Source organism: Musa acuminata, chromosome BXJ3-7 (assembly GCF_036884655.1).
Source record: "Musa acuminata AAA Group cultivar baxijiao chromosome BXJ3-7, Cavendish_Baxijiao_AAA, whole genome shotgun sequence".
Taxonomy (NCBI): Eukaryota; Viridiplantae; Streptophyta; class Magnoliopsida; order Zingiberales; family Musaceae; genus Musa; species Musa acuminata.
Window position 1 is genome coordinate 8,510,000 of NC_088355.1, and position 69,000 is coordinate 8,578,999.

At 41.4% G+C, this 69,000-nt stretch overlaps 8 protein-coding genes and 1 pseudogene across 14 annotated transcripts in view; 6 read left to right on the forward strand and 3 right to left on the reverse strand.

Moving 5' to 3' along the window:
• Positions 1–6,216: 6,216 nt before the first annotated feature.
• Positions 6,217–8,006, reverse strand: LOC103991827 (protein PHYTOCHROME KINASE SUBSTRATE 2-like). Of its 2 annotated transcripts, none has more exons than XM_065160946.1 (2): positions 7,909–8,006; positions 6,217–7,676 (listed from the first exon to the last, which is right to left on the reverse strand). In XM_065160946.1, the coding sequence occupies exons 1-2, from the start codon at positions 7,989–7,991 to the stop codon at positions 6,425–6,427; spliced, it is 1,335 nt and encodes a 444-aa protein (XP_065017018.1). In that variant the 5' UTR covers positions 7,992–8,006; the 3' UTR covers positions 6,217–6,424. The 2 variants fall into 2 exon arrangements, with proteins under 2 accessions (XP_065017018.1, XP_009409642.2); XM_009411367.3 differs by having other exon boundaries at positions 6,217–7,685.
• Positions 8,007–12,073: 4,067 nt separating this feature from the next.
• LOC103991414 (transcription factor ILI5-like) lies at positions 12,074–12,864 on the reverse strand. The gene is made up of 2 exons (XM_009410870.3): positions 12,495–12,864; positions 12,074–12,368 (listed from the first exon to the last, which is right to left on the reverse strand). Exons 1-2 carry the CDS (start codon positions 12,762–12,764, stop codon positions 12,213–12,215), a joined length of 426 nt encoding a protein of 141 aa, XP_009409145.2. The 5' UTR covers positions 12,765–12,864; the 3' UTR covers positions 12,074–12,212.
• A 4,595-nt stretch (positions 12,865–17,459) lies between these two features.
• On the forward strand, positions 17,460–19,164 carry LOC103991415 (homeobox-leucine zipper protein HOX21). The gene is made up of 3 exons (XM_009410871.3): positions 17,460–17,755; positions 17,840–18,216; positions 18,556–19,164. Exons 1-3 carry the CDS (start codon positions 17,644–17,646, stop codon positions 18,895–18,897), a joined length of 831 nt encoding a protein of 276 aa, XP_009409146.2. The 5' UTR covers positions 17,460–17,643; the 3' UTR covers positions 18,898–19,164.
• Positions 19,165–21,988: 2,824 nt separating this feature from the next.
• On the reverse strand, positions 21,989–24,348 carry LOC135643848 (co-chaperone protein p23-1-like). The gene is made up of 6 exons (XM_065161215.1): positions 24,201–24,348; positions 23,257–23,443; positions 23,005–23,167; positions 22,861–22,895; positions 22,704–22,779; positions 21,989–22,368 (listed from the first exon to the last, which is right to left on the reverse strand). Exons 1-6 carry the CDS (start codon positions 24,203–24,205, stop codon positions 22,277–22,279), a joined length of 558 nt encoding a protein of 185 aa, XP_065017287.1. The 5' UTR covers positions 24,206–24,348; the 3' UTR covers positions 21,989–22,276.
• A 4,086-nt stretch (positions 24,349–28,434) lies between these two features.
• LOC135643634 (LRR receptor kinase BAK1-like) lies at positions 28,435–35,366 on the forward strand. The gene is made up of 11 exons (XM_065160840.1): positions 28,435–28,798; positions 30,666–30,798; positions 30,877–30,948; positions 31,756–31,899; positions 32,185–32,256; positions 32,354–32,425; positions 32,501–32,613; positions 33,042–33,176; positions 33,251–33,592; positions 33,732–34,126; positions 34,695–35,366. Exons 1-11 carry the CDS (start codon positions 28,657–28,659, stop codon positions 35,004–35,006), a joined length of 1,932 nt encoding a protein of 643 aa, XP_065016912.1. The 5' UTR covers positions 28,435–28,656; the 3' UTR covers positions 35,007–35,366.
• A 795-nt stretch (positions 35,367–36,161) lies between these two features.
• On the forward strand, positions 36,162–47,040 carry LOC103991420 (uncharacterized). Of its 2 annotated transcripts, XM_009410874.3 has the most exons (9): positions 36,162–36,298; positions 36,388–36,560; positions 36,789–36,874; positions 44,610–44,756; positions 44,844–44,952; positions 45,996–46,119; positions 46,271–46,544; positions 46,660–46,778; positions 46,902–47,040. In XM_009410874.3, exons 2-8 carry the CDS (start codon positions 36,437–36,439, stop codon positions 46,759–46,761), a joined length of 966 nt encoding a protein of 321 aa, XP_009409149.1. In that variant the 5' UTR covers positions 36,162–36,298; positions 36,388–36,436; the 3' UTR covers positions 46,762–46,778; positions 46,902–47,040. The 2 variants fall into 2 exon arrangements, with proteins under 2 accessions (XP_009409149.1, XP_018684044.1); XM_018828499.2 differs by lacking the exon at positions 46,902–47,040 and having other exon boundaries at positions 46,660–46,897.
• Positions 47,017–47,603, forward strand: LOC135642552 (small ribosomal subunit protein uS9-like; annotated as a pseudogene).
• Positions 47,604–52,296: 4,693 nt separating this feature from the next.
• Positions 52,297–54,738, forward strand: LOC103991828 (aminotransferase ALD1 homolog). The gene is made up of 9 exons (XM_009411368.3): positions 52,297–52,325; positions 52,407–52,462; positions 52,556–52,623; positions 52,696–52,812; positions 53,253–53,315; positions 53,389–53,544; positions 53,631–53,951; positions 54,016–54,222; positions 54,298–54,738. The coding sequence occupies exons 1-9, from the start codon at positions 52,309–52,311 to the stop codon at positions 54,613–54,615; spliced, it is 1,323 nt and encodes a 440-aa protein (XP_009409643.2). The 5' UTR covers positions 52,297–52,308; the 3' UTR covers positions 54,616–54,738.
• A 2,950-nt stretch (positions 54,739–57,688) lies between these two features.
• LOC135643422 (sporulation-specific protein 15-like) overlaps positions 57,689–69,000 on the forward strand; it is a 13,851-nt gene continuing 2,539 nt past the window's right edge. Inside the window, exons 1-8 of one of the 5 annotated variants that reach the window (XM_065160335.1) lie at positions 57,690–57,905; positions 57,991–58,231; positions 58,578–58,714; positions 59,748–59,945; positions 60,136–60,258; positions 61,722–61,759; positions 61,849–61,969; positions 63,084–67,976. In XM_065160335.1, coding sequence (XP_065016407.1) covers positions 58,637–58,714; positions 59,748–59,945; positions 60,136–60,258; positions 61,722–61,759; positions 61,849–61,969; positions 63,084–67,976 — 5,451 coding nt within the window. In that variant the 5' untranslated portion in view covers positions 57,690–57,905; positions 57,991–58,231; positions 58,578–58,636. The other 4 variants (XM_065160337.1, XM_065160334.1, XM_065160332.1 and 1 more) reach the window with 4 other exon arrangements.

Here is a 69,000-nt window from a genome sequence, read left to right on the forward strand (position 1 = left end):
AGAATCCGATGGTCAATGGTTGGAAAAGAGTTGTGGAATGCTTGAAAAGTGTGCTTCAGTATCAGGTTGACCGTGATGTCTTGAGATAAGTGGATGCAAATGGTCAGACGTCTAGACAAGCTGTGGTATGGCGGACCAAAGTGTTGGACTTGCAGGGTCAGATTAGTTCCACACGGAGTTGTGGAACTGTTCTCCTACGATCGATGTTAGGGGTCAATTCAATGCATAACATGATCTCCAAGATCACAGGTTTGGATACCAAGATCTTATGATCTTGCATGAACATATATGTATATATACATGGGTATAATGCACAATTCATACAATTGCCCGAAAGTTTGGTCGAACGATTGATGTGATATCAGCCTGTCAAGATGATCTAACAGTGAATAGTATGGAGAAACATGAGGAGAGGGGGGAGGGGTGGGGAAGATACTCTCGTGCTTTGCTGGTCGGGCTTCTAGAGAGAGAGGGAAAGATTCTCTAGTCCTTCGCTGGTCGGGCTTCAAGGCCACCGCCTGCTCTTTTCAGCGGTATGTACGGGATGTGGGTTCCCAAGATCCTGTCCCGAGTAACGAAGAATGGCAGCGAGGAGTTGTACTTGTTCCCGTGGAACTGATGGTGGACGTCGTGGTAGGCGGTGTTGTTCCAGAAGAACAGGATGTGGAAGATGTTTCCCCAAGAAACCCTCTCACGGGGTGGTTGTACTGGCCGCCTAAGGAGTAGGTGACGACGAGGCGGTGGTGCCACGAAGAGTGAGTTCTGGATGTCCTCGTCTTCTCTCGATTGCAGGCGATAGTGGTCGAGGGGAGGCGAGCATGGTGTACATCCCAGAGTAGGCCCGGTAAATCACAATGGGAGCTACAATGATCGATGTCCCATCGCTCAAACATGAATATGTTCCGACAAAGGAAGATGATAGATTGCTTCGTCCACCATATATTAGGCAGCACGACATGATAGTTTACGTTAGTGTAAACAACTTTATGCTGTGGCCTCGGGGTCGACACGACTTGGTTGGGATCCGAATGACGGGGATCTGGCACGGCCCCCCTCGAGATCGTTCAGGTAGCCGATTACGGTGGTCCGGTCGGGCCGTTGCGTCGAGAGGAAGGCTTTTCCGCAGCGTCGGGAAGAAGCAACCCCATCCTTGCACTTGCACACAGGTCGGGTTGGAAGCTCGGCCCGACCCCTCCGACGATCAAGTTAGCAGATGTGGAGGGGGTTCTAGATGAAGAAGTCTTTTTTCCCTCTCCCTCCCGCTTAGAACTCGGGGGTATTTATAGGTAAGTTTAGTGTTATCTGATGTGCCTGCTTGCAGGAGCAGGATCGTACCTCTGATGGCGTCTGACATTGCCGTTGGCGTTGCGTGGAGAACCGAACTGCCGCAGGGTATGGGCGAGCCTCGATCGTCGTTCTCCTCTGCCTCGGCCAAGCATGTTGGGTCAGACAACGATGAAGTCGTTGTCTGAGAGCGGGTGACGTCAGCGCACATCGCGTCAGCATTATCACCCTCTTTGGGGCAGAGTGTCATCCAGGCGTGGCTGACGTCGTGGCGCGTCATATCGCCATTATTACCCTCATCATATCCCCCCCCCCCCCCCCCCCGAAAGAAGCTATGCGTCGGTTGTTGCAAAAAGGGGGAGTCCGAGGCATGGCTTCAGCCTCTAGTACCACGGTAGTTTCAGGCGATATGAGGTTGATCGCGTCCCGGGCGACATGGGGTCGAGGAGCACGCCTCGGGGAGCATGGAGCCGAGGAGCACGACGCAGGCGGGCTGGCCGCGCAGGTGTGGTCTCGGGGAGCATGGAGCCGAGGAGCACGACTCAGGCGAGCTGGCCGCGCAGGTGTGGTCTCGGGGAGCATGGAGCCGAGGAGCACGACGCAGGTGAGCTGGTCGCGCAGGCGTGGTCTTAGGGAGCATGGAGCCGAGGAGCACGACACAAGCAGGCTGGCCATGCAGGTGTGGCCTCGGGCAACATGCGACCGAGGAGCACGACACAGGCGGGCAGGCCGCGCAGGTGTGGTCTCGGGCAACATGCAGCCGAGGAGCACAACGCAGGCGGGCAAGCCGCGCAGAGGTGGTCTCGGACAGACTGCGACCGAGGGACACGGCTCAGGCGGGCAGGCCGTGCTGAGGTGGACTCGGGCAGTCTACGGCTGAGCCGTGTAGATACATAAGGCGATTATGCCGGAGCTAACCGCGAGCCGGGAGGCAGTCAGGTAGATACTGAGCCTTCGCTCGGAAGAGACTGAGGCAGGGCCTAGATTCCTTTTACGAGGACTACATCGGATAGCCACCGCGGGTGCTTGACTTCTTCTATGGAGCCCGCTGCCAAAAGTCGCTCCTCTCGGCCACCCAGGCCTCTGCCGCGATGTACTGGTTAGCCCGCTGGAGCATATCTGGTACTGTGGTGGGGGGTCGCTCCACGAGGGACCAGAAGAATCTGGAAGGTCGCAGGCCTGTCATAAACGGCTACACTAACAGAGAGGGATGAGCGTCCGGCGACCCCCGGATTTGTGTTGTAAAGCGATTCACAAAATGAGGGAGGGGCTCGTCCTTCCTTTGGTTGAGTCCGAGTAGTGCAACGGAAGGCTTCGACCATGCATAGGCCACGAAGTGGAGCTCAAAGTCCTTGACGAGCTGGTCGAAGGAAGCCATCGTTCCGGTCTTCAAGACGCCATTCCATGCGTGTGTTGGCCCTCTCAGAGTGGTAGGAAACGTTCTGCACATCAGAGCATTAGAGGTTTCGTATAGCATCATCTGGGCGCGAAAAGCAGCTACATGGTCCGCTGGGTCGGTGGAGCCATCGTAAGCGTCTAGGGAGAGGAGCCGAAAGTTCGGGGGGACTGTCTAATCCTGTATCTCGGGTGTGAACGGAGATCCTTGGTGTGCGTCCTTCCCGAGCTCTCCCCTCGACCTGCGAACCTCCTTCTGCACCTCGTCTAGTCGCTAGCTGATGAAGTGCAATTGGACTCTAAGAGAGTCGGTAGGCTCTAACTATAGTGCATCAGGTTTTGGGTGGCCCCTCGGGTTCGCCGTCACTCGATCCCCGAGTGGGGCCAATGGGACCCGAGGCGAAGCGGGAAGCTCCCGAGGTGGTGTGCGGGCTTGAACGGGTGGCTCCTGTTGCCGCAGTGGTCGGACGGCCGGCGGATGCAACGGACGAGCGACGAGTGGAATAATAGATTGCACTATATCGGTCAGAGTTCTAACTTGGTGGGTGAGGTTGTGAAAGGCCTCGGATGACACGGGCGATGGATCGACGGGGGCGCCGTCGGGTGGCGACAAGCCCGGGTCGTTGAATATCCGCTAATAGCGCTCTGAGGTCGTGACGGGGCGTTCGTCTCGGGGTTCATCTCGCGGGGGATGTTGTTCCGGGGTGCCGACCGGACGCAACCCCACAGCTGCGGGTTCGCCAGAGTGGATCTGCTGATCGCTCGATATTCAGAGGGCCCTCCTTCTAGCGCGAATCTGTTAGTATAAACAACTTTATGCCGTGGCCTCGGGGCCACGACGCGGCTTGGTTGGGGTCCGAATGACGGGGATCTGGCACGACCCCTCTCGAGATCGTCCATGTGGCCGATTACGGTGGTCCGGTCGGGCTGTTGCATCGAGAGGAAGGCTTTTCCGTAGCGCCGGGAAGAAGCAACCCTGTCCTTGCACCTGCACACAGGTCGGGTCGGAAGCTCGGCCCGACCCCTCCAACGATCAAGTTAGCATATGTGGAGGGGGTTCCAGATGAAGAAGTCTTTTTTCCCTCTCCCTCCCGCTTAGAACTCGGGGGTATTTATAGGTAAGTTTAGTGTTACCTGATGTGCCTGCCTGCAGGAGCAGGATCGTACCTCTGATGGCGTCTGACATTGCCGTTGGCGTTGCTTGGAGAACCGAACTGCCGCAGGGTATGGGCGAGCCTCAGTCGCCGTTCTCCTCTGCCTCGGCCAAGCATGTTGGGTCAGACAACGATGAAGTCGTTGTCTGAGAGTGGTTGACGTCAGCGCACATCGCGTCGGCATTCTCCTCTGCCTCGGTCACGTCGTGGCGCGTCATGTCGCCATTATTACCCTCATCAGTTTACATAGAACATGATATGTGTTCTGTGCATTAGGATGTTCAGTGACATCATCTGGATCTAAATCCCTCCATAACAATAGCTCAACAACAAAGTATATGACTAAAAAGAGATACTATATCTGGAGGCATTCTCAGATTTCTATATGGATCTTGGCGTGGACCGAAAACCCAACCAAAGTATTGGGATCCAATTTGAGTCCAATTGACAGGTCGAAATTGGAAGCCTACTGCAGATCTTAATGCGGAAGGTGGTTGTCTTGTGAAGTGAAGGAAGATCCGAAGAACACAACAGGAGAACATGACAAGGATCATGGTGGAAAAGAGGTGAGAGAATGCAGGAGTAGAGGGAGGGAAGGATTCGGATAAAGATAGAAAAGAAAGGAGAGTGGGCAGTAATTAATTCATTGTCATAACAACAATTGTATGTTCTTATTCATCTCATTACCATCGATGCACTGCATCAGATTTCTTGACGAGAATCCAATGGCCGTGGGAGACGACCAATAGAGGAGGTCATGCTCTGAGGACACAGATGGGGCCTCAACATGATCTTTGCTATAAGGAAACAAGCACACTCCAAAACACTCACTCAGCTACCGGCCAATATTCTAATTTATGGGTGGTGCAAAGACATCGGTGTCGCCGGAAGAAGCCATCGTCGTACGGCATCGCCCGTAGATATCTCAAAATCCGGCATGGGTCGACGTCCACAGCGCGGCCCGATCGACCGTGAGCACTGTATCGGCCCCCTTGACGTTAACTCGGCCGGGTCGGGGTTGATCGATGACATGACCGGGGACTGTAGCAATGGCCGGGATGAGGACGAAGGAGGTCGCTTTGCTCCGCGGATGATGGATCCGTGAGTGGTGAAGAGATGCCAAATGGTCTCCATCTGCCTTGGAGGCGATCGACGCAAGTGGAAAGAGAGGGAAGTTTGGCACTGTGGAGCTTGGAAGCTACCATGAACGCCGGTCCATTCTCACCTCGGCAGTTCCAAAGGCTAGAGTATGGAAGCCATGGACTCTAGCAGAGGGCAGGAAGGAGCATGTCGTTGCTTGTCTCGCCGGTGCCACCACCAGCCGAAGTTGATGTGGCGGGTTTGAATTAGACGAAGGTTTCCTTACATGTATGTTACTCTAATCGCTACAAATAGATTGATGGATTTAGATCCAACTAGGAATGGTGTGGCATGCCAATGATCGTATGTTGAGGATAAGGAACGAGTGGATTAGCACAATGAGTCTTCTATCGAGCTACATATCAAGGTTCTTTTGCTTCTCATTAAAATCATGTTGGAATTAAGCAAAGGAAATATGGACCTCAAACGCGGGCTAATGTGATTTGGTTTTCCTTTGGGCGGTCCCACATCATAATTCCAAAGCCAAAAATCTAGGCTATATATGGTGTCCGAATACTGACAATATGAATTTAAGAGGCAAGATTATGACACCTCCAAATCCCATATTAGGATTTTCTAAACTAACAATTTTATTTATTTAAATAATAATTTTATATTTTTATCTTAAGATTTTGATTATTATTAATTTTATAGTTAATTTTAACCATTGATTATCATTTTTTATTTTAATCAATTTAATTTAATAATTCATAGTGATGTAACCCTAAGCATATGCAGTGATGTACATAAGAAGAAAAGGTATACCTGCAGTCACATATGTGTATATATATATATATATATATATATATAGAGTGCTTGTGATTGATTGGTTTGACGTGCATGGGACACAAAAATTAAATGCTGGGTTGATTCCGTAGCTTTCAGCTGAAGCTGATGAGAGAGAAGGGTGAGGAGTTGTAGTGCTCACCGCTGGATGAGGCCAAAGGCGTTTAAGTAGCCATATATCGATGAGTGAGGACGACATGAACATATCGATACATCTAATAATTATTGCCTGCAATAATTGCTTCTTATTCATGCTTATTATCTGATCAATAAGAACAACGCATGCACTGAGGGTTTTACTCGCCAAGAATTGAAGTTGTGTTTGGGGTTGCATCGACAGTATGAAAGGCTGTCAGTTGTTTTCAGGTAGAAAGCTGATGTCCCAACTAATCGTTCATCGTGTACTCGAACTTCGTGTGAAGTCCTTAATTTGGACACTTGGAGAACACAGCACCGGTCTCAGTAAGTAGCAGTACTCGTGTTATCCTTTTGGATGCATGTTTGCTTTCTTCCAAGCAAGGAAGATGATGCACAACCAGTATTCATCATATAGATTTGACAGCGTGGAACATAAGTTACCATCGCCTTTACATTAACGTGCAGCTTTGCTCCATCTTTCTATGAACACACACAACATGGCACGATGAATGAAGAAGAAGAAGTCGCTAATCTTGGGAGGGACGGCTGGAGCCAAAGGAAGTCGGGGGAAGGACACGTCCGGCGCGGCCGAAGCCTAAGTCCACGCCGCAGCTCTCCGCGCGGTACCTCGCCGCGGCTGTCACCGAACCGTCGACACCGGCGCTGTCCCGCCGGTCGAAGCTGATCCTTTCTGGCATCTTTGCGGTGCCGGCTGTCACGTTCACTGCCTTGTCGCTGACGCAGCCCAGTAGAAGTCCTGACCCTGACGCTCGCCTCGGCCTGCGGAGGCTCGCCATCTGGTCCTCGGACTCCGATGCGATGGAGAAGTTGGCGACGCTGGCGGTGACCACGCTCCACTCGATGCTCGCTTCGCTTGGTGCCGACTCGGTTCCCCCGTGGGAGATGAAAGGGTGTGAAGTCATCGACAAGCTCTCGATCTCGAACAAGTCCGAACTCGCCTCGCTTCGGACATCGTCGTCTCGTCCGCCATCGTCACCAACGACAATCTTGGCCGACGTTAACATGGTGAAGCTTCTCCTTTGACCCACCACCGCCTTGGGACCTCGCCCGACCTTCTCCTCTTCTTTGACCTCTTTCCCTACCGTTCCCTCTCCTGCCGCGGAGCTCAAACATGGAGGGAAGGCAAACACCTCCTGCTTGATCAAACCGGGACTGATTCTTTTCAGTGTCAGCTCGCTCACGAGGTGGTCATCTCCACCACACCTCTCTCCATGTTGCACGAGCTGCTTCTTGAGGTTGTCCGATCTAGCATCGGATAAGGCTTCTTTGTCGACGTCGGTGGCGTTCTTCCGGGAGCACGGGCACGGGAAAACGCTGAGGAACCTCTTGCTGTTCGCGTCTCTCTGCCCGCAGGGGATCGGGTGCTTGCGGGAGTCACGAAGCAGCTGACTCCGGCTGTTGCAGCTCGTCTCCGAGCTGGTGCTGCCGGCCCTCGACCTAGACCTCACCCTCACCTTCACTTCCTTCTTACTCGGCGTCCCGAGACCGTTCTCCGGCGCGGGTGGCGCATCGCCGTCCATGACTCCGCTGAAGTACTTCTCCGCATCAAAGATTTCGATCTCCCCGTCGGCAGTTCTCCTCCTATTTAGGATGACTTGACACGACAAGCTTTCTGGCGTGGGACTACCGATCTCCGGTGGGAAGCTCTCTCTAACAAGCGCCAGATACGTGGAGAAGGAATCATCTCGGGCACTGCTTGTGCTGTTCTCGAAAGCAAAGGGAGTCTTTGGAGCTACCTTTACAGAGGCCATGTGGTCTCTATTCAACCTTACAAAGAGCAGCGTCAAGAAACCTCAACAGAAAGGACACAAACGAAGAAGTATGTTCGATGCTAATTTACAGAATCTAAGATTAATGATCGAAAGAAATTATTGAGATGTATCCAAAAGGAAGACAACTCTAAATCAAAGATTAATTATGCATCATTCTCTAAAGGCAAAAGCATCATTAAATAGTTGAGCAGGGAAGGAATAGCTCCAGAAGGAGAAACCTGCATCCGTTTGGACCTCCACTCAAAGAGAAGCTAGCAGGGAGAGAGGAAGAATCTTTATCTGAAACCAGGATATGATGCATTTGGCATGCCCGGGTGGTGCTTTATATAGGCTTCGAGGTGGATGAGACTTAGTGTTCAATGTGACATATTGCCAAATAGTTACTGTAGAAGGGTTTACGGGTCAAATAATTTCAGGAACTTGATGAATGTTCCATCACAAAACATGAAGTAGAGAGTTCTCATTTACCTATCTTTCCTGATCATAATGCTGATATATATATCTCCTGTTTGATATCACCTTTAGCCTCTACAAGAATCAAGTAGATATATACTGGTGGATGGATAACACAATGAAGAGCATTTGTGCTGGTTCAATCATTTGCCTCTGTTCTTCCACAACCACAGAACACAGCAGCTCAGTTCATTGTGTTCAGAGCGACATTATAGCTCATGCAATGGACCTCGGATTACTTTGAACTGATGTATTGGTTGCAAGGTCATGAAATTTCTTCTGTCCTCTCATCTCCAACTTCTGCTTCCTCAATAGATGAAGAACATGGACCATAAATGACGTTGAGTTCTAAATAATTAGTGATACCGAGGTCTAATCATGGAGCACGGAGGCCCATCAAGAAGAGAACCTGAAAACAATCGATACATTAACTCATCAATAGGCGATGAAGCTTGGAGCTTCACTACCTACAGCCAGGTGACAGGAAATAGTGCCATTTCAACTAAAGAGATGATGCATTTGTAGCTGGAAAAATCAACAGCATGTGGCAGATCAATTGAACCACAAGAAAACATGTGGTTGACATGGATATGTTCCCAATCTAGTTGTAAGATTGAAGAGCTGATGCCCCAAGTGATGATCACCCAACTCCAAATCTGAGCTGACATGGAGCTTAGGCCGACTGCATTTTCACATCATTCTGAGACACATCTGTTCCATTACTTTTGTGTGATCCATGAATGATGGGATGACTGGAGATTGGTAGTGTGTGGAGACTCAGATGATCTCTTTCTCAAACAACAGATGCCAATCCACCACTGAAGGAGGCAGCTGGGGTGGGAAAACAGGATGGCTTTGTGATTGCATGCATACTCTGGGCATTTATCAGCAGAATGTTGGGCGAGTTGTCAATGCCAATGTCCAAATCATGACATTCCCATCCAATTCATTAGGCCATGAATGGGTAAGTTGGCTTTGAATACTTTCACATCAGACTGCCAAACCTGCAGAGTCATGCAAAAGAGACATCTGTGTGAGCTGAGCTCGGCGCCATGTGAAGGACCACTTCATCTCCATGGCGGAGACTCCCTCAAGAATATTTCTACCTCTGGTTATGCTCCCCATCATGATGGACAACATATGGCAACTTTGGATGAGGGAAAACAACACAGCGTAAGACCAGTTTCAGAATGGTGAGCAAATAAGAAAGAGATTTCAGAGCCAAACACTTGGCAAGCATTCTAAAAGCTCATCAGACTTGACACTGAACTGAAACTTGGCAAGTGTATGACTGATGACACATGGAACAGTGTTGCAAGTCTAATCGAAGCCATTGTACAGTTCTATCAATGCTGTCATGAAGATAGCCAAGCACAAGAAATTAGGTTCTCTGAACACCTTCTTCTTGATTGCTTGATGTATTCAAGAGTGGAGGTGTCCTGACTTCATTACAGCACTCCACACAAATCCAGAAATGATTAATAATAATGAAGAAAAGGCAGATGAATTGGTTGAAAATCTCTACAGCAAGCAATGATTCAAAGAGAAAAAGAAACATTTCTTCTTGCAGGAGAAAAGCTTGATGAAAATACTGACCTTAACAAGATGCTGATATGCATGATTTTTTGTGAACTGGATTCACTGGACATCTAAAGCTCATTACAATATTTGGAATTCCTAGAATATATTGATCCAAAACCAGAACAAAGTTAAATGCATCTTATGATTAGAAAGAATCAGTGAAGCCCCATATGGGGCTCAGTGAATCAAAAAGCCCAATCCACTAATCTTGTTTTGGTTTTTGTGTTTTTGGATAGGCTATGATCAATTGGGTTTTGTTCTCTTGTCCTATCAGCATTATCTATTATGTGAAAGCGATAAGCCGCTTAACATCTGTCTTGCTCATTGACTGCTTCTTACTGTTCTCAGGAATCCTCTTCTCTCTATTATTGAGTCTTGTTGTGATGAAAACTCCATACTTATCCCCTGAACTTTTATGTTGAATCAATCTTTTCTCAACTTTGACATCCTTTTCCTTTATATATTTGTTTGGGCTGTGATTCAAACCAAAGTAAAATTACCAATTACCACAGTAAAATTCTTTGTGCACAAGGATTAAAATCAAAGCAAATGAATCTCCTGTTGGCACACAGTTGTTGGGCTGGCAACTCATAAATTCAGTCCATAATGGGCTTAGTTAGCCCACAGCTCATCCTCTCTTAATCTAACCCTAATTAATATTAGGGGGTGTGGTGGCTGTTTTTGGAAGCAGAAAAGTCATAAATAAGACTGGAGAAGAAAATAGTCACAGGATTCCAAAGAAAAAGAGGAAAACAAGACAGGAAGAGAAAGAAAGGGAAGAACAAGAACAACGCAGAGAGGTTGTTATCAATCATCTAGTAGTGTTCTCATCTCAGGTTAGATCAAATCTACAGTAGACTCTTGTTGTGATTACTTGGGGAGGTTTTAGATATTGTTGGCAGTGACGTGATCCTTGTATCACATTTATTCTCTTGTGATTATTGCTAGAGTTTAGGACAAGAGATTGAGATTTGTATATTCATTATTTTCATAATGGATTATCTCGTTTACCTCATGGTTTTTAACTTTCACGTTGAAGAGGTTTTCCACGTATATCTTGATATTCTATTTGATTATGATTCCATTTAATTCCGCTGCATGGGCTGCTAATATTTGTTCATATACAAAGGTTATTTCTATTTATATTCCCATCAACAGTCAGGTATCTGCTGCTTTCTATGTTACATCCAAAGCTATCAACAACGACATCTAATCATCCACTCTCCAATGCTTCATAGCGTTCGATCTCTCGAGCTTTGCTGTTACTGCTTCTTGCCTTCCCCCTCCCCCTTACCGAAGGCCAAAAGGATCTCAAAGGAACACATCTTAGTCACTTTTACAAGGTGCAGTACTCAGAGGACACTGTGGCAGAAGGCGATTGAGACACGTTGGTGGCGGGATTTACGGGCGGCAGAGTTCTTGGAGAAGCAGGCGATGGAACACAGTACAGATCAGGAATGATAGGGAACGGTAAACCGGCGAGGGATGAGGATGGGGTGTGCGAAAAATCCATGTGCAGTGATCCGACAACGAGTCGGCTGCCGCCTTTAATGCCGGTGTCCCCCGCTGGACGCTGACTCGTCGAGCCGTTCGCCGTCCTCTGCGGGCGACAGCCGTTAAATTTGGGCGCCATGATTGTGAAGCTCGGCGGGGCCGCCCCTGTCGACCTGTCCTCACCAAATTGCTTCCTTGTCTCTGCTCCGAGCTGGGAGCCAACCTTATCATCCATCCTCATCACCATCGTCACCATCGGTAATCTCAGCAAAATTCCTCGGTGCGGAACGCATTGCAGGTAGCATCTGATGAATATTTTTCTTCGGAATATCGAACAGTCCACATGAATGAGATCAAACATTCTTGAGTTATATCTTTAGCATGGCTCGCTTTGAACATCCTATAACATAAACCTCAGAATTCATATGTTTCTCTCATTCTATCAAGAAATATTCTAAAAGCATTTTTAATGTCTTGTTCTCCTCTATCGAATCCTACGGATACATACCGACTTTTTTCTTTTGCTAGAATTTCTTGTCTCGGTGCACACTAACTATGTAAAACATCTATCTACAGTTTGATACTGTGAGCAGTACTGTGAAGTGTGAATCGTCCAAGATTTGGTCTCTATCACTAAGTCTCTATATATCATTAAGATCGGCATGGCTAATTGATTATGATGGGCTGCATCTCCTTCCTCCTTCAGATCGAGACAATGGAATGATTAGTTGAAGTGTCAGAATACTTGAGCTTTGAGTCTGCGCACAGAAATAAGATTCGTGTCCTGGTGTCTGTCATGTCAGGTTTGGGCAGGTTACGATGGAGAAGAGAAGAGAAAGGAGATGGCTTGCAGGGTTTTTGGCATCATCAAGCAGTAGTAGGATTTCTCTTGCTAATAATACATGTAACATATGCTGATGCAAATAACCGAGCCTTCTGCGAGAGGGTCTCGTCCGTGGAATGGTACGAGAATACTAGTGGACTACAGATCAACCTAGGACCTGAGGATGCTCCTGATGATCTCGGCCTGAGGGCTGCCGGAGTCCATAGTCGACATCAGGTCGGAGAGCCGGTCGCTGAGGTCGTCCACCTCGCGGTGCAAGCTCTTGATGTAGCTGCACGTCTCCTTCAGCAACTTAGCCGCCGACGCCTGCATGCATATATATGTATATGCGTCCACGGATCAAACACAGAGGGCGACGTGAGGCAGGCAGTCGCAAATGGTGGCGGATAAAAGAGACTGACGCGGTAGCGTTATGGCTGCTGGATTGCTTACCCTGCTCATGCTCCTGCGGCGAGACTCCGGGAGCAGAGACTGCAACTTGGAGATGAGCTCACTGATCTCCTCGTCGCTGATCCTCGACGACGACCTCCGGCTCGACATCTCCACGGGCATAAACCTTCTTCTTTCTCTCTCCTCCGTCGGGGGGGAGTCAAGTACAGGACTTATAGAGCGCGGAGAGGAGAAAGGGAAGGGGAGAAATGTAGAAGCGTCTTCGGAAGGCAACGTTTCAGCAAACGTAATGGTATGGAGAGGAGACTCCATGGCCTACATGTCTCACCGTGCCACCGACGGTGGGTCCTTCTTGTTGCCCATGGCCAATGGACCAACGGCGGCAGCAAGTGTGGCTACCTTCCTTGCATGTCAGTGTAACCAAGAGGGACTGAAGCATTGATGACGCCTCGGCTGGGTGATGCATGGTTTAACCATTTCACCATGTACCCGAAAGATGCCTCGTGTCTCTCTTGCTGCTTTAACCTTGCGGCTTGCGGCTTCGGATGGAGTAGGGCACGAAGCGCCCACGCATCACGCGAGCCCGATCGGCCGAGATGGCGACGTGCGGCGGCCCTTGCAGAGCGGGACATGAGATTGGGTGACAGGACGGCGGCAGCTCGGTCGTTCTCCGGAGGCGCTGCCGACGGCGACCGGGGCATCTGGAGACCATCGGTGCGTCCACATCGCGGTGGTGCATGGCGGTAGGGTGAATCACGGGGCTTGGTCGGGAGGCCCACAGCCTAATTATTAGGTCCGGTTGCGCCCTTCCATCGAAGTTAAAGCTCAGAGGTAGATAGACATCAGGCGGGAGTTAACCTGCAGCTCGAGCCCCAGGGTTGGAGAAGGAGACCACGCTTGTTGTTTAGCTGATACAGATGGACGGCATTCCAACTCTAGAAGACAAGAGGAAGGGAGACATGGGAGTGGCCCTCGATGGCAACAAGGGAGAGAGCGAGCGGACTCGATCGGCCTGCGGCATCAATCATGCATGCAGGCAGGCGGCCTTACATCAAGCCACGGGGGGCCTTCAGCGAAGCTTCGTCAACATGCGGCTGTTAGGTCTGACCATCCACCCTCTTTCATCTTCTCCATGTACACACATCGCATTGCATGGCATGGCTTGGGTTGCTGGTGAACATGAGATGGAAGTACAAGGTTTAATAAATGGGAGAGACAATGGATTCATGGCGAGATAGACTACGCATTAAAAGATGGAAAATTGGTACACACATTATATGAGAATGGAAAAGAAACTGACATGATTGCACAGGCAAATGCAGATGAGAATTGAAGTGCAGGGTGAGGGTTAGATGAACCATTTAATGGCCTGCATCTACTACTTCGATCTGAATCAGTGCATGCATGCAATGATATACGCCTCCACCATTATAAATATGATTTAATAGCATGTTGAATGGAACTTATCTCCTGCTTGGATTTACTTCTTCCTCCTTGCATGAACATCTTGATAGTGAAACCCTAAATGGTTCAAGGATGTACACTAGAGACTATTTTAGGCAAGTCTGTCATGTCTATCTATTTATTTTGTGCTTCGAGGGGCATAAATTATACCATAAGAAATTACTATAGTCATAAATTTTCTTTTGGATAAAAAAAAACTCTTTAAAAAATGAGTGAGTGACAGACATGTCGTATGGTTATAATTAAACTTTAATTTCTAGTTGGATCAGTGAAAACTTATAGCTAATAAAACTTTTAATGTACCTATTAATCAACAATCACTTCATTTTTCTGCATTTTTGACCCATTTTTATTGAATGAACCAAAGTTCTCTCTCTCTCTCTCTCTCTCTCTCTCTCTCTATATATATATATATATATATATATATATATATATAATATATATATATATATATATATATATATATATATATATATATATATATATATATATATATATATATATATATATATATATATATATATATATATATATATATATATATATAATGATCGAGCATTAGTACATATTAAGACCTTACCTAAAATGCTTTGATATAAGTTAATGGACTCATCAAACTCTTATTGATTAATTTATGTCGGAAAGCAGAAGACAAAATAGAATATAATTAGTCCAAGAAGATGGCAACTACTCTCTCTTAGTTGCTCGCCAACACAGACTTTAGTAGCTGAGATCATTATGAGCTTTCTTATGCTGGCCATTTAGGAACAACGGTGAAAGCATCACTCTTGTGTCTATAAAGTAATTATAAGCATAAAAACTGTTATATACTATATATAATACGAAAAAATTTGTATGTTCTGATTGAAATCAAATAATATTAGATTAGTTATTTTATAATACGTATTTTTTGATGTCATTTGAAAGGGATCACTGTGTAATCTATAAAGGCACCGTCTTTATATCTAACACCACTGTCAATCTGCAAAAAGAATTAGACATTCTGCAAAGGCACCTGTCTATGAGATGCATAAGTAGAGGGTCTATGATAAGTTATTATGAAAGTTTTTCCCATCAAGCGCATCCCTTAAGGAATCCTATTATAATATAGACTTCTTTTCTACTAGTCAATATCTATCATCAGAATTCATTTAGTTCGATTATATATCTTATTTAAGTATAAAGAGCTACAAAATCTAACGATAATACTTTGCATTAAAGGCCAAGAGAGTTTGTGATAAGTCCTACAAATAGATGTTGTGTTTTTATCAAGAGAAAGAGAGTCGATTCTCTGTTTGTTCAACCTATCAATCTGTTCCTGAGAAAGGATTTTGAACAGTGAAGAGAAAGTTTGGGCCATGAACACAATTGGAAAGACAAAATCAAGAATTAATGAAACATAAAGATTTTTCTAAAGATAACTTTTCTTCTTACTTACTGTATCAGTATGTATTGTGGCAAAACCTCTTCCCAACAAATGAATCGAGCGAGAGCAATGGTATTGCCTCTCGCTCGACATGCTTCCTTGGGATGGCAGATCAAGCCATGGCGGATAATGGGCCACACACATGGCCCATTTAAAAGCATACATGGGCCAATTAGACCATGCATTAGAGGCCCAAAAGCCCATTAACATTGTGATTCAAGAAAAGTGATATTGGTCAATTTATGCTTCATATGTGCCCAGAATTTTCATCATCTTTTGCAAAGGGTATGTGGGAGGATGAGATTTTATCTCAAGATTAAAACTTTAGAAACTCCTAAAAAAATTGTTGGATGAGATTTCAAAACCCTAATTCTTCGATAAGAAAGTATAATATATATAACCCGATTTAATATATCATTGGCCAATTGATATTTTATATTAAAAAATTATTAAATAATATTTTAAATCCTTCACCTTTGATCAGTACATTTTAATACATCATCAACAGATTGATCAGTGCTTTAGAAATTTGATCCGTAATAATAAGTTTCACAAAATATATCTTAATACGACGTTATTAGAGAACTAATTAGTCGTGTAATTTCCACCCAACCACTATAAGGTTCGATAGTATTTACGAGTATTTTATCAAAATTATTAATCTTAACGATGATGTATTCGACTTACTAAATGTTAAGGTTTTGATTTTTAAAATGATAAATTTTTATTAAAGATGTTAGTTATATTAGAAAATAAAGATTTACGACTTTTGATAGCAAAATTCATCTTTTTTTACTTACCGTTTACATTTATTTTCTTCGAGACGTATGGAAGAATTTGGATTCAGTAACACCCTCTAATCATTGATATGACATGACTTCCTGGGTAAGGAACAGTGAGGTAGAGTTAGCTAGGATGTCAAGTCATGCTATTACCATTACCCTGAGAGGATGGTTGTGAATGGAGTGGCCCTGGGAATGTTGGGAGATGGACTTCCATGGGTGACAGAGTGACAGAGAGAGAGAGAGAGAGAGAGAGAGAGAGAGAGGGATATGTGGTGAGGGCAGAAGAAGGAGAAGGCAAGGACAGGAACATGATGATTGGGTTTTGGCAGGGTGGGAGTTGGCAATGGCATATAGCTGGCCGCAGAGGGCCCAAGGAAAAATAAACTAAAAGAAATAAAAAGAGAACAAAAATAAATACTCATCCCTACTTTTGGAGCTAGGTTTGCTGCTAGAGAGAGAGAGAGAGAGAGAGAGATTGGTGACACTGAGAAACAAACAAGATTGCATGATAGATGTTTGTGGGTTAGGTAGCAAGCCTTGCAACCCATAGGACCCATCCCTTAAGATTCCTGATATGTCTCTCTCTCTCTCTCTCTCTCTCTCTCCAAGCCACCACCCAAAATCCTCAAAGTAAACTTGTGCATCTGATAAATTCATCCCTCCAATTACTGTTCAGTCATTCTGTTGTTTTATGTCAACCCACATTTCAATTAAAAGAACCCCCACTCTAAGCAAAGAGGAAAAAGAACAAAGATGATAGAAACATCTGTCTTCTATAAAGATAATTCCACTGAAGAAAAGAAGAACAATTAGGAAAAAAAGAACCTTTTTGAAATATATATATTTTTATTTACTTTAAATATCTACCATATCATAAGCAATAAAAGTTTGCTAACTGAAATTGACTCCCTCATTTTCTTCCTATAAATATGAGATCTTTTAAATTTAAACATAATAAATTTACCATATTTCGGACTGAGTTATTTCTTATTCAAGACTTTGACATTCATATCCAATAATTCATAACATAAGCTATCTTTTTCACAAAATAAATTAAATATTATTTTACTAAGAAATTCATCTCATTAAGGACTTCTCAAATCAACCAAAGTTACTTACAATTAATTGCACTCATGTTAACTTTACTATCCATGGATTTACTAGAATCATTCTCTAGTCTTGTTAAACACTCCATTGATTCCATATATATATATATATATATATATATATATATATATATATATATATATATATATATATATATATATATATATATATATATATATATATATATATATATATATATATATATATATATATATATATATATATATATATCGCTTCTCCTGCCGATAACCTTCGAAGTACTGTGCATCCCTACAGCTCTCGGTACTCTGATCTCTCCACATCCATCTGAATCTCCACCTTCTTCTTCTCACAATCTCTTGCTTTCCCTATCACCATGTCCTCGTGCTGGTGATCCCCTCAACCTGCGACGAAAAAGGCCTGCAAAGGCATGGCGTCCTCCTTCTTCCATCATGGCTTCATGTTGCAGATGCAAACACCCCATGAAGAAGAACACCAACTCCTCACACCTTCCCCATGCACCAATCTCCAAGACCTCAGAGGTGAGTCGCGCGTTCGCGATGACACCCATTCCCAAGTCCTCCGAATGGAACTGACGCTCTCGGTGGTGGTGGTGTTGGATGCAGGTACGGCTTCGATGGTGGGGAAGAGATCTGTGTCCTTCTCCGGGATGGACACCTGCAGAGAGATGAGCGCCGAGGAGGACCTGTCGGATGATGGATCGCAAGCAGGGGAGAAGAAGAGGAGGCTCACCGTGGAGCAGGTGAGGACACTGGAGAAGAACTTCGAGCTGGGGAACAAGCTGGAGCCCGAGAGGAAGATGCAGCTGGCCAGAACGCTGGGGATGCAGCCGAGGCAGGTGGCCATTTGGTTCCAGAACAGAAGGGCGAGGTGGAAGACGAAGCAACTGGAGAAGGATTATGATGTGCTCAAGAGGCATTTTGAGGTCATCAAATCTGAGAACGAAGCTCTCAAAGCCCACAACAATCAACTCCAAGCTGAGGTACTGCTGAATTCTCATCATGTCTCCGATTTATCTGAAGCTTATGAACATATAATTGCATCTTGGGGAAAAAGGAGCCATGTTTACTTGTCATCATTGCTGCATGCATGGCTCTTGGTCTATTGAGAAAGATATCTTTGCAGATTGGACATGTACTTGCGTGGCTTTTGGGTTGATGATAGCTAATTGGAACTCAGGGGAACAATTTTAAGATATCCATCTTTCTAAAGCACAATCTTTCTGCAAGTGACATATTCATTGCATTAATCATAAAAGAAGCCATCACTCCTTCAGCACTGTGTGTTCTATGACCTGAACCAGCTTGAATGTGAGTTGCAGATCATGACTCTTAGAGGCAGAGAACCATCAGATCTCATCAACCTTAACAAAGATACTGAAGGATCTTGCAGCAACAGAAGTGAGAACAGTTCTGAGATCAACTTAGATATCTCGAGGCAATCAGTCGATAAGAGCCCACTGCATCCTCACCAAAGCTCTACTTTCTTCCAGCCAGTTAGGCCGGGAGACATGGACCATATCTTCCAAAGCTCCTCGAGGCCAGAAACACAGTGCCCCAAGCTTGAGAATGGTGGACATGAGGGCACCTTAAGCAACCTGTTGTGCAGCATGGAAGATCAATCTGCTTTCTGGTCATGGTCAGACCACCACAGCTTTCATTGAGGAAGAATGCCATCAGCACAATCTGTTTGATCAATGTCATTGGTGAAGCATGAAGAACTCTTTTTGAATTGTGAAAGATCGTTCTGCATCAGCAGCAGCAGCTGGATGAAGCTGGTTAGTATACCCTTCTTGGGAATTATTGTGCTAAGAACAATCCTGCTGAGAGTTAAAATTGAGTGAGGTTGATGAAGGAATTGGTAAAAGGAATAAAAGTGTCAATTACTGGATATTCCAAATTGCATCATATATATTATTTTCTAGCTTGCAGTGATTATTACAGGGTTCTATATGTACATATGTATATAACCAACAAATGCACATGCTTACATGGATGATGCAGCAGAATTCAAATATCAAAGGGATTACACAACAAAAAACATGATGTAATGAGCTGTTCTGACATTGATTGGAGAAAAAAGGAACAATCTCTTTGAACTATGTGAAGCAAATGTAACTCTTTTTAATTAGTGACTTCCACATGTTATCCCATTATCATTGTATGCCTCACTCTCTTGAAATGTGTGCTGCACAGTACTTTGTTCTTTAAATAAGACCAAGAAAATGAGGAAGAAGAGTCAAGGTGATGGCATAAAAGAGGTACATAAATGTGATGGCAGGGGAAGAACATGAGAAAGGAAACAAGATATTTTGGAGAAGCCTGTCTTTGGTTTTGGTAGTAACAACCTGCTGCTAACAAAGGCTAGTCAAAATAGCATGCATGATTCATACAATTGCCTGGTCAAGCAAGTTTAGAATCTATACAGTTATATACTGTGATAGAAGTCAAATCATGTCCACAAAATTATTGCATTTTCCTGAATTACTATGCTGGCAAAGTGTTACATCCTTTATACTAACAGAGTATTAATTCTCACCTATCAACAACACAATCAATAATTAATTGTCCTTAATATTAAATGTTTTAATAAACTGCACAAAAAGAAAGAGTCCTTAGGGTTAACACAAGTAATAAAATTTTAATATTAACCCTTAGGGTTGCAATACCATTCGATATGGACGGTATATATCGATCCGATAAAAGATCAATGATATATCAGTACATCTTAATGTACCGTGTGTTAATATATTCGATATAACGCTATCATATCGACGACTGATCAATACGTTAATATGACACTATTCAGAATCTTACCCTTGGTAGGCCTCACAGTACACACACAGCTTCTCACTGGTCTTCCATTTGCGGTCGTTCTTTGTTCATACCAGAGATGATGATTGAGAACAGATCCCAAGTAGTTGATAAGAGGCTGTCATTATGTTCTCAGCAAGATAAGGTCCAGGATGAGGCCCCAGAATGAGAGTTCCCATGCTGTCAGAAGATGCATATTGAATGGAGTCTAGTCTTCTGAGTTCCAGAACAAGCATCAATAAGATAGCACTGCTATGTCAAGAACAAAAGGGACCATGTTGGGTATCCAAAGACCTGTAGACCTAGTGACAGTATGATCATTTATGACTCACCATCTTGCCTTTGAGAACAATTAAAATAATGTAATTTACCATAACCAGAACATCCTCGATTGATATAAAACAAATGCCCATCTGAGGATCTAGAGCACAAATAATAGGCTGGATTCTGTTGAGGCTTTAACTTATCTCATTTAGTTGACTAATGGGGCACTTACATGCATGTAATGCCTATAAAAGTTGGCTGCTAATTATTTTAACAAACTCACTAGATTCAAAATGTCAACATTACACAACAGTAGCAGCCATCACCTATTAAAAATGTCAACTTTTCAACTTTGTAGAGTTGAAAAGTCTTCAAGCACTTGGTGGCCTGGTGGTAGACAAAAGATCAATGAATCCTCACTTCTGTTTGAGTAGCATGTGTTGCCAACCATGCTATGGTACCTTCTTTCTAAAAAATCTCCCTCCAATTTGTTTTTCTTGATTGTGCATTAGCCTGGGATTTTGAATATGTCATTCTAGCTTTAGGACATGTGCAACACATAAAAGAGGTGGGACATGTAGTCCCGCAACTCAGGCATAAAGACGCTGGCAAAATAATGGCTATATGACAAATTTTATACAGTAATCTACTCTGAAAAATCTTATGATTCCACTGAAGATAAAGAATATTTTGGAACATGTTGTGAATAAGCCTTTTATAATCCATACAAGAATGCTATAGCTTGCATAAAAAGATTGCTGAATGAATACCTGATGAACTTGGAACATCTTTTCAGGAAAGCATCAGAAAAATTGTCTTAGTATTATGTTTAACATTTACTCCACATTACTACGGAAGCAGGACAACACAAAAGCGAACTTGACTTGCCCAGGAGGAAGCAGACTGGAAGTCGCATATAAGTTTTCCGAAGTTTTCAAACGAGTTGAAGTCTAAAAACTGCTGTCACCATCTAAAACTGCATAAATTAGTAGGCATCAAATGCTTTTTTAGAAGAAATCAAGCTAATGGTTCAACTATTAAGCTTGACAGAATAGGTTCCCTGGGAAGCATTTTTCTTTATTTGATGGCCTGCGAGATACCAAACTAAATAGAAGTAAACATATTTGAGCTTCTTGTTTAACTAAAGAACTTTTCTTTAAAGCGGTTACCTGAAACCAAATCCTTCATCATAAGTTTGAAGAGCTTGTTCCTAGTAGTTTCAGCTTTCGGTAACAAATTGAAGTGGATGTGCAAGCACATAACAACGAAGTCTTGACCCCAAATTGAAGTGGATGTGCGGCCACCACCATCGCATGAACGAGATCATCCTAACACAATCTGCAGCAACCTCAGGAGGTCAATACTATAAAATTAACACTATAAATTATCAACATATGGTGGCGATTTGCATCACAAAATATCTTTACTTGATCTTACGATATTGTAGGATCCAATATCCTTTGATCTGCACAAAGTTTTCTCAAGCACATTTAATCACTAGAAACTTTCGTTGGTCATGATTGGGAATGTTGGATAGACAAACCAAATCTTGCTGCATCCAAGCCTGCTTTTGGACGGTTAATAGCTTCAAAACTCAACAGATAAGTAGATATTTTAGGCAGCGAAGTTCTTCCCATCATAAAGGAAGATACTGGACATAAGAAATGCTCATAAAGATGAACTCAGGAATACACAGGATTCTGCTGCATTTGATAAATATCAAATCCATAAATATATCCAACACAGACCAAGAAATATCATTGTGATCATAGCTAAAGACTCACACGGAGTAAAAAACTAGCTTGTCATCTATATTAACATAAGTAATCGTCCTCCACAGGATGAGATTTTAAGAGACATCCACTAAAAGACATGACCCAAACAATAAGTTTGTCATCTATGTTAACAGAAGCAATGGACCTCCACAAGACGAGGCTTCCACAGCATGAAGCTGCCAGATATTGGTCATGCTTTGTCTACAGCTTCATTAGTAGATGCCGCCTGTGCAGGCTCCACCTTTCCTCCCTCTGCCTTGGCCTCTTCCATATCAGCATCCTCTGGAATAACCACAGTAAATTGATATCAGCTGAAGAAGCCAGATTATGCAGCATACAATGCATGGGTGTTCTTCGCAATATGATTTTAGATATGCAGGTTGAACAAACAATTGCAATAATTCCTTTCGACTAACCTACTGCATTTTCCTTTAATGCCTAAGCACAAATAGGTAGATTTCAATAAGAACATTAGACAAACTTGCTCTGCCTAGACTGTTGTCTATCTATCATAAAGGTATCTCACACTATATTATCATTCAAATGAATAACCAAAGAACTGATGATCACAATATATATTGCTGTTCTCATGCCCAAGCAGACAGAACAAGACTAACCTCCATCTCTATCGGCAGTATCAGCCAAATCATCATCATCATCAGGCTCATCATCAGCACCACCCACGTCCAACTTCTGCACATTGCAAGAAAGATGAGAATCTACAAAGAGTATCACTCAAAAGTTTTTCCTTAACATTTTGACCAGATGACATACCGAAAAATCCATGTCATCAAAATCCATGCCCCCAACTGCACAGGATAATATTTCAAAAATCATAAAAAGTTGCAACAAAGATAGCAATTTGCACAAACATAATAAGCTAGAACAGAAATGTATTATGAGATGCAGAGTATTTACACTTATTTTCCTTCTCATCATCTTCATCGATCCATTTGTCCCAATCAACTTTCAGATAAACAGGAGGCTTCCCTGCCTGCTTTAACAGCCTGCTCCACCATTTCTTCTCAGCTTTCTTCACCAGGTAGCATATAGTCCTCAAGCCAACAGCAGCTTTGCTCTCCTGCAGTGCTTCTTGTCAAACCAGTGCCTCAAATGAAAGTTTTTTGAGGGGACCTTCGAGAAGTTAAAATAGTTTCTTTGGATACTTACATCAACAATAACTCTATCGAACAGCTCAAGGTCGAGCTCGTACCGGATGTTTGCTGTTCCACTAGTTGCAGAGAAATAGAAACGACCTTCTGGCTCCAACGTGAGCTTCACATCCTTCGCATCTGGCAGTTCAATAGTAATATACACCTTGTCAGATCTTTGAGCCCATTTTGTAGTCGGATGACGGCTGCAGACCAAGGAACGTCCATCAGTTCACTAAAGTATTGATGGTCCGAGATGAACATTTACTTAACAAAAATCAAGTATGCTGAATCACCAAAGAATCTACTCTTAGACATCAAGAGCTACATCCACCCATTCCACCATGAACACCTCTCCCCGGCAAGTACGGATCTTTTCTCTTCTTAAACAAAGATAAGCAAGCTAGATTCAAATTATGGTCGGCACAAGTCGGATGGTTCTTCAAACACATATAATCGAAGTTTATACTAAAACTAGTGAACATATTTCGATGTCATAACAAGCACGATCAGCTCCGAGTTCATCGATTCTATCACAGAGAAGACATGGGCACAACAAAAACAAAATTGCCGTTACGTATGCTTTGTATCACCAATCATTGTAAATGCCAAAACAAAAACGAAGAAAAGAGGCATAGTGCGGTTTAGATCCAGAAGCTACACAGGCTAAAACGTAACACAGACTCGCAGAGAGGTCCACCAACTCAAGGTGGCTTCGGTTCTTATACACCCACTACGAATCGTTCTCGACTGCAGTAAGAAGCAGATAAATCAGCATGATCAAAACATAAATTGCAATCGAATGTTGTTTTCCGACGTCAATCTTTCACCTGGCCAAGAAAGGGCACATCCTTCCATTCAAACCTAACCCACAACAGCACAAACTAAAACCCTAACCTCACGGGATTAGTACTAAAGATAACCGAACAAAAAATTGGCTAAACAAAGTTTTCGTCGTCTTACCTCATCTTGGAAGGGAAGAGAGGAGGAGAAGGCGAGAAAAGGGAGGATCTCTGATACGTAAAGCTCAGTTCGATGTAGCGTTTGGGCAATCAATCTGCCGTTGACACTTATATACGAAGCGTGAGAGAGGGGAGAAGGGAGGGAAAAGGATCCTTCCACAAGAGTCTAGAGAGTTCCAACACCGCTTCCCCATCCCTGCATCTCCTCCCCTTCAGACGATCTCAGCCGTCCATATGCTGATATCCACCATCGGGGTCTGATGGGCCGATCTCTGACCCGACCTCAGCCCAAAACAAACATTTTTCTTTTCTTTTAACATTAATCCTAACTCGGAAGCATAAATGAATTAAAATTTTGAATCGAGATCCAAAAAGTCAAAACAATCATAAATGTCGATGTCTACTTAGTTTGGACGCTTAATATATTTCGAGATCCTAATATTTTTTTTATGCGGTGAATTCGAATTTGAGATCCATCATTTATATAATAATACACTAATCAATTCGAATGTCTCAATAAAAATCTTGATTAATCGAACTCGGATAATAATATTTGTATTTATTGCATGAAATCATAGAGTTTTTAATTCATTCATTCATTCGACAAAATCCTTTTTTTTCTGAATGATTTTGAATTTGAGATAAAAAATTATCTCCTATGTAGCTTATTCTTGGTTAACTTTAGAAATTGTTCCAATTTTAGTGTCAATTTGGAATGAGATTGCATAGGAAAAAGAAATTGTTTACCATTTTAAAAAAGAGATATCAATTTGAGCTTCTATCTTCTGTTTAAAAAATGAGACTCATCTTTCTTGTATAGTCTTAATATTTATTATGCTCCAATTTAATCATCTCATGTCAAAAATAAATAAATATTTAAATTATATTTTCTATTAAGAGGAATAAGCATAAGTTGTTTGGCTCAATAATTTAATTTTAAAAAAATTATTGAGCCAATTATCTTCATCAACCATATTACTTGAGACTCTTACATGAATATTTTTCTACATAATATTATTAGCATAAAATCTATAATATGTTGTTTTAAATATGAAAACAATCTTTTATGTCAGGATTGAAATAAAAAAAGAACTACTATAATATTAAATTGATGGTTAGGGAAAAGAGTGAGAGAGATAATGTAATTTCTCAACTAAGATAACCTCTGTCATCTATTTACCAAATATATGTTATGAATCCAATTAGTTATATTATATATATCTTATCCAATTATAAAGATCACAAAATATAACAAATATATCTTAATTAAACCATATATATATATATATATATATATATATATATATATATATATATATATATATATATATATATATATATATATATATATATAGCTCCTAATTTTGAATTATGATATTATCATAATGTTAATCCATCCATTATGCTAGTAAACAAATTGTGTTCTACCTTATAAAGTCAGTAAGATTGATTTATCCCTACTTAAGGAAGTCACAAATCACACTATTTGATACTTGATTCTGATTGATTAAAAAAATATTTTTATGCTAAAAAATATTCATACTTAAAAAAGTAAAAATTCAAAAATAACTAAGAGAATAGTTTTACATTCTTAAAATTATGAGAATCAAATTATGTATTTTGGGTCTGTCCTATAATTCGACAAGCTTAAATTCTTGGGTTTAGCTCCAATTTATCGATTTCTAACATGATAAAAATGAGTTGAATTGCTATTACCGGTTTGATCCAAACTTATCGATTTTTAATACGATATTTCGAAGAGAAAAATAAGCTAAATCATAGTTTGACCTACGATTAAACTAGATATGAATAAAATGTATTTATGGACATATTTGAAGGTGGATAATGTAATTGTAGACAAGAAGAAATCATGTTTCTTTTCTCACTCGAGACAAGAAATCCAAGTCTGCCTCTTTTAAGTCTAATGTGACCTAATCAATCGATCATATAAATTATCATTGTTTTTGTCTACTGCTCGACACGGTGGACACCATCATGACATCATCATCCATCCAGCCCAAAGATCATAATCATATTTAATATTAACTTCTGTGTCATTATGTCATTGCTTAGAAGAAATAAGCAATTCCTGAACAAATGTCAATGTATAGCATTCATTCGTAAGATCTAAATCATAGTCATACTGTAATTTTTATTGAATAATTATATCATATATTTTTATTTTTTTTAGTTCCTTTTTTTTATTTCATTCATATTATTGTCTTAATCAATATCACCATAATCATCTTTCAAAAATAAAAATATCCAAGTTTAAAAGTATATTTTCAAAGGCAATTTCTTTCAAATAAAACTCCTATGGGTTTGTCTCATAGGATGCCTGTTTTTAGTTTTTTATTTAAGAAATGTACTATTTAGAGTCCCACCTTACTATTTATAATTTCTTAAAAAAAATTAAAAAATATATTTACTATTCATAACCCTTTTAATTATATATATATATATATATATATATATATATATATATATATATTCCATCGTTAATCGTTGACTTAGCCTATCCTCAATCACTCTTTGCCACTTATGCATGTTGCTATCGACAACTCTCTTCATTGCTTATCACCATCGGCTCTATTATTGCAGACATCATCACCATCGACCTCATCCGATATGGTGGAGGAGAAAAAAAAAAAAGAGAAAAAAGGAAGAAAAAGAGGTTATAAGCAAAGAGTGAAAATATTTTATTAAAATTAAAATATAAATTAAAGATATATGTCTATTTTATATATAATTTTTTTATTAAAATTAAAGTATAATATATATATATATATATATATATATATATATATATATATATATATATATATATATATATATATATATATATAATATAAACGAACAACTTAGAAATATTTAAAGTTGACTCACTAAAGGAGACTACTATTTATAGCCTTCATCTTATTTTTTTTAATTTAAAAATATAATAGTGACTTTCTTCTCTTTCACAACTAATAGAGTTAATACTGACTCTATCGATGGATGATCAACAAAAAGTAGGCAAGTTAAGGTTGATGATTGATTGATGACAACAAGCAGTAGAGATAGTCGACAATAGCAATAATGGAGACAAAATGGTATGCGAGTGATAAGGAGAGTCTTTTACAATAAGAAGAAAAAAAGGGTAAAAGTAAAATTAGATAAGTTATGAATAGTAAATTAATTTTAATTAATTTTTTAAGGGACTATAAATAATACAAATGATCTTGAAATAGTAAGCTCTAGTTATAAATAATAAAAATAGAAATTTAAATAGTAATATCTTCTACTTAATACTCTTTTTATTTTTTCCTAAATGCCCTTTACTGATTAGTCGTCACCTTCATTGCGAAGAGAAAAAATTGGGATGAAGATGTCCGTGCAAAAGTGACAAAGCCTCTTAGTGAGAGGTGGCCATATAGAGGAAGAGACTGAGGTGACGGAGCTTCGTGGAGGGGCGGAGGCGAGGTACATTTAAAAAATTAGAGAGAAAAGAGACACCAAATTAGAAAATTAAAAATTGATAGCACCTTCCTATATAAGCCCAAAAAAAATTCTCAAAAGAAATAACCTTATTTCAAATATAAATAGAAACAAATTATATATATATATATATATATATATATATATATATATATATATATATATATATATATATATATATATATATATATGATAAATTCTTGAAAAAATTTAAAATAGTACTCCACGCATAAACCTTAGTCATGCCTCTGCCTATTGGTTACCCCCTGCTCTCTTGGGTCTTGAACAATCACTCATAAGGTCTTCTCATTGTCAATTGTAAGTAAGGAAAGGAGAAGGGGATGCGACCTATGCACTTTTTTCTTCGCTATAAGGGGGAAGGGGCGATACCTTCGTCATCACTTATAAATTTCTGTTGTCATCAACTACAAGCAAGAAAGAATTGAGTATGAGTCACACGATCCATGGAGGAAAGAGCGATACAAAGGACAAGGGCGATAACGAATCCGACGGTAGGAGTAAAATCATCTTCTCATGTGATTAAAGAAAATTTTTTGAGGTACTATGTGAGAATTTTTTAAAATATTTTTTTAAAAGAATATATATATATATATATATATATATATATATATTCTATATATATATATATATATATATATATATATATATATATATATATATATATATATAAGTTAATTGGAATGTTTAAGGACCAGGTTGCCAAACGATCAAAGGACAGGGTTCTCGGTGCATCTTATTTCCTTAAAGAAACTAAGAACAGCGGCGGTGGACGCAACGCACTGCAGCAGATCCCCTTCCAACCAACGGAGTCGGTTTTGTCGATGCCTTTTCGCTTCCATCCCACCTCGTCGCCTTTGGATCCCCAATCCGACCACCTCTGCCTATAACGGTTCTCCCGGCGAGGAATGGTGAAGCATCCCGGCTTCGCGAGTGGTAGTCTTCTTTAGCCGGTTGCGGAGATGGGTTTCGTGTGGTCGTTGCTGGAGAATTGCGGATTGCGGATCTTTTGCTTGGCGTGGCTGCCGGTGGAGTTGTCGCGTGGGTATCTTCGGTTCGTTTTGGTGTTCTATGCCTTGGCTAGGGTTCTCGCCAACATGGAAGGTATGGAGTGCCCTTCCTCGGACCGTAGTGCTGGTCCTTGGGTGATTGATTTGAATCTGAGAGCTAGAAATCTTCCCTGTTCTCATGGAAGGGACGTGGTAGATGCTTCACTGATGTGACGTGGTCCGCTGGATTTGGAAAGGGGCACGACGTATTTGGTTTGATATCCAAATTTGGAGGTCTTTTCTGTCCTGGGTATGAATTGGCGTAGTAGTCAAATGGTTGCTGTAATCGCAACTCAAGGACGATTTCCTTGTTTTAGGTTATGCAATTATGCAATCATGTACCACCAAACAAAGGAATAAGTCTGATATATACGTTGGGTGGTGGCTTCGAGAGAAAGTTTCTTTCCTGTCAGTATTTTTTTTGTCGATATCCCCCTTTGTAAGGTCTTTGTGGAAAGTGAGGGTGATTTTTTGTGAAAGATTCAGCGTGTTTGTTTGGGGATGGTGTAGAGCATGGTCTGCTTGATTTAGATAGGGATACTTGTAGAGTTGCTTAGATATCAAAACTTGTCAGGTATTTTGTCCAATTGGAATTTGGGTTCTTACTTTTACTAGTTTTTAGTTGGTGGAGTTAGGAGAGTGTTTTTTTCCCCGGAAAATATAAAATTTTACTGATCAGTAGATAAGTAGGTAGAGGTTATTAGCAATAAACAGACCAGGAGTTGATGATAACCAGTTAGGAGAGTCTCTCAGTGACTGTGTTTGTGACTCGAAATATTTGCTTTTATTTGATTGTGTGTTTAATTAGTAATTACCAGTCAGACCAATGGAATAAGACTGACAGATATGGATGGTTGTTTTATGGGAAGAAGCTTCTTTCTTTGAAGTGATTTTCAACTTCTCTCTAAGTTTGTGTTTTATGACGGTGTACTTTGGAAAAAGATGGTGATGGATTGAAAATAGTGGTCGCTCTTGGTCAAGTTATGACCATTTTCTGCCTTTCATAAGTAAAGAATTTGTGCTCACAATATGTTTCCCTATCTGTACATTTGGTAGCTTTCCAGTGGGTCCCATCATGTTACTATTTGTTATTTTTCTAGAGATCGACATCTCTTGAAACATGGATAGATAGTTCGTTGCTATAGTTGATGATCATTTGGAACATAGATAATTTTTCTTTGGTATAGTTGATGGTCATTTGGTTGCAATTACAAATAGTAATGCCGATTTTTGCAGAACGTACAACCCAAGTATATAAGAGAGTGGTGGGCGGTTATCAAAAATATTTGCCATTATAATAATGGTTAACCATATGTATAATGCAAATAGTGCTTTTGCAAAAGGTCCAGTAAAACTGAGAAAATATGTCTGGTTTAATGGTGAAAACACATTATTTTCGATGTTCTTCCCAGATTAGGACTTTTTTGTTCATGTGTTTTTTCGTTTGGCTAATCATGCCTTTTATTTGATCAAAAGATGCATTCGACACTCTTATATTTATTAGAATATACTGACAATGTAGGAAAAATATCAAAATTATTGCCCAGACATCAATCTCGGTAGAGTTGCAGAGTTAAGGAATTTACTGTGGATTGACCATCTTGGTAGAGTTGCAGTGTTGAGGAATTTAATGTGGATTGACATGGTCCATTTTGTGATGCCTCATGGAAGTTCTAAATAATGCAATGTTGCCAATTTTTCTTGGACTCCTATGATTAGAACATGCATAATTTGTTTTTTTCCCCTCTATAATTATGGTATTAGTTCAACTATGCATATACTGTTTTGTATTGATGTTCTCCTACTTTAACACTAGAATCCCTTTCTGCAACAGCTTTTTTTTTTAACCCTTGAAGTACTTAGGTGGTTTTAGGTTTTATCTTGTTCTTCTAGTTTCATGTGCTAAAGTTTGGTGCCAACAGGTGATGCTTTGCACAATCTCAAGACCAACTTAATTGATCCTAATAACGTGCTACAGAGCTGGGATCCAACTTTGGTCAATCCATGTACGTGGTTCCATGTCACTTGTAACAATGACAATAGTGTTATTAGAGTGTAAGTGTACCCACCTCTTTGTGCTATATTTTTGTCATTTTGGAACTCTATGAACTGACCATGCTCATCTTCTTTCAGTGATCTTGGTAATGCTCAGCTTTCTGGTACTTTGGTCCCCGATCTTGGTCAGTTGAAAAATCTGCAGTATCTGTAAGTTCTGCATCAGTTGTTCTGGATCTTCTGAGAATCGTAATTGTGAATTGGTATTGAACAGTTGACCAGGCCAATGTCTTATTGCCATTATCAATTTACAATAAATAATTTTGTAAAAGTATGATAAGAAAAGATCTTGACATTTATATTGTTATTTTACTTCTTGATAAGCGAATTTATTGATATAGGAAAACAATAGATTTGGATGCAAGATGACAATGCCTCTTTAGCATAACAATGTGCTTTCTTTCAATCTCACCTTGATCACACAACTGCTCTTTTGTTTGCTTATTTCAGGCATCTCCCAAACCAATAACACTTCTAGGTAGAAGTTAGCTTTTCACTATAGCTGACAAACATGGACTTAACAGTTCTCAGGTGTTTGTGTTAAATGCTCTTAACTAGTATTTCTATAAGCTTCCATCTGAATCTATGTGAATTACACAAAATTATGGTTATAGAATTTGGTTTGTTGATATTTTGCAGTTATGTGTTATTCTTTGGGTTTAATTAATGATTTTTTAAGCTGAAATTTTAAACATGTTGGAACTATTGAAATTATTAATAAGACAGTGACCACAAGATGGCCTTAAACAGAACATACTGAAATTCCTTAGCTCTGAGATTTTTCATGATTTATATAACCGGTATACTGAAATTTAGGTCCTCTGCCAAATGTATATTTTTGACTGATACAGAATCTTATTCTAGACATGTTTTTACTATGAATTGTATCATGATGCTAATTACAATGATCAGTGATTTCAAACTCAGCTTCACATTCACCTGTCTTTCCAATGGCAGGGAACTTTACAGCAACAATATTAGCGGGACGATACCTAGTGACCTTGGAAATCTGATGAACTTGGTCAGCTTGGATCTTTACCTGAACGGCTTCACTGGTGAAATTCCTGAGTCATTGGGGAAGCTAACAAAGCTGCGTTTTCTGTATGACTTTGTCCTTTCTGAACTTTGTTTATTTGGGTCTTGCATGCTTAAAAAAGGACTTTTATTTTTTTTTGGTTTTGTAAATTCTGTTTCTTGGGTTACTTTTGAGAATATCTATTATCAAGTATGAATTATATCTCTGTTTTGTGGCTTGATGTTTTGAAGCTCCACCTAATTGAATATTTGGTGCTGAGTTTTTTTACCAGTGGTTATTTTTTTTCTTTTTTCCATTTCTCTTTTACAATTTAATTATTATTATTTTCTTATATTTCTGTTGAAGGATAGCCGGCTTAACAATAATAGTTTGTCGGGTCCCATTCCTAAGTCTTTGACTAATATCACTGCTCTCCAAGTTCTGTAAGTTGATCTGATTTTTATATATTTGATACACCTTTCAAAAATATTGTAATTGTTACTATGTAATTGTGTCTTTATTTTGACAAAAAACATGCAGGGATTTGTCAAATAACAACCTGTCTGGTGAAGTTCCATCAACTGGGTCCTTCTCACTGTTTACTCCAATAAGGTGCATTTTGGGTTTGATAAAATTGTAAACATCAATTGTTATCATTGTTTCTGATGATATGGAATAAATTTGCAGTTTTGCTAACAACCCTCTTTTATGTGGCCCGGGTACAACAAAGGCTTGTCCTGGTGCTCCTCCCTTATCCCCGCCACCTCCCTTTGTTCCTCCAATTCCACTGTCATCCCAAGGTAAGTAATTGTGCCTGTTGTTTCTGCTTGATTGAAGTTATTTCATTATGATTTTTTTTCCTGACTGTAGGCAAATTTGATGTGTTCGTTTATTTTGTCTCTGATTAGTACGGCACATAAAGTTAGCAACTTATTTCTTTTGATTTCTCCTCTCTCTCTCTTTCTCTCATTCCCTTCTCCATCAATCTAAAAGGGTTTGTCAGTTTGTATAGGCTTCATGTTAGAGTCCACTGCTTAACAAGGGCTAATGGGATCGCATGTCGGCAGCATGTTGCTTTGAAGCACATAATTTTGTCTTACACTTGGGGAGACCTTTTTTTACCTTTTCAGATCATGCTCTTAGAACCATGGGTGCCAGTTCATGTATGGTTTATAATGTAAAAACTCTTGTGGTTGAAATCTAAAGGTTGTTAAATGCCATTCAACAGGAAGTAGTGCTTCTAGCACTGGCGCAATTGCTGGGGGAGTTGCTGCTGGTGCTGCTTTGGTTTTTGCTGTTCCTGCTATAGTGTTTGCATGGTGGCGGCGTCGTAAGCCACAAGAACATTTCTTTGATGTACCTGGTTAGTACATAAGGACTGGATTTATTTACTGTTGTTACTATTATGATGCTTAATATTCCAGATATGGTGTGCAGCTGAAGAGGACCCAGAAGTTCATTTGGGCCAGCTTAAAAGATTTTCCCTGCGAGAATTACAAATTGCAACTGATAATTTTAGCAACAAGAACATCCTGGGAAGAGGAGGATTTGGGAAAGTCTATAAAGGACGACTTGCAGATGGTTCACTTATAGCAGTAAAGAGGCTAAAAGAGGAACGCACTCCAGGTGGGGAACTCCAATTCCAAACAGAAGTTGAGATGATTAGCATGGCTGTGCATCGGAACTTACTTAGGCTTCGTGGCTTTTGTATGACACCCACTGAACGGTTGCTTGTGTATCCTTATATGGCTAATGGAAGTGTTGCATCACGCTTAAGAGGTATTTATTATTCTTTTATACCAGACCACTTATTGCTTTTTAGAACCTGAAAAGTTTAGCTACATCATTTCTAGTTTTTTTATTGCCACTGGAGAACTACATTTTTAAAACATTTTAAAGAGAGATTTTATGCTTGTAGAGCGGCCGCCATCTGAGCCACCACTTGAGTGGGCAACACGACGACAGATTGCGTTGGGTTCTGCAAGAGGGCTGTCCTACCTGCACGATCATTGCGATCCTAAAATCATTCATCGCGATGTTAAAGCTGCAAATATATTGTTGAATGAGGACTTTGAGGCTGTTGTTGGAGACTTTGGCTTAGCTAAACTAATGGACTACAAGGATACCCATGTAACAACTGCTGTCCGTGGAACTATAGGACATATAGCTCCAGAGTACTTGTCAACTGGAAAATCCTCGGAGAAGACTGATGTTTTTGGCTATGGAATCATGCTTTTGGAACTGATTACAGGGCAAAGGGCATTTGATCTTGCTCGACTTGCAAATGATGATGATGTTATGTTGCTTGACTGGGTAAGCGTCAAACATTGTTCCCATGATAATATTTGATGTATGCAGTATGCACTTCTTTCAGTTATATTTTATGATGCTACCATCAGTTCTTAGTCTGCTACTGTTTCAGATTGACCCAGGTCCAGGTTGGTTCTGCTTGGAGTTTAGACTCGACTTTGCTTCATTTTTGCATATAAGGTCTAGCAGTTGAGATCCTCAAGAAGTTAAAGAGGACAGAAAAGTGATACTAATGTCCATAGTTCTTGAGGTTTGGGTCCATGTGTTTGTGATTAGCAAGAGATATTTTTGTTGCGTCTATCAAATTGATGCCACCAGATATTTTTGTTGGAAGTTTCTGCTTATTCTTAGGCTGGTAAATGTTCATTTCGTGCCATGAAGTTATCCATTTTGAGTCGATAACCTGTCAAGTGGTATATCAGGAATCATACATAGATTGTTTTGCACCATAACTTGTGCTTCTTGTTGATATTTCTAGTCATCTAGTATCCCTAAATGTAGGGGATCAACTACCTCAAATTGGGGCCCTTTTATTGGAATAATTAAGCAAGCACATGTGTGTTTCTTTCAGGTAAAAGGACTACTAAAAGAGAAAAAGCTGGAGATGTTGGTTGATCCTGACCTGCAGAACCAGTATATTGAGGCTGAGGTGGAGTCTCTCATCCAAGTGGCTTTGCTGTGTACTCAAGGTTCTCCAATGGAACGACCAAAAATGTCAGAGGTGGTGAGGATGCTTGAAGGCGATGGTCTTACCGAGAAGTGGGAGGAGTGGCAAAAGGTTGAAGTGGTCAGACAAGAGGAGCTGGTCCCACGTCATCACAACGAATGGATTTTAGACTCCACCGACAACCTTCATCCAGTTGAATTATCTGGACCTAGATGACCACTAGATGAAAAATGCTACGAACCATCTAAAATCTCCTACTTTTCATGCATTTCATGTCTTCCGTGACCATATTCTACATCTCGAAGGGAGTTGGTATTGTGTAAATTAATTTATGGGTCCATTGTGTCATGTGTGTTTTCCATTAAAGTGTATTTTTTAGTGAGATAATGTTACAATTCTCTTCTTGCAAGTGGCAGATTTGGTGCCTCTTGCTAGAATGTATGTTTCACGTGTACTAACACAAACTTCTGTTGTCCATGTACAGAATGGTACTCAAACTTTGCTTGTTTGTCAAACATTTAGCCAGAAGATCTTATCGCAAGGATACTCAACCAGGAGACTGTATAGTTTCTATAACACTTCCATCTTTTTCATTTGCATAAAGATCAAAATAATTTTGTGTTCGTGAAACATTCAGATGATATTACCATTGTCACCTGTGTGTGTATTCATCATGGATTGGAAGTTAATTGTTAGGTTTGGCTGCGCGGAAAATACACATCCTGGTACTGTTAAGTTAATGTTGTGTCGTGCTCTTTAGAATCATTTATAAACATTGGAAAGTTCTCGGACTTGCGATTTTATTATTGATGTTACTGTTGTAGAATCATTTGTCGAGTAAAGATTACGATTTTATTGCTATTATTGTTGTGTTGTAAGGTTTTCCGAGATTCATTTACTATTAACATTTATTTTTAACTTAGATTTTTCAAAGCAATACTGAGAGACATAACTGGTTTCACTTCTTTGTGATATCATTAAAAAGTATTGTAGGTTGCATGATGATAGTTTATTCATTTAATTTTTTCTATACAGCAAATTAATTTTCTGCCTTTTTTGAATTCCTCATGGATTTCACTTTCACTCTTAATTTCTCCAAGAAGAGAGGAGCCCTCTTTTCCTAGGAGGATCAAATGACTTGGTTTACATATATATATATATATATATATATATATATATATATATATATATATATATATATAGAGAGAGAGAGAGAGAGAGAGAGAGAGAGAGAGAGAGAGAGAGAGAGAGTTTATCTTGGAGGGATAAATTTGATATAAGCTTGTGATGTGCATTAAACCTTTTCCCGCATTTGAAGGCGTCGTGGGCAGTGGGGAAATATATATAAATAGACAAAGTCGTGTAGTAGACAATTTCTACGCGAAATATATATAAATAGAGAGGGAGAATATAGAATCGCCACTAACTCCCGGTCTTCGCCAATCTGCTCGCTCTCTCCCTGTGGGGAAGGAGGTCAAGAAGAGAAGCGAACGAGAGAGATTTCCTTGGTTTGGTTCCGTTGGGCTTCGTTGATCTGTGGATTATTTCTGTCCTCCTCATCTACCTCTTCCTCATTGATTCCTTCTCTTGATCACAGTTTCTGTCTCTACCTCTACACAAGAACGGTGGAGATTCCAGCCATTCCCATGACGGATCCCGCGTGCTCTTCCCCGCTCATCGCGCCAGTCCCTGTCCCCGATCCCAGCGAGATCGACCTGGAAGCCGGCTCTAGCGAGCAATTCCAGTGCCGGATCTGCCTTGAAAGCGATGGTCCTCCTTCTTTTCCCTCTTGTTTCCAGTTTTTTCCTTTCAATCCAGCTCGACTCTTGGTTCTTCCTCGCGGAACTTGGGGAGAGATTCCGATCCTTGATCTCTTGAAAGAGTAGGGGGCCAGAACAGTCGGAATCTTGGATTGTTGTCTGGAGTTGTGTCATTTTGTTGCAGTTTCTTTAGCTGATTGCAATTTTGGGTTTTCTTTATTGGGTTTTTGACTTGCAGCAATGGATTTCATAGCGCCTTGCAAGTGCAAGGGGACTTCCAAGTACGTCCACCGTGACTGCTTGGACCACTGGCGGGCTGTGAAGGTGAGTGCTCAGTTTTCGCTTGTGCGTGCCTTTTGGTTAAGGTTTCGGCTTAAATGCGCCCTTGAAATATATTTGGAACATCCTCGCTTGTCGTGTAAGAATATAACAATACTCATCATATGATTTGTTGAGTTTTAGTGTTCTAGATGCAAGTATCAACTGTGATTATTGCGGCCATAGGGGTATAGCTGCACCAATCTGATTTTTATGTGAAGGGACTTTTAATAGAAAAGTAAGATTTAGTGTTCAAGATGGACAAAGATGACCTATCCCAACAGCTCAAACTTTTAGATGCATTGTAATGGAACAGCTTAGGGCAAGGTTGAGATTAGAATAGCGGAGGAATCTAAGGAACATGGTTCACCTTACCGGTCTGTATCGGTATATCGAACTATCATGAACTTAGCTGGTTTTGCCCAAGTCGTGCGGCACCCTTACGTGTCCATCTGCAAAGGTCAGCCTCCCCGAAATCTCCTATGGTCCATTAGGACCTATAAAAGAGAAAATGGGTTAGAGAAAGCGTCTCATTCGGGATCCACAAGCAATCATTTCAGTAAACACTTCATAACCAATGCAAATTACAAACAGACTTTACAAGCTCTGAACGGTCGCACAACAAAGGATCCAAAATGGTCAACTACAAACCGAAAGAAAATCGGGCTGCTAAGCCTACTGTCAGCCCTTTACATGTTGTGCAAAGCATGAACAAACCAAAAAACATGGACATACATAAGCATTACGTTGAACACCCTATTTACAATTTTGTCAGTGACAGAACGACGGTTAGTATGGTACATATCGAGCTGTACTGACATACCGACATATGATACAGTAGGATGTACCAATAGTATAGTATATACTTTTTGTACCAATCCTTTATTGGATTGGTATGCATTGTTCGTACCGGACTGTCACGAACGGTCGTCGCGCACCCGCAACAACTTCGTTCAACGAACCGTTCGTCGCTCACACCTGCATGTACAGCTGCTTGGCAGCATGTTTTCTTATGGTTTTGGGTCATTTTGCTTGTAAATATGTAAGTTCGAACAAGCTGCAGCGTTGCAAAGCGACCATTCACCGAACCGAGCAAAACAGCCCCAAAACAGCCCAAAACAGCTCCGTTTTCGCGTGCCGCGGGAGGTGAGCGGAGAGCTGCCTCCGCTCACCAAAATGTCAGCCAGCTCAGACCCCAGGAACCCCCCGGGTGGCACATGGCTGGATGGGGCTTCGGTTATATACCGGGCGTTGAACACTCTTTCGCAAGTTCGCACGTGACCTTTACGGGAACTTGGTTTTGCGCCCGGGACCAGGTGAGCGGCTGTTTGTGGGCTTGCAGCTGTTCGTTCATCCTTGAAAGCCTTGTTTTTCTCTCTCTCCCTCTTTTCTCTTGTGCACACAAGGTGTTCGACGAATTGCTTGTAAAGCTTTCCTTTTCGCGAGACTTCGGGACTTGTCCGTTGCTCGTTCTTTCGATCTAACTCTCTTTCTCTTTTACAGGTCCTTCGGGACCTGCGAGAGGTTACAAAGTGGGCTGATCCTTGCGGAGCAAGATCGCAAGGGCGAAGCGCAACTTAGGCAACGCAAGCTAAGTTCGCGTCTTTGCCGCAAGAGTGACTCGCGACTTAGGCAACGCAAGCTAAGTTCGCGTCTTTGGCCGCAAGGGTGCCGCACGCCTTAGGCAATTCCAGCTAAGGTCGTGACATTGTGGTATCAGAGCGGGCAAGCTCTTCGATCGAACAGCGAACGAACTTCGCAACTTCGCCATGGCAAAGCATCGTGGCGAATCAAGCAAGACGGGGCAAGCCGGACCCTTGCCCCAAGCAGCCGCAGGTGGGCTGCATGTGCACACTCGCTCTCATGCTGTTGGAGCCGCTCATGAGGATCGCGGCAGCGAACAGGATGAGCGAGAAGTTGGCAACTCTCCGCGAGCGGAGGAAGCGCAATCTGGTGCGCTAACTGGGAAAAAGAGTCATAAGGAGAGACTCACGACGGCTGAAACCCGCCTAGATGTTCTGGAAGCGAGCATGGAGGAACTCTACCATGGCCAACAAAGACTTGTTGGGGTAGAGAGCTCGCAAGAGGAAGCGGAGTCCAGGATCGACAAGGTCGAGGCCCTAGTCGACCGACTGTCCGATGACACCAAGGACTCCGTGCAGCACCTACAGGATGTTGTAGCGGAACTCACGGCAAAGGTGGCTATGCTCACAAGAACGCTAAATGCGGGAGGAGGCAACACCCGCGTTGCACCGCCACAAAACTTGAGGGCACCTGAGCCCCATGGATACGGAGGGGCCAGAGATGCCAAGGAGCTCGAGAACTTTCTGTTCGACATGGAGCAATACTTCCGAGCTACGAGGCCCGATTATGAAGATACCAAAGTTTCTATAGCAACAATGTATCTGAATGGAGATGCGAAACTTTGGTGGCGAACTCGTTGGGAGGAGATCCAACAAGGTCGGTGTCGAGTCGACACATGGGAAGACTTGAAGCGGGAGTTGAGAACTCAGTTCCTACCGGAGAACACAGAGTTCGTCGCAAGAAGGAAGTTGAGACAACTCCGCCAAAGTACCACCATCCGAGACTATGTAAAGCAGTTTTCTGCACTGATGCTGGACATACAGGACATGTCCGAGAAGGACAAGTTGTTCAGCTTCCTTGATGGTTTGAAACCATGGGCTCAGCAGGAGCTGAATCGAAGGAATGTTACCGACGTGGTCGGGGCAATTGCAGCTGCAGAAAGGCTCACCGACTTCGTTTCCTCTGAAGACCCAGCGAGAAGGAAACAATCTTCAAGCAATCGCCCTCCAAAACATTCTCGAGGGAAGGAGCTCGGGGGCGAACAGAAGAAGAAGAGCTCCCACAAAGGGCCGAACCCGAAAGGCAAGGCCTCAAAACCGGGAGGATGTTTCTTGTGCGGAGGACCGCACATGGTAAGGGAGTGCCCACAGAAACAGGCACTCAATGCTTTAACGGCTTCCATCCACCCTCCCCGATCGGACAAGGGCAAAGCTGTTGCCCTTAGCTCAAGCAGTTCTGAATCCAGCAGCGACGATGAAGAGTCGCAAGGACCCCGAATGGGAGCAATGCGTTTGTTGAACGCTATGCGGGGTCAAGTGGGGGAGAACATGAAGACGAAGGCACAAAAAGCAGGAAGTAGTGAACTGATGTATGTGGACATCAAGCTGAATGGCCAAACGACCCGTGCAATGGTGGACACGGGCGCTACCCACAACTGCATAGCCGATCGTGAAGCACAGCGACTTGGGTTGACATTGGAGAAGAGCCCAAGCCGAATGAAAGCAGTGAACTCGGAGGCCAGGCGAATCTCCGGGTTGGCGAAGGGAGTTCCCATCAGAATCGGGACTTGGAGCGGGAACACCAACATGATGGCCGTGCCACTAGACGACTTCCAAGTGATTCTTGGAATGGAGTTTATGCACGCGGCGAAGTTGGTGCCGATGCCGTTCTTGAATTCCCTATGGATGATGGGAGGCGATGACCCCTGCGTGGTTCCCGTCTCTCGGAGAGGAACCAAGGAGCCCCAACATATTTCGGCATTACAATTGAAGAAAGGGGTGCGAAAGGGCGAACTGACATTCGTGGCTGCTATGAAGCTAGAGCCACTCAACGAAGAAGCCATTCAAGAACCTGCTGTGGTGGCGAACGTCCTGAAGGAGTTCAAAGACGTTATGCCACCCGAGTTGCCGAAGACTCTTCCGCCACGCAGAGGTGTGGATCACAGTATTGAGCTGGAGCCAGGAGTGAAGCCTCCAGCGAGGCCACCCTATCGCATGCCCCCGCCAGAGTTGGCAGAACTCAGAAAGCAGTTAGGTGAACTGCTAAGCGGTGGTCTCATCCGCAGCTCAAAAGCACCTTTCGGAGCTCCAGTTCTCTTTCAAAAGAAACAAGATGGGAGCCTCCGATTATGCGTCGACTACCGAGCCCTCAACAAAGTAACAGTGAAGAACAAGTATCCCATCCCGCTCATTGCGGACTTGTTCGATCAATTGGGCAAGGCGAAGTATTTCTCAAAACTCGACCTCCGGTCGGGGTATTGGCAGGTGCGCATTGCTGAAGGCGACGAAGCAAAGACTACTTGTGTGACCAGATATGGAGCGTTTGAGTTCTTGGTGATGCCTTTCGGCTTAACCAACGCTCCGGCCACATTCTGTACTCTCATGAACCAGCTATTCAAGGAGTATTTGGATAAGTTCGTGGTCGTCTACTTGGACGATATCGTCGTCTACAGCCAAACGCTCGATGAGCACGTCAAGCACCTTCGGACGATTTTCAAGGTTCTCAGGGAGAACACGTTGTTCGTAAAAAGGGAGAAATGCTACTTTGCTCAGACTGAGATCCTATTCTTGGGGCATCGAATCGGTGATGGCTCCATTCGGATGGATAAGTCGAAGGTGCAAGCAGTTGCGGAATGGCGAACTCCAAAGAAGGTGCCAGAGTTGAGATCCTTCCTTGGTTTCGTCAACTACTATCGACGCTTCATCGCATGATATTCGAAGCGGGCAACCCCTCTGACGGAGTTGCTAAAGAAGGAGCAGCCTTGGAAGTGGTCTAACAGATGTGAGATAGCATTCCAAGATCTGAAGGCTGCTGTTCTGGAAGAACCAGTGCTCAAATTGCCAAACTATGGAGAGCCCTTTGAAGTCCATACAGATGCTTCGGACTTTGCTATTGGTGGAGTACTCATGCAAGAAGGTCATCCGGTGGCCTACGAGAGCCGCAAACTCAACGAGACCGAGAGGCGGTATCCAGTGCATGAGAAGGAGATGACAGCGGTGATCCACTGCTTACGAGTTTGGCAACACTACCTCCTCGGGTCGCGATTTGTGCTGAGGACAGACAACATCGCCCTGAGTTATTTCCAAACTCAGAAGAAGCTCTCCCCAAAGCAAGCACGGTGGCAGGACTTCCTGGCTGAATTTGATATGGCAATGGAATATAAGCTCGGGAAGGCGAATGTCGTGGCCGATGCGCTGAGTCGGAAGGTGGAGTGCGTGAATGCTGCACAACTGGAGGGCAGAGGCCAAACAAGTCAGTTACACTCCAACTTCCTTTCCCGAATCAGAGATGGACTGTATAGTGATCCCCAGGCAGTTATCCTGATGCAGCTCATCAAAGAAGGCAAGGCACGACGATTTTGGGTCCAGGAGGGACTTGTTTACACAAAAGGGAATAGGGTTTATGTTCCCCGAGTGGACAATTTAAGGCGTGAACTCTTAAAAGAGTGTCACGATTCCCTTTGGGCTGGACATCCCGGCATTCACAGAACGTTGGCTCTCGTGGAGAGGGCCTTCTACTGGCCAAAGATGGGGATTGATGTGGAGGAGTATGTTCGAACATGCCTTACTTGCCAACAAGACAAGGTGGAGCAGCGGAAGCCGGTGGGACTTTTGGAGCCGTTGCCCGTACCAGAAAGGCCATGGGAGAGCATTTCCTTAGACTTCATATCAAGCTTGCCACCTGTAGGGGGACTTGGATCGATACTTGTGGTGGTCGATCGGTTTTCAAAGTATGCAACTTTCATTGCTGCTCCCCTACACTGTTCAGCTGAAGAGGCGGCCAGACTGATGATGAAGGGTGTAGTGAAGTATTGGGGAGTCCCACACAATATCGTTAGTGATCGAGACGCTCGGTTCCTGGGACGTTTCTGGACCGAGCTATTCAAGTTGTTGGGGTCAAAGTTATACTTCTCTACAAGCCTCCACCCCCAGACGGATGGTCAGACTGAAAGAATAAATTCGCTCTTAGAGCAGTATCTCCGGCACTACGTGAGTGCCAATCAACGAGATTGGGTGAAGCTGTTGGACATCGCCCAATTCTCCTACAACTTGCAGCGGAGCTCTGCATCCAACAAGAGCCCCTTCGAAATTATCACAGGACAACAACCGTCGACTCCGCACACTATGGCAATTGGATATACTGGGAGTAGTCCATCAGCCTACCATTTCGCAAAGGAGTGACATCGAAATGCCGATATTGCGCGGGCTTACTTGGAGAAGGCGGCAAAACGGATGAAGAAGTGAGCAGACTTGGGAAGGCGACCACAAGAGTTCAAAGTTGGCGATTTGGTGTTGGTAAAGCTCCAACCAGCATCACTCCAATTCTTCAGGAAAAGAGTCCACAAAGGATTGGTGCGCAAGTATGAAGGGCCCTTCCCAATTATCAGCAGGGTAGGCAATGTTTCTTACAAGTTGCAGCTGCCGGCGTGGTTCAAAATTCACAACGTTCTTCACGCCAGCAACCTGAAGGCCTACCATTCAGATCCGCAAGATGCTTCTCGAAGTGTTCCAACTCGGCTACCTCCCATCACAGCCTCCTATGAGAAGCGAGTGGAAACCATTCTGGCGGATCGCAAGACAAAGCTACCCAACGGAGCGGAGCAGACATAGTACTTGGTGAAGTGGCGAAAGTTTCCCCGAACTGAAGCCAGTTGGGAGCCTGAAGACGCCCTGCGACATGAAGAAGAAGTCATCAACAACTACCAACAAGCGTCGACGAGGGCGTCGACAGTTTAAGTGGGGGAGAATGTCACGAACGGTCGTCGCGCACCCGCAACAACTTTGTTCAACGAACCGTTCGTCGCTCACACCCGCATGTACAGCTGCTTGGCAGCATGTTTTCTTATGGTTTTGGGTCATTTTGCTTGTAAATATGTAAGTTCGAACAAGCTGCAGCATTGCAAAGCGACCGTTCACCGAACCGAGCAAAACAACCCCAAAACAGCCCAAAACAGCTCCGTTTTCGCGTGCCGCGGGAGGTGAGCGGAGAGCTGCCTCCGCTCACCAAAATGTCAGCCAGCTCAGACCCCAGGAACCCCCCGGGTGGCACATGGCTGGATGGGGCTTCGGTTATATACCGGGCGTTGAACACTCTTTCGCAAGTTCGCACGTGACCTTTACGGGAACTTGGTTTTGCGCCCGGGACCAGGTGAGCGGCTGTTTGTGGGCTTGCAGCTGTTCGTTCATCCTTGAAAGCCTTGTTTTTCTCCCTCTCCCTCTTTTCTCTTGTGCACACAAGGTGTTCGACGAATTGCTTGTAAAGCTTTCCTTTTCGCGAGACTTCGGGACTTGTCTGTTGCTCGTTCTTTCGATCTAACTCTCTTTCTCTTTTACAGGTCCTTCGGGACCTGCGAGAGGTTACAAAGTGGGCTGATCCTTGCGGAGCAAGATCGCAAGGGCGAAGCGCAACTTAGGCAACGCAAGCTAAGTTCGCGTCTTTGCCGCAAGAGTGACTCGCGACTTAGGCAACGCAAGCTAAGTTCGCATCTTTGGCCGCAAGGGTGCCGCACGCCTTAGGCAATTCCAGCTAAGGTCGTGACAGGACGGTATGCTACAGTATTCCGAACCTTGCTAAGGAATCACCTGCTGAATATTTCTGTTGTGCAGAACTGACTAAGACTGTATTGAGGTGCACATTGCTATCTATGGAAGTAATTGGGGTTTGCTAGTGTCATAATCTAAAACTGCAAATGGAAGTTCATGTCAGTTCAGCAAATGATTTAAATTTAGATAACTGATCTATCTACCAGGTTTTCCAATATAAGTAGATAGATTCTGATATCAAAGGTTTATCATATGCTTTTAGAAAATTCTGCACCTGAATGTCATCATTGTTGTCTCTTGTCATTTTTGTTATTATTCTCTTTTATGTTTAATATATATGTGAAATTATCTTCATTTCTGACAGCTGACTTTTGCCACATTTTTGTTTTCATCAGGAAGGTTTTGCATTTTCTCATTGCACAACCTGCAAGGCTCCTTACTATTTGAGGGTGCACGGTCCTGCAGACAGGAAATGGAGAATTTTGAAGTTCCGATTCTTTGTAACCAGGGATATACTGTTTATTTTTGCAGCTGTTCAACTTGTGAGCTTAAGTTTTATCATTACATTTCTTGACAATTTAATGCCTTTTGTCTTGCACCTATTCTTATGATGTCTGCATTTGAAACAGATAATTTCTTCATTGGCATATCTGGTCTATTTGGTTGATCGCTCACAGAACTATTGGTTGCGAATGGCTTGCGGTTTTGACAGTGAAATAAGTTTCTACTATATATGTGGTATGCTTCTAAACCATTAGAGCACTTGATGACAATTTTTTTTGTCTGTGTTCAGTTATAAAGGTGTTTTCTCCTGCCTTTTGTCCATGTTATGCAACACTATTATTAACATTAAGATGGTGTTAATTTTCAATAAAAAAAGACTCTAGCTTATTTGTTAAAGAGGAATCAGGGAAAACCACACACAGGTATTTTCTTGTGATAAATAACAATTATGAGCAACCATAATATCTGAATCTATTTTTGCTTTTTTTTTTACCTTGGAAAACAGATTTTCTACTTCAAAAATAAAAACCGTGTGCTTGAGTTAGCCGTATTATAATGACCGAGGGCATCATTTTTCTCTTATTAAATGATCAGGGTGTGACTTTTCTCTAATTACAATTATCGTTATATATTCAATAATTGGCACTTTAAGAACAGTTGGCCGGTGCTAGAGGTCAATAAGACTTACAAACAAGGTCCTGCCTGTAGTTATAAACCAAGTGTTGATGGAAAGGGTGTCAAAGTAAGTTCACATGTTATACTTGAGTCCCCAAAACAATCCTGGTTGATGAAATCCCATGTCTTAACACAAAGTAAGAACTCCATATTGTTTGTCGTCTGCCTTCTTCTTAACATGCTCTAATTTGGTACTGCGACAAGAATAATGATCAGTGTGAAAACTTTTTTGTGATGCAATCCATTTAAAACTGATGGAAAGTGAAACAGTCAATCTCCACATTCTCAAGTTGTGAAATTCTTATGAACGTCCAAGTTTCTATCGGTACTACCGAGGTATTTAGGAGCAAGTCTTTAAGCTGCATAATTCTTTGCTTCTCTTCATCCAAGACTGAAGGTTCCATAATCATCCTTCATGAACCTGCTTAAGACTTCAAATGCCATGAGACTTTTCTGTGCAGCACATGCTTAAATCTCTTTGTCTACTATCCGGAATATGATGAACTGGCAAATTAGACTGTCTCCCAGATCAATGTTCCTATTGTTTATAACATCGTACTTGGGCCATTTCATTTCCTCATTAAGCTTGTTTGCAATTGCAGGGGCGCTATTATTTTTTGCTCTTCTTGGGTTATCTGGGTGCTTTATAACTTGTTACGATCAACAGTTGCACAATGATTTGGCTCAGCCGTGCCGAGAATTTTGTCTTTGTTGCTGTCGACCAGGGTTAGTACCATATCCAGTTATACCTTCTATATTCTTCATTTTGGTGTTGTAATATTACATGTGTGCTTTCACGTATATCTTCGCCTTTCCTGTGTTTGGATCTCTGTAAATTTCAAGTCTAATGTGATACTTTTTTGGGGGGTTCTTTCAGACCGCGTGCAGACTGTGATCTCCCCGGTACCCTCTGCATCTGGGCGGACTGTACCACTTGCTTTGATAATTGTGGAAGCACAGGCGGGGAATGCGGGTGCTTAGGAGGAGAGACCGGCGAAGCGGGTCTACCATTGATGCTTATTGTTGGACTACTTGTTCTTGGGCTCTTCACCGTCGTCGGCATATTTTACAGCGTGATCGTGGCAACCATGGTCGGGCAAAGGATTTGGCAGCGTCACTATCATATACTCGTTAAACGGATGCTAACAGAAGTGAGTCCTGTTTTCTTCTCTTCTCTTGGCATAAGCAATTCCTTACCTTCTTTTTATTGATATGAAACTGTTACTGTTTGAATCCTTTCTCATGTTATGTTACTACATTCTAAAGGAGTATGTAGTGGAGGCCGTGGACAGCGAGGCCACAGATTGGTGCCCACCACCCCTTCCCGCGGACCATGTTCGACAGCTAAAGGCACTCGGACTCCTGTAGTATAATAACCTTTCAAGGCAATGACCAGTTGTGCTTAATTTGATTCGTGTGGGATTCGTTTAATTTGATGTATTTTCGCTCTATCCACCCTTTAGAGGTATTAATCTTTAGTATTATTCATTAATTCTATTTGACACTAGGCGTCCCGGCCCGGTCCAACCGTAGATCGAGTTCAACTCGACCCGAACCCAATCGCTGGCCATCGCACATATAACGTGGCCATCTCCCCCAACCGTTTTGCGCGAGGGTTTTGCGATCACCCTCTCGGCCGCGGGAGATGGCGGCGGCGGTGGTGGAGTCGGTCCAGTGCTTTGGTCGGAAGAAGACGGCGGTGGCGGTAGGGCACTGCAAGCGCGGTCGCGGCCTCATCAAGGTGAACGGCGTCCCCATCGAGCTGGTGAAGCCGGAGATCCTCCGCCTCAAGGTCTTCGAGCCCATCCTCCTCCTCGGCCGGCAGCGATTCATGGGCGTCGACCTCCCCATCTAAGGCCCTTGTTGCCTTCCACCAGAAGTACGTCGACGAGCAGTCCAAGAAGGAGATCAAGGACATCCTCGTCCGCTACGATCGCACCCTCCTGGTTGCCGACCCACGACGTTGCGAGCCCAAGAGGTTCGGAGGCCGTGGTGCCCGTGCCCGCTTCCAGAAGTCGTACCGTTAATATCTGCCATGGAATGGGTTCGCATTCAATCACCATCGAGTTTGGCTCTTTATCTTTTGGTCCAATGTTTCTGAGGCTTGTTTGCTCTTTTCTTAAGAGATGGATGTTCGATTATACAACTTTTGCTATGATTATGCTCTTTGTTTCTTATTATATTGATATTGTGAACTAGATGTTGCTTTATTCCCTCGAGCCTTCTTCGTTGTCTGCCCTAATTTGCAGTCTTAATAATGCTCTATGAAATGCAGTTTCTTTTAATGTTTGTTGTATCTAATGCACAAATCAACACCAAAACAAGGTAACACCATTGCAATTTAGTGTTCCTTGAGACTGTCAAATTTGCCTTCAGCGGCATTTCTTTCGTATCTCACGTTAAGAATGGGTAGCCATTTGGTCTATGTGATGATTATGTTTTCCTATATGTTAATTGTCCCTACTCATTTAGAAGGGCCTTCGTTAGCTGAAATGTTTCTTATAGCCTTGAGTGACAGATTCTTTTATTTGGTTAGAATAAGTTAAATGTGTCTTATGGCCTTGACAAAAAGAGCTGTGGATGCTTTTATTTGGTTATAATAAGTTATGAGAGTAACATTCTATTATGTGGTCATAATCTTTGTAAAGAAAGTGGAGAAGACTGGGAAGAACCAACTTCTCTACAAACTCTCTTATCTTTCTCTCTGCAATTGAACAGATTTGGAGAGAAATGATGAATTTTATGCTATGATTCTAATAAGATGGGGAAGGCGGTCTTGTCTTCTTTTCTGTTCTCTCGTTGCCTGCCTTTGTTTGTATCCTCTCTTTTCTGTATTTCTCTTATCTTCTGTCCTTAAGTTATTATTTTTTTGAGCAATGGAAATTGAAATGTCTATTCTATGTCACCTAGATTCTCCAATGCCTATCAATGATCTGGCTTATTTAGCAAAGACAGGTTGGAAAAGTTGTGCGTGCAGGCAGGGATCTTGGTCTCTGAATTGTTCTTTACACGGTTGACTGTGATTCTACGGAAGGGTTGCAACAGTTGCAGACTGATCAAGTATTTCTCTTTGTAGTTGGCTTGTGCTGTTCATGTTAATTGGTATTGTTACTATTGCTGCAGTAAATCATCAAAATCCTTTGGTGCTTATGCCATGTATTCCCTTGAGTGTTTTTTGCTTCAAAGCTTTTGCTTTAGTGACTACACACCTTTTGTTCATTCTCATATGGACAGCTCGATTTCATTGCTAGTAATTCTGAATACAGGTTTGGAACAACAATTGAGGTTGTTACTTCTTCAAGGTATAATAATGTTTTCTTCCTTTTACACATTAGTGGTCCCTTCTTCTGCACATGAGAGCTTGTAGCCTGCAGCACATAAATAATTTAGCATAGACATTCATTGGAGTTATCATTTGGTTGAGGTTAGTGTAGGATTGTTTTGCTAACTTGGTTTGACGATAACCGTCTGGAAACGGACCCACCAACTAGTCTATGATGTTGTGAGTCAACTTTGGAAGGCGTTAAGTGTGCAAAACTGGAACATATATAGTTGTGTCCATCAAGGGTATTGGAGTGATGCCCCGTGTAACCTGAAAAAATTTTTTCTGCTGCTGATTTGCTTCACACCTTGTTGATGCCACTAGCAAACTTGTACGTATTGCATTGCTAGGAGTAATACTACAATTCGATTTTTTTGGAGCTAGAGGCTTACTTGCAGATTTGCTAACTTATGCAGTTGTCATTATCAGGATTTCCTTATTAAAAATTCAGTAATTTGGAGAACTTTGCTTGTCTCTATTAGGTATAGCCAGAATATTGTTAGATGGTGGAGGTATTTGATTGTTCTACTTGTACTTTTTTCTTTTGGCTCTAGTTTTTCTTTTTTTCGTTTGTCTGATGGTGGCATGAAGGATAATATGACACCAGTGCAAGTTTGAATTTACAACAATGGTATTTTTAATTCACATCATCTGCATAGAATGTGCAAGTCCATCCTTAGACGATCTCATATACGGCGGTGGCAGATCGTGTCCGCTTCAGTTAGTTTCCTTGTTTCTTAATATAATTTTCTTCAAGAATATGTTTTGGGTTATGCATTTCTCTTTCGGATATATCTCCTGTTTATTGTAGTGTATTTTTTTTTACTACAAACTAAATCTTGCAAAAAGAAATATATATCATCATTCCGTGCATATCTTTCTGGGAGGGTTGTAATGTGTGGAAATGCCATTCCTACCGACCATGTTTCTGAAATAGGTGCTGACTTCCCAGTAATCTTCTGGAGAAGAGTTATTGTCTATGGTTGCCAATACCAATGGTATTTGATTAACTATTGCTATGTAGTATTCTGTTGATAATGCTAGATTAATAGATTGGGTTCTTCAAGTCTGGGAATTTGGATTTTAATTGTTTGCAACAGTGGTGGATGAATTAGCTGTTAACATTTGTCTTGCCAATTGCAATTGACTTCAACGCTCTTATGATTTTAAATCCATCAAAGATGGTGTGCTTTGACTTTGAGAATGAATACTGAATTGTATGGTCTGCACAATTGTTCTTTAGTGTGCATTATTGTCAATGATCCCTACATTACATGTCTATGTCTATGTTTATTAGGTTTCTTTTCTGTCTCTTTAATGTTGCCCGGTAATATTTGTTATGATAGGCTATATATATATATATATATATATCTTGTAATGTTATGTTACACGATTGTTTAGATTCTGATGCAAGACTTAAAACTGTTTGTGTCACCTGTTTGTTCTTCCTCGTCGTCATCAGCTGAGATTTCTTGTGAGAATTATTTCTTTAGACCTATCAATTCCACGAAATCGGATTAGCCTACTCTTAATCTTCCCTGGCTGTCCTTAATAATGTTAGTCAACAAAAGGGTTTGCTGACATGAAACCACATCAACGTACTTTCCATCGGAATGCCAGGTTTTCTTGGACCAACCTACTCCATCCCATGCATGCAGACAATCCACAGGCTTCTCCGTCAATAAGTCAACGTTTAATGAAGTAAGCACTATTAGTAATCAATTAGAAGCTGTGCTCTCGTACCTTCCAAGGGACGACGACTCACCCAAGATGATGCAGCTCCAGTTCCTTGATTCCTCGTCGAAGTCAAGCCCCTCGGTCAAAGCACGTGCCGCAGCTGGGGATTCTGTGAGACCCCGTGGGTGAAGAGGGTCATGGATAACGAACGTAGCTTCCTGTGGTCGTCGTCCCACCCAAAACCACATGCATCCAAGTAGGTTTTTCTTCGCAGGTGTCTAGACTCAACACACGCAGAACTTAGCAGAGAAAATTCACCATCGGTTTGGAGAGGGAGGAGAGGTTTATTCGATTATATTACATGTGTCTGATGGTGTGGATTTCGTTTTCTACAGTTGCCGAGTCCATCGGGCATCAACCGACGGGAATTTTCAATGAAGCAGCAAACGGAGAGACCCAGAAATTTTAAGTTGACTTGGGTGACTGCAAGTCTAGCGAAAGTCTTCCAGAAATGAGTCCCGCAAGAGCTGGTTGGTGGTGGCATTGATACGATTATGGATAGGTTGGTGTGTTAGGTCGGATAAGGATCGCAGTGCATGCACCGATCCGCCGCCCCCCCCCCCCGGTGGGTGTTTGGTTCCATCAGCAGGCCCCTCCAAGGACGGAGGCACAAGTCTGCAATGGTGCTTGAGAAGTCAAAACATGAGCTTCCAAAACCTCTCCGTCGTCTCCCACAGCAACTCATTGTTTTGTCCAAGTTGCCGGTGATGGCCTGCCGAAGCCATGCATGGATGGTGTGCGACATGATCCGTGCTTATGTGCTATAGTTTATCATCGACCCTTGTAATTGCAGAGAATGATCATGGAAACGATCATTCTTTTCGCTTGCAACTGCTTGAAGAGGGTTTTTTCCCCGCAATTTGGATTGCGGATAATTCAAGTATACTTTGTTGAACTTGATAGGAAGGAAGAAGGGATAGAGTTATTAAATAAAGGAAGAATAGGACAAGATTAAATCTTCGATGTTTCTTTCAAAATTCTTTACGATTTTAGAAATTCTACATGTTTCATGATCTTACGGGGTTTATATAGTCCACAAAGATATATTATATGAATCATTCTCTTTCAAGAAATCCATTCAAGAACCAATAGTCAATTTGGTTTCTTCTTCCAGAGACATTTAATCTATTTTTTCTTTTGATGCACTGAATCTCTCCATTTTTTGTGAAATTACTTGAACAAGTTTAAATTCCAACATACTTCGAGAGATCAACAATCAAACACAAACCAGGGAGAAAAAAGCCGAGGAAGATGGTGACCCGAAAAAGACTTGGAAATGTGCTTATCTACAATTCATTCTTCTTCTGCTCGCTAAGATTCCTCTTTTTATTGCGACTGTTTGTTCTTCTTTCCTCGCGGTAAACTCTTCCAGGAAATTTCATGGGTAGACAAACAATTGACATTGATGAACAAATGGAAATTGATGGGCTACAATTTGAATTCCATTTCGCCACTCGAAGAACATGGTCGGAACATCGCTGGAAATTTGGTGGAACTGCGAGAAAGCTAGTGGCAGTTCCATCCTCACATCACCATCCCTTACATGCATCCTTCCACCGTTGACAAGAAGAACGAGCATGAAGGACAAGCTTGTTTCGGACCGGCGCTTACCAGTCCTTTGATCTTGTACTACGTGTTTGATCGCTAGAACTAACGACCAGAAGAAAGTTCTCTCTGGCCCACTCTGATGGCTGTCGACAGCTCCATTTGAATCCATTAGTCTTCGCCGGACTTGACCACCATCACCGCCACGACATGGCATTGTCGCCACCTGAGCCTGGCTTTGTTGTTCCTCTATATATACCTTCCGATAGCTCACAAGAGATATCAAAGCTTGTTGTTCCTGCACGTACACGATGATGATTGCATCGAAGTAAGTGTTTGCAGAAAGTGTAGCCTTAGAGTTTCTTGCGTTTGTTTGTGCACCGTCATCGTCTTCTCTTGTGGTCTTTAGGCCAATTCATCTGAGAGGCGGCCCTTCGTGCAGCATGATGAGTCAGATCAAGATGGGTAATTAGATTGTGTTGCTGTCTACTTGTTCATCAACGCATAGACACTCTTGCTTGAGATTCTATGCAGTTTATTTCATGCTGGCATGTGCAGTCTCCCAATTGAAGCTCTCTCGCAATGCAAACATGGAAAAGCTCCGAAATGGATATCTGTTTCCCGAGGTAGTCTTCGTTTCATGTTACCCTCTCTCTCTCTCTCTCTCTCTCTCTCTCTCAAGCTTTGCTGTGGAACAGATTGGCATGAGGCAACAGGAGCACTTGGAGAAGTATCCAGATGCCAAGATCATTAGCTTGGGGATTGGTGACACCACTGAGCCTATACCAAACATTATAACATCCGCAATGGCTGAGGTGTTGTTTTATTTCCTAAGAATTATAGTAAATATTTAAATCATATGTCGATATATCAGACTTACTTACCAAAAATTAAGGATTTTGTATCTCGATTGATATATTTTGACACTAATATAATTGATAAGAATCTTTGGATTTCGTCTTCGTCACTTATCATTTAAAAAAAAATAGTTTATAATATTTTCATATGACATCAAAATTTGACTATTATTGGCATTTAATAGTAATCTCCTAAGCCTAATGCAAAGTTGACCTCACGAGTCACACTAACTTATAGGGTTTGAAACCTGATCAGAAAACTCTTTTCAGAAACGGACAATATATGTTTGACTTTCGTCGATGGTTATCCGGAAAATGTCAACGGTTTTTCTCCGTAGCTTCTCATCCACAACTTAGAATTCCATCAACATATGCACTTGGTTTTGTGTTTCGTGCAGTACTCGCATGCACTCTCCACTCGGGAAGGCTATCGAGGTTACGGCGCAGAGCAAGGAAACAAGGTATCATCCTCCGTTGCTTGCCTCGTGATGTCTAGTCGGGGAAGACACGCTCCTAAATTTCTTGATCTATCAGACGCTGCGCAAGACGATTGCTGCAACGATGTACGGAGACATGGGCATAGAAGACACCGAGGTCTTCATCTCGGACGGTGCACAATGTGACATCTCTCGCGTGCAGCTGTTGCTCGGATCCGACGTGACGATTGCCGTGCAAGACCCGACCTTTCCGGTGATGTGTTTGATGCCAGAAGATACTTGCGATCGAATCCGATGACTCTGTTGGAATGATGAGATCGAATGTTGTTGGATGAACAGGCGTACGTTGATTCAGGCATCATAATGGGCCAAACCGGAGACTACGTCGCCGGCAGCAGCAAGTACGGGGGAATCGAGTACATGAAATGTGGACCGGAGAACCTATTCTTCCCGGACTTCTCCCGCATTCCGAGGACGGACGTCATCTTCTTCTGCTCGCCGAACAACCCGACAGGTCATGCTGCATCCAGGGAGCAACTAGTGCAGCTGGTTGAGACTGCACATAGGAATGGATCTCTCATCGTCTACGATTCTGCGTACGCTGCATACATATCGGATGACAGCCCCAGATCGATCTACGAGATCCCCGGAGCTAAAGAGGTAGCCCTGTTTGATCATGCATAGACTTGCAATCCCCTTTGCTTGAGCAACACCGCTCTTTCAGGTCGCCATAGAGATCTCCTCCTTCTCCAAGTCCGCGGGGTTCACCGGCGTCCGCCTCGGGTGGACCGTCGTCCCCCATGAGCTCTCGTACTCCGACGGGTTCCCCGTCCACAAGGACTTCGATCGCATCATCTGCACCTGCTTCAATGGTGCGTCCAGCATCGCCCAGATCGGTGGACTCGCGTGTTTGTCCGTAGAAGGTCGCAAGGTCAGCAACCGTACACGCTCATATGATCCAAACATGTCATGACATTAATCTCCTCGTACTAACGCAAAGCCGCAGGCTATGAGCAAGGTGATCGACGTGTACAAGCAGAACGCAAGAACACTGGCGGAGACGTTTGGCTCGATGGGTCTCGAGGCGTACGGCGGCAGCAACTCACCCTACGTGTGGGTGCGCTTCCCGGGTCGCCGGTCATGGGATGTGTTCACCGAGATCCTGGAGAAGACGCACGTCATCACTGTACCGGGATGTGGGTTTGGGCCGGGAGGCGAAGGCTTCATCAGAGTGAGCTCGTTCAACAGCGAGGAATGCGTTCGAGAGGCATGTCACAGACTGACAAGGCTTCTCGGCCGAGACGTGCTCCTCCATATTCTTTGACTGGCACTCGAATCATCTTCTGGTGTTTTGCCGGTAACATCTGCCATCGACTGTTGCTGTAGTTGTCTGAGGACATCCGAATCCGAGCATGAAAGATTAATATTGGCTATCCATTTACAGCTGATATGCAAATCGATCAAACAACATACATATATGCACACACACACACACAAACACATGAGGATCCAAAATCTGAGTCGTATATAGGATGATGCACTGATGATTTGAGGCTAGAAATCCATCAATAACCCACTCTAAATGTGGCAATCAATTGAGGGGCCACGAAGGTTATCGAGATCAGAAGAGGGCGTAGCATCCCCACCACTTCCACCACAATCATTCTCCATCTACTCCCTTTGCGGATGCAGGGGAGATCAATCAAAGCAATCCAAAACCCTTATCCACAAAAGGCCACACAACCACTGTCGCAGCTTCTTCTGCAGTGGCGGTCGTGCACGAAGGTGACAGGAGAAGGACAGAAACCCATCTCCGTCCACCACACAAGTCTGCGTACACCCCCTCGCTGCTTTCAGCGTCAAGCCAAACGATTCCGTGCACAGAGTGGAAACTTACTGAAGATATAATCGATCTATCAGCAAAGAATTGAGACACTCAAATGTCATAATAGAGCACACTATGAGTACTTATACTGACGATTAAGGCGTAGTATCTATTATAAATTAGAAAGGGACGCAATAGAAAATATCTAATATTTGTTCTTCATTTGGCTTTCAATGAATTGCGTGTGAAAAAGGGAGGAAAAGATATCATGTAATTAATGATGGATATACTTTGGGGCCCTATAAACATTAGCCAGACCAAACTATCCTTTCTTTGACTCAGGAAAAGGTGTAGACTAAGAAGATTAAGGTGGTTTATCTAACCAAAAAAAGAAATATATCATTCAAATATATATAATAATAACAAATATTGGAGATCTTGAGTGATGATATTACATCCCACCTTGAAAAAAATATCATATATTTGATATTTTTATTGCGATTATGTTTTTATCTAATAGAAAAGCAAATATCGAAGAAATAAATGCTCCATTTGTCTCCTAATAAGTCAGAATTGTGGAAAATAGAGCATATAAAATATCATGGAGTTGATGATAAGCATTGGAAGGGGCATAGATGACATTGTTGACTTCACGAGGGGACATATGCCACCCACCGGTCAGCTTTAAACTAGAAGCCATTCCATGGCTCGCCCACAGATATTTGTGTGATGGATGTCTCCGTGGAGGTCAAAAAGGCACTCGGAACAGTGTGGCGTCACCCACAATCACGGCGTGTATGGCCTACCCGAGCCAAATAATTGCTCGCGGCAGAAACAGCCATCACCACCTCCTCCTACAAATACCACCGCATCCGGGGCTTCCCCTCCCACCGCCGAGCGCGAGAACTCCTCCCTTCACGGTCCCCATTTGTCTCCACGCCATGCTGTCCATGGGAGCAAGCTACGGGCATCTCCATATCCAGCAAGAGCAGTACAGGCAAAAGATGAGGAGAAAGGAAGAGGAGAAGAAGGCCAAGGAAGAGCAGCAGACGAAGAAGAAGGGTGGGTGCAAGGCGAAAGTCCATCCTAACGGCTCATCGGAAAGCCAAGCCAAGGCATCGCTGGGTGAGGTGTGTAATCCTTGAAGGGGGTGGTAGTTGATGTAGCCATGGAGTTGAGATGTTGTGTGCAGTGTTGTACGTGTCTTAGGGTTTCTTAGTATCGTATTTCCTGCTCGGTCATCGATTATCTCTTGTGTTTCTATCATGTGAGACAAAAAAAATCTATCAAAAGATTGAGAACAATCTAATGAATTACTAAAAATTATATATTTATTGAATTAATTCAAGGATGGCATGGTGGGCCCAATTCATCAATCATTTCCTTTTGAACCCATCCGCCGGCATCCCACATGGGAGAAGGTGCCATGTGACCCGCGGGACACGTTCGGTCCCACACTCGTGTCCCGATTCACTACCGCCACGTGGATTCTCTATTCATTTAAAATATATATATATATATATTAAAATAATTTCTAAAAAATACTCATATTTTGAATAATTTCTAATCAATATTTATCATTTTACTTTTTTTTATAAAAAATCTCTAATTAAAAATATCTAAATTATCCTTTTAAATTTTTATATATATGTTTTTAGCTATAGTATTTTAATTACCATAACAAAAATACTATGAAACCAATTTGAAAACACTATAGATGGTCTAAATAGACTCTTAACTTCAATCCAATTAACTATGTCTAAAAATATTATAATATTATAATAAATTAGAGCAATGATAATTAAAAGATTTGATATAAAATTACTTATAGTATTTATTTTACACTACATTAATAGAATACTATGAATATTATTAAAAAATAATATAAATAAGCCAAATAAAAAATACTACAATAGTTAAAATAATAAAAAATATAAAAAATTAAATTAGAAAAAAACATTTTAAAAAAATAAAAACTAAATCTTTTAAATAAAATTTTTAAATATGAATATTTTATAAAAATTATCCAAAAAATTAAAATACTTATTTTCTTTCCCAATATATACAATTAAGATAAATATAAGATTTTAATAAAAATTACGAAAAATATCAATTAGTGCAGACTATATCAGATTGATGGCCAAAGATCTACTCTGATTGGCTCTCTTGCTGGAAACTACGGCGCGGACACATCTTAGCCACAACAGTATCAGCGAAATCATGACAAGGATTCATCGAATCTAATGGAAAGGATAATTCACAGGTGGAATTTCGGGTAAATTTTAATAAAAGAGATAAATAAACACGATATTTCTCATGTGATTTGTTGGACACACGTCGCCTCATCAACCACTCCTCCACAAGAAACAAAATCTAGTCTAATAGTATATATATTTTCTTTGGCTCATCGAAAGCACACAGTGATCTCCGTAAAATAAGGTCAAATCACAGCCCATTTGTCCCAAATTAAAGACCAAAAGTACATTTTTCCTGCGTCTTAGTACACTCACTCCCCCTTAATCAAATAATTACTACTAATTATTATTTCTTGACAAAGCAGTCGGGCTTTGGCGCGGCATACCTTTCTTTCCTCGAAGCCCCCCCTTCCCTCTCTCTCCCCCTCTCTTCTGTCCTCTTCGATCGGGATTTGGCGAGCTCGATCGACTGCCGGTTTCTGGAAGAACCCTACCCCCATTTCGACTTCCGCCGAGCGACGAGCCTTTCTAACGACGACTCCACCGGCCCCGCCCGCTCCTTGCTTACCCTCCACGCACCAGATCCGGAGTTAGGTACGAGAGTTGCGCTCTGTCCTATTCTGTCCGTCCCCGCGCGCCACACTCCATCGCTTGCTTCCTTAGTGTGTCTGTCTGTCAGTTCTTGTGGCCATTGTTGAAATATATAGTTGGTTCGCGGTGAGAAATCTGGGGCCGTTCGGAAAAGGAGAAGATCGGGGTTTGACGCCATGAGCGGCGTCGCCTCTGCTGCGTGAGTTAATGGGCGTCGGGTTCTCTTCGTGCTTTTTTGCTAGCGGGAAGCTTGGATCTTTGATGCAGAATTGGTACAGTAAAGCCGATTGGCGACTGCATCTGGGCGACTGGATCTGGTTTTAAAACAGGTTGTGAGATGATTCTTGGATCCGAATCGGTGTATGTGAAAGTGTGGTTGTCTTGCGTTCTCTTTTTGTAAATGTGTAGATCTTTTGAGTTCCTTTTATCGGTTCTTCCCCTTCTTTTGTTTGATTTCTGGAGGAAAGATATGCTTTGGGATGTTTCGGCCTGAGATTCTTTGGTATGTTCCTAGATTCGTACGTATTCTTTAGTAATTTAGTTGGATCTGTCTGGAAATTTGTTCAAGTTGTTTTGATGAATTGCTGTTCAAGAAAAAGGGTACATGTTGCGTTCTTGTCACATTGTCTTTTTACCAAAAAGAAAGTGCTTCATGGTCTTGGGTGTGTAATGCAGAGAGGTAATTGAAGAGGAAAGGTGATGTTTTTGGCTGATAATTAGCCGATTCGGGAACAATGTCGAGGATTCCTAAGTGGAAGATCGAAAAGACAAAAGTGAAAGTTGTCTTCCGCCTGCAGTTTCATGCAACACATGTAAGCTCGGCCTTTTCCAAGGTTTTTATTTATTTTTTCTTTATATGAATTGCTAGCTGGTCGTATGGACCTTTGTCAGTTATCTAATTTCGTGCTTTTGCAGATGCTCGTTTGTTCACATGATGATACTTTTTCTTTTTCTCTTGTTTTTTGACCGTTTATTTTGTCGGGCACTCCATTTCTCTCTGTTGATTCTTTGCTTAGTAAGTGATGCTTTCTACTGCTTTATCTGGGAAAGCTCCTATTTCTGAGGCTTCTCATCAGAGCTTCATCATGATAAAAAAAATTACTAGTTGAGTTTTTTCTTTCAATATCATCAGACATTATAGTGATACAGGTTGGTGGTGGTAGAAGTGTCTGAGTTCTCAGAGATATGTGGGTGTTCTTTTATGCTTGTTTCATCCATGCATCGAAGTTCATCTGGTATTAGTTCATCCACTCAGAGAGGTTCATCTGTGCATCTACTATATCTGAATTTCTCTCTCTCTCTCTCTCTCTCTCTCTCTCTCGTGATTGAAATCGAAAGGAAATTTGAATAATTTGTTGGAATCAAAACAGTGTAGAATATCAACAAAGATTGGTTTTGGTTTTTTAACCTAATTTCAAATTTTAGACATGTTTCTGGAGCAAATATAGTCAATTTAGTTGCTTCTTGTTTGGCCTTTTGTTTCTTTGCTATCTGTTACATTTTTTTAATAAAATTTTTATTAGAGATTGAATTAATGACATGGCTTTACAACCTTTCTGATTTCTTATTTTATGTACTTATTATTTCAACTATGCTATTGCAGTCACTCTCGTTGGTTGACTTGTTGAATGTCAAAATCATCCGAACAAGTCACTTGCATAAGCTAAAATTCATCTCATAGTACTAGTGCTCAATAACATTGCAATATACTCATTCTTGACAAAACATTTTCAAACGTTACACAATGCAGTAAACTAACATGTCTAGGTTACTGACCTGTATTTATTTTACCCATTTCTTTCATAAATATAAGAGAAATAAGTGAATTATCTCTGCTTGTTTCAGATACCACAAGGATGGGACAAGTTGTTTGTGTCCTTTATCCCCATAGACACAGGCAAAGCAACTGCAAAGACAAACAAAGCGAATGTTAGAAATGGGATCTGCAAGTGGCCAGATCCAGTTTATGAAACCGCAAGACTTCTTCAGGACACAAGGACTAAAAATTATGACGAGAAGCATTATAAGCTTGTGGTGGCCATGGTATTTAATTCTGTTTAACTTATACCATTTTATTCAGTGCCGTCTCTGATAAAGCCACTGACTTGTACAATTTTGCATCCGTATGTTGTTTTGAATGCTTCTATTTTTCTTTATATTTTTGCAGATCATATATGAGGTATTCAGCTGTGATTGGCTCATTTTTCTTTTTTTGGAAATCTAATATTTTCAGGGGTCTCCTAGGACAAGTTTTCTTGGAGAAGTTAATATCAATCTTGCAGACTTCGCAGATGCACTGAAGCCTTCTTCTGTTTCGTTGCCTCTTAATAATTGTGATTTTGGCACAATTTTACATGTGAGCATGCTTTCTTCTATTTCAGCATTCTTAACATACTTTTGTTGTTTCTTGCAAATGTTTGCTTCTGTGTTTTCTGGAACTTTTTGTTATAAAATTTAAGCCAATGATGAGTGGACTCTATAGTTCTTCGTGAATCAGTGGCTATCCATGGCAATGGTAAATGATCACACCAAAGGATGGAATCTACTGTTGGTCTCTAACACTTGTATGCTTTTATAATTCAGGTCAACTTCATGACAATTGTAATATCTTTTAACATAGAAGATTTTGTTAATGTATTTTGCAATTTTTGATATTGGTCCTTGGAGGAACGATATTCACGATTTAGAACTGATTAATTTGTTGCTGTCAGTAGAAATAGCTACAAAGGGTCATTTGGACCATGGTTCAACATCTCGGATACTGAACCCATACTGGCCTATGGCTAGACCTGTACAGGTCTGGTCTGTACCATCATACCAACACGTTATGCTGGTTTATGCTGCAGCACCAAGAAATAGGAGAAAAGAATGAGGTAGATGAGAAGCACCAACGATATGGGCAATGGGTGGGCAGCATGCTCCATGGAGCTTGTTGGTCGTGATTGAGAGTGAGAGAGAGAGAGAGAGAGAGAGAGAGAGAGAGAGAGAGGATTTATTAAATCTTAAACTGGACTGAACCACCCAGAAAAGGGGCGGTCTACATCCTGGCTTGTCTGGACCGATAAATACTATCTGGTATGTACCAGTCCCAGCGAAATTATGAATCCTGATTTGGACAGTGGTGACACTAATGCAATTATATGTTAGTTGCCTTAAGTTCAGATTTTCAGTTTTGGTTGTTTAAATCTGAGAACAAAGGTTGTTCGATGCTCAATTTGGTTTCACAATGAAACTATTAAGTTTGAAGACTCAATTTCAGAGATAAGAAACTAAGAATAAAACTCTTTTTAGTTGAGGCATGGATCAAATAGTCAATTATTTCTGGATCAGGTGAAAAGGACTAATGCAGCAGTTAAAATTGCAGGGTGATTGAACAGAACATATGAAAAAGCTTTTATAGATAATAAGCAAAGTGTGCAGAAGGACATGAGGAGTACCAAGAGGGGGTAAAGGAGGCAAACCTTGTTCAAAAATTTTCTTTGTTTATGAAATTATTTCACTATACAATGCATATTTCAACGAATTAAGTCCTTATTTGAAGAAGAATTGCATTTCAAAATAGTTCCCATTTGAACTATGTAATCATTTCATCTACCAACTAACTAAAGATTAACTCATGAAGATAATGTAGGATCCATTCAGCTGAAAACTAACTATCTGTAAGTCGTTTAAAAATATGATTGGAATTCCAGAGGGTAATGAGTGTACTCTCCAACTTATACTCCATCATGATGACTTAGGATGTTAAAATTCAATATTCTTTTACAGCTATTATGTTCTTTATCATTTTAATGTTTTTTTTTTCTTGGTGTATTCCAGGTCACAGTGCAGCTTCTTACTTCCAAAACTGGCTTCAGGTGCCACTTCATTAAAATCATCTGCTTCTTTTGTTAACAGTATTCATTGCTTTCATCCACTGCTCTCACATGTTGCATTGTTACATTAGAGAATTTGAGCAGCAACACAAACTTAGCATAAAGGGAGCCCAAATGATATCCAGTCATAGAAACAATCCTGCTGAAGCTGAAACCACTTCATCAGTGATAGCCAATGAACTTACAGAGAAGGTATGGTATTATTTATAATTAAAATTTTTGTTTACTGCCATTGAAATATTTACTTGCAGAAATCTTTGTGCCTTTCAGTCCTCATCAGTCATGACCTTCTGACTTGGTGAAAATGACTAAATTTGGGTGATTGAAATTGCTTTCCATTAAAATTTACAATTCCGCATCATTGATATATTAGATTTATTCAAATGAAAGACAGTCTCATTTATATGTTTTTAATTGCTTACTGGCTGGTAAGAAGCAATATTCGTTGCATCTTTCCATTAAGTATTTTCTTTAAGACTCAAAAAAATTGTTCAGAATGATGGGATAGCCTAGATTCAGTTATTCAAGGACTGTGCTAAGATTTACTGTATTGTATCTCTTAGAAGAGAAGGAAAAGAGGAATTGTTTATTCGATTGTTCTCTCCATGTCATGACATTGTTCTTTACTTGATCATAGGATTCAATTTTGAGATTGGTCACATAATACCCTGATTTGGTTAGTCATACATCAGCTATGGGCTAGGCTTCAACTAATGCATGAGTTATAATCCACACAGCAATTAAAGAGCTAATTTTTAGGGGTTTGGTCTGCATTGTTTTAGGCTTGGGCATAATCAATCCTTATGTATATGGTAGTCATTTTAGTGGTTGATTAATTTTGGTCAGGTCATCTATGGAAAATGTCGTGCTAACATGAAAAGTTAAGCTTCAAGCCGGTACATACTGTCACCAAAATTGTCTGCGACATTTTTTTCTTTTTAAAGTTTACCTTCTTTTTCATGTGGAATTTTCATAATAATTTATTCTTGACCCATTGTTGAAGTGACTATTATGCACTTTTAAATGTTCTTTAGATGATTGAAGAGATCACTTAGTTTCTTGAAAATGAACTCTGCCTATGTGTCATCGAGTAGTTTAAAGAATTCTAAATGATTGGTAGCAAGTTTCTTCAGAGTACTTGATTTCAAGTACAATTATAGTGCTTATTTCTTTTAAAGGTTTTACTATAATAAATACTTGCAGTAAGTTGTCCTAGGGTATCTGCTTCTTTGTTGATATTTAAAACATACAGAAAATTGTTTGGTTGCGGTAGGTACATTCCCTTAATGGTTGGTATTGTGAATAGGTTGATGCCAGAGTCAGGTACGAGGATCATATGGGGCTCCTGTCACTTGAACCAGTGGGAGAGTCGAACGAAGATTATGATGACTCATCTGTTGGAGTTGATGGCTCATCATATACCTCAGAAAATTTGTATACTGAAAAGAAAGACCTTCAAAGTATGATTTGTCATGATGTACCCCTCAGCCAGAGCCCTATGCCTGGTACTGGTGATCCCAATGGCAGTCAGTTATCTAACCAGGGGCGGAACGGTTGGACACATGGATGGAGTTCAAACTATTCTGTTGCTAATCTTACTACAGCTTCTGAAGAAAATACCAGACTCAGAGTAAGATTGGAGGTAGCAGAATCAGCATTTTTACAGCTTAAGTTAGAAGCAAAGTCGTTGCAGCGAGTTACAGATGAATTAGGTGCAGAAACACAAAGTTTGTCCAAGCAGTTCTCTTTTGAGCTTACTTCTGGAGAACAACTGACTAGAGAAGTGTCTGTGTTAAAAGTTGAGTGTTCAAAGTTTAGAGATGATCTTGAAGCCTTAAAATCTGCTAAATTTATGCAGCAAAATGCTGACCAGAGAACTTGTTGTCCTTTAATATTGAACCACAACCTAGGTGATGATTCAAATGCTGGTAAACTTCAAAATGATACAGCTGCTGCAGAGACCCACTATATGTACCATGATTTGAGGGTCAAATGGCTCGAGAGTTTGTTGCTCGTTGAGAGCAAAGTTCTAGAAATTCAAAATAAGGCTTGCCTTGATTTTGATTATCTAGGCCCTGATTTTGATCTTCTTGGGTGTGTTATTGGTGATCTCAAAGAAGATATTATCCAAGTAAAGGGTCTCGACAGATCTTACAGAGATAATGATCATTTGGAACACACAGTTCATCTCTTAACCGATTCTCATACAGTATATAATGAGCATGGCACTCTTCAGAACAATCTTGAACATTTAAGCTTGAGGGAGGACAAAATGTTTGATCTTTTACCGAAACTGGAGGAGTTGACAACTGAGAAGGAAAGCCTTACCAAGAAGATGGACCAGATGCACTGCTACTATGAGTCATTGATATTGGAATTGGAGCAAAGCCAGAAACAAACAGTAGAGGAACTGGAAAATCTCAGAAATGAACACTCCTCTTGTCTATATTCAATATCTGTTCTGAAAAACCAGATAGAGAAAATGCACCAAGAGATGAATGAACAGTATATAACTTTTGCTGAAGATAGAACCAGCTTAGAATCTCAAAACAAGGAACTTGAAAGAAGGGCGATTGCCTCAGAAAATGCATTAAAAAGGGTTCGTTGGAACTATTCCATAGCATTTGATCGTTTGCAGAAGGACCTTGAATTACTCTCCTTTCAAGTTTTGTCTATGTATGAGACGAACGAAAATCTTGCAAAGCAAGCACTTGCAGATGCTTATCAGCACTACCATGAAGAAAGTCCAGAAGAGGCCAGGTCATGTACTGATAAGGATGGTATGCCAACTTCGTTTGATCAAGAACACTACCAGTCAGGTCTTCCAAGAATTCAGGCAGAAAATGGGCCTTATGGGACCACTCACAAATGGTATTCATTAGATAATGGTGGATCTATATCTGTCTGTTGCAAAGCTAGTAGTATAACATCTCAGGAAGGGGTGCCCACGCATGTAGAGCTGCGAACTAGGGATGAGACACATATGGATGGATTTAATTCACATAAGATTGGACAGCACGTTTTACACCATACTCAGAACACGAGCAAACTTACTGCTGGTCTATCCCCAGGAACATATAGAGATGAAGAATTTCCTAAAAGATCTGCCATTCTCATGTCGAAGCTTGATTCTCAGTTGCTGGATGATGCTAAAGCCACTCAAAGTCGAAGTCTGTATCCTGAATCAGATAAGCAACAGATGGTGGATGCAAATGGTATAGAAGAGATGAGAATTTCATTTCACATGTTGAAATTGCTTCATTCGAATATGGAAGCTGAACTTTCAGAAATGCATATGCTAAACATGAATTTGAAGGTTTTCTCAGAGGTTTTACAATGTATACTCTATGATGCAAATGATGAGGTTCGGCATATGAAGGGCATTATGCTCGAACTTGCACAGCAGCTGCAACGTGAAACAGAGATAAAGGACAGCCTCATGCTTCAGTTGCATAAAGCATTAGATGAAGCTAGAGTATTTAGGGATGATAAAGCTGAATGCATCTCTAGATGTGAAGGTTTAACACTGAAAAACCAAGTTCTAGAAGCAAAACTCCAAGATGTGTCTGATGAAAGTGCTATACTTAGTGAAAAGGTTGCAGAATACGAGAGGTTGTTTGTGGAAAGCAAAGTTTATGAAAAAGAGTATAAGGCTTGCATTGAAGAAAGGGACAAGTTAAAAATTTTGCTTAAAGAGGAAAACCTACAAAAAGATTGTCTTAAGGCTGAACTGAGCTCGATAATTGAGGATTTTAAAACATTGAAGGAAGAATCTGAAATGAAGTCTTCTGAAAATGATAAAATGCGAACTTGTGTTGATCATCTTCAAGAGAATTTGGGGTATCTATATACTTGCATGAGTTCTTGCTATGAGCAAATCAATTATTCTGCTCCTGGTGGCATATCAGTTTTACAGGAATTCGAAGCTGGAAATTATATGCCTGTTATTATGAATTTGGAACAGTTTCAGAAAGACACAACAAAGAAAATACTCCAGTTACATCAAGAGAACAGGGATATCAAGGAACAAAGATATATTGCTCAGTGCTCACAGAAAAAATCGGAATCGGAATTTCTTAGTATGAAGCAGAAATTTGAATCTGAATTACATGAAGTCACTGAAAAGCTAGAAATGTCCAATGTACTTGTTGAAAAGCTTCAAGTGGAACTGCAAAATGTTTTGGAAAAGCTTAAGATTAGTTCAGAAGCTGAAGAGAAGAATGAATCGAGAAATAGAGAATTGTCATCAAAACTCACAAATTTAGAAATTGAGTTGCAGCAAGCTACTGATGAGAACAAGGATCTAATAAACCAACTATTGGTACTTGCGAGTGTCAAGGAGGAACTTGAAAAAACTCAATTCAGTCTTATGAATTGCATGCAAGAGAGGAGGGATTTGTCGATGTCTATTCAGTCTGGGAATGAGGCTTCCACCCAAATGGAAAATGAGCTTCACAGTCTAAAAGAAAGTCTACAATGCACCCATAGAGATATGCAGATAGAAAAGAAATTGAGAGAGGAACTTGAAGCTGCAGTCACCAGCCTTTCGGCACAACTGAAGGAAAAAGATCAGGAGTTGTTGTCTTTTTGTGAACAAAAAACTGAAGTAGCTTATTTGCAGAAAATGATTGTGGATTTAGAAAAAACAAACACTGGATTTCAGCATCTACTGTTGAAGAATGAAGAAAACCAAAGAAGGCTAGATGTTGAGAACTTATCCCTGCACGTGCAGATTATGGATATGGAGAATCAATTGGCAACAATCCTTGAGAATTCATTAGCTGCTGAGATGAAAGTTACTTTTATGAGAAGTCAGTTATGTGAGAATGTGCAGAAGTTATTTGCACAACTTAAGACACTGGAAAAAGAGCTTGAGGAGATGAATTTGAAGCATGAGAATGTTGTCACATTGCTAAACACATGTTCTGCCAATGAAGCACAATTAACTGAGGAAAATGCAAGATTATCAGTAGCCCTTCAATCATTACAATCTGATTATGACTCGGTTTTTCAGGAGAAAGAAAACCTCATTGATTATGTTAACAAACGAAATGCTTCATGGACAGAATTTGAAGATATCAAGGTTAGAGCTTCAACTCTAGAAGCTGATAGTAATCACCAAAAGCAGAAGTATGAAGATGAGATTTCTCAGCTGAAAAACATGCTGATTAGTTTTGAAGAAGAGGTGTGCAACTTAAGATCTTATAAGGTTGCATTAGAAGTTACAGATATAGTGCTCCGATCCAAATTGAATGAACAACAAACAAAAGGATTATTGCTTGAGGAATGTGACCATGAATTGAGGACCTTACAAGAGCACCATAATGAGCTTAGTTGTAAACTATCAGAACAGATTTTGAAGGCAGAAGAGTATAAGAACCTTTCCATCCATCTAAGAGAACTCAAAGATAAAGCAGAGGCTGAGTGTCTTCAAGCTCGTGAAAAGAAGGAGAATGAGAGATCATCCCAGGAATCACTGAGAATTGCTTTTATCAAAGAGCAACATGAATCCAAGATCCAAGAGCTAAAAAATCAGCTATTTGTTTCTAAGAAATATGCAGAAGAAATGTTATTGAAATTGCAAAATGCTCTTGATGAAGTTGAGAGCACAAAGAAAAATGAGGTTTCTCTATTGAAAATGATTGAAGAGTTGTCAGGAAAAATATCAAACTTGGAGTCTGAGCTAGAGAGAGTTCTGACTGATAGAAGAGAACTAGCCAAAACTTATGATAGAACAAAGAATGAACTGGAGTGCACTATCTTTAACTTTGACTGTTGCAAAGAAGAAAAGTTAATGCTTGAAGGTTCCTTGAAGGAATGCAATGAAGAAAGAACAAAAGCTAAAGTGGAGCTTGACTTGGTTAAGAGGTTGTTCAGCAATATGGCTTCAAATGAAACCATTAATTTGGAAAGCAGCAACAACTCTGGTTTTCCTACCACAACATCCATTGAGCAAATCTTGCAAGACAGCAGCATTGGGTTTCCATCTGTCTTCCAAGAGATGCCAAATGACAGAGGTACTTGTTTGGGAATAGATGCTTCAGCTGGAATTGTTTCCAATCCTTTGAACAATATAGATGTCAACCTCTGGAAGACAGGTGGTGAGTTAAACTCAAATGGAGATGTTGAAGTCATGATGTCAACTTGTGCCAATGAGAGCTCACTTTCATGTCCAGTATTAAGCTCACAAGCTTTTAAGGTAATTCATTTTCTCTTTCATTTGTCTTTTTTGGTTATGTTATACATTTTATCAAGGTGTTGCATAGTATATGAAGTATTCTTTTCTTCAGATATTAAAAAGGATACACTTTTTGTCCAACTCCAGTATTTTTAAAACTATAATCACCCATGTTATTCTTCCAAAGAGGTGGGTGGTGGAGATTCACAAACAGAAAGGAATTGTACCTGGGCACTTCAGTGACAGTTCTCTTGGTTGCCATTTTTATGAATAATGTCAAGTTTATGTTCCGCTTTCTTGTATTCTAAAGTTATGGTAAAAATGGAAAGGGCAGGGGAAAAGAATTTCAAGGTTTTAAGTTGTCTAAAAGTCAACATGATGTCATCATTTTCTGGATATATCGGTTAAAGGTGATTTTTAAAATGAAGTACTATCTTTAGAAAGTTTACTAAAATGTGTTTTTGGTCTTATTTTTTTAGCAACGAAAGGGTATGAAAGCTAGTCTGGTAAAATCTTCAAGATTGTCTTGTGGAGAAAAATATCTTTTGCCAGGAAGGTCTCTTGATTGGCATTTTAGCATTTCAGAGGGCAATCTGAATATAGTTAGTATGGCTTTACTGGATCATATAGGTTGGAATTTGTTGTATGTTATCCGTCCTGCTCTAGTGAAAAAGAGCTGATACTTCTAAAGCTGCAAGCATTTCGTATTCCGTATAATAGGCCTAACACTGTTAAGGAGCCATATGATCTAATTTTGCTGTGGATTTTTGTTAGTATTGAGGAGTGACAAATAATATCGTAAGCACAGATGAACTGGTCTTCCACTGTATTTATGTTCCTTGATACATACCTTCTATTTTGGTTTGCAGAACCTATAACACTTGTCCCTTGAAGTAAAATAGGGTGCTTTGTCTATTAGAGGTTTTACCTAATTATGCTTATAGTTACAGTTAATGGATTAAATCAGTTGGGTAGGATACCGGTCAGTGGTTGGACCGATATGATTCTAGTACCATATAGTGTCGGTATGGGTCAGGTATTGATC

Coding starts and splice junctions, on each gene's coding strand:
- LOC135643634 (XM_065160840.1), top strand. CDS start 28,657: ATGGGTTTCGTGTGGTCGTTGCTGGAGAATTGCGGATTGCGGATCTTT. Junction 32,257..32,353: donor ATCACTGCTCTCCAAGTTCT/GTAAGTTGATCT, acceptor AAAAACATGCAG/GGATTTGTCAAATAACAACC. Junction 32,614..33,041: donor AATTCCACTGTCATCCCAAG/GTAAGTAATTGT, acceptor GCCATTCAACAG/GAAGTAGTGCTTCTAGCACT.
- LOC103991414 (XM_009410870.3), bottom strand. CDS start 12,764: ATGGAGTCTCCTCTCCATACCATTACGTTTGCTGAAACGTTGCCTTCC. Junction 12,369..12,494: donor GCCGCAGGAGCATGAGCAGG/GTAAGCAATCCA, acceptor ATATGCATGCAG/GCGTCGGCGGCTAAGTTGCT.
- LOC135643848 (XM_065161215.1), bottom strand. Junction 22,896..23,004: donor TGATGAGAAGGAAAATAAGT/GTAAATACTCTG, acceptor TATCCTGTGCAG/TTGGGGGCATGGATTTTGAT. Junction 22,780..22,860: donor TTGATGACATGGATTTTTCG/GTATGTCATCTG, acceptor TGCAATGTGCAG/AAGTTGGACGTGGGTGGTGC.
- LOC103991420 (XM_009410874.3), top strand. CDS start 36,437: ATGACGGATCCCGCGTGCTCTTCCCCGCTCATCGCGCCAGTCCCTGTC. Junction 46,120..46,270: donor CTTTGTTGCTGTCGACCAGG/GTTAGTACCATA, acceptor GGGTTCTTTCAG/ACCGCGTGCAGACTGTGATC. Junction 46,545..46,659: donor TTAAACGGATGCTAACAGAA/GTGAGTCCTGTT, acceptor TACATTCTAAAG/GAGTATGTAGTGGAGGCCGT.
- LOC103991415 (XM_009410871.3), top strand. CDS start 17,644: ATGGCGTCCTCCTTCTTCCATCATGGCTTCATGTTGCAGATGCAAACA. Junction 17,756..17,839: donor CAATCTCCAAGACCTCAGAG/GTGAGTCGCGCG, acceptor TGTTGGATGCAG/GTACGGCTTCGATGGTGGGG. Junction 18,217..18,555: donor ACAATCAACTCCAAGCTGAG/GTACTGCTGAAT, acceptor TGTGAGTTGCAG/ATCATGACTCTTAGAGGCAG.
- LOC103991828 (XM_009411368.3), top strand. Junction 53,952..54,015: donor AGATCCCCGGAGCTAAAGAG/GTAGCCCTGTTT, acceptor CCGCTCTTTCAG/GTCGCCATAGAGATCTCCTC. Junction 54,223..54,297: donor TGTCCGTAGAAGGTCGCAAG/GTCAGCAACCGT, acceptor GCAAAGCCGCAG/GCTATGAGCAAGGTGATCGA.
- LOC103991827 (XM_009411367.3), bottom strand. CDS start 7,991: ATGCATCATATCCTGGTTTCAGATAAAGATTCTTCCTCTCTCCCTGCT. Junction 7,686..7,908: donor GGAGGTCCAAACGGATGCAG/GTTTCTCCTTCT, acceptor GCTCTTTGTAAG/GTTGAATAGAGACCACATGG.